The sequence below is a fragment of the Ips typographus genome, linkage group LG15 (genome assembly GCF_016097725.1).
Source record: "Ips typographus isolate SLU linkage group LG15, UJ_Ityp_2.0, whole genome shotgun sequence".
In the NCBI taxonomy this organism is placed as follows: domain Eukaryota; kingdom Metazoa; phylum Arthropoda; class Insecta; order Coleoptera; family Curculionidae; genus Ips; species Ips typographus.
The window spans coordinates 1081206-1153294 of record NC_138436.1 but is presented as its reverse complement, the minus strand read 5'-3'; the positions used below and the strand labels follow the sequence as shown (position 1 = coordinate 1153294).

The window sequence follows — 72089 nt, the reverse complement described above, 5'->3', positions numbered from 1 at the left end:
GGGACAGTCAGAAAAATCCGTTCAGGTGGTAAGTATTTAGGAATGCCATCTATAACGTCGTCAATACTAGTAATAAAGAATTGATTAAATTTTTGGGCCGCTATAAATCCATCAGTTATTGTTAGATTCTCAAATTTGATCTCATCAGGTGTTGTGAGCTGTTTACCGGGCAATAGCAATTTTAGTTTCTTCCACATTACAATAGAATTTTTGTTATTGTCATCAATCATTTCCTTAAAATATCGTTATTTTTCATGTTTTATTTGTGTCACTATATAATTTCTCATTCTTTTGTACTCCGCCCAAGTATCCTCACCTCCCTGTCCAACCGCTCTAATATACAAATTATCTCTAATTTGCATATTTTCTCTCACACTCTCTGTTATCCACTCTTTATTCAAATAATTTGGTTTAAAAACGTAATCTTTTTTAGGGCACATGCTATTTAATATCGATTCCATATCGTCAACAAACTTATTCACAATTACATTCACATCTCCACTTTCATTCATCCATGGCACACCAAAAAAGTACTCATGCAATACATTTATGTTATAATTCTTCATTGAACGATAACGCTTTATTATATTCGGAACCTTATTTAATTCTCGATCAAGACAAACGGACAATATAGAGTGGTCACTAATCTTTGGTGTTTGATGAACATTAAATGGAAGATTCTTGTCATTGGTAATTATATAATCAATCAATGTCTGGCTCCTATCAGTCACCCGCGTGGGAACGTCAACAATTTGGGAGAATCCATTCAAATACACATCCGATATTAACTTTTCACCATAAAAAGATGGTTTTGTCAAATCAAAGTTAAAGTCTCCCACAATTATATTGACTCCCCCAAACACACTCAAGTCCTCCAGATATTCTCTAAAGAACTGAACAAATCTAGCATTCTCGGTCTGTGGCGGATGATACAAAACTGTAAAAAGGTATCTTATCCTAAACATACAAATCTCGACAGACAACATCCACACAAAATTATCAACACACTGTACTGTTTTAACCTTATACGTAATATCACTCCTCACCAACATCAAGACTCCCCCAGTTCTCCTGTTAGTCGTCACACACTGTTCCATGCGATAACCGTCGATGTTCAATTCGACTTGCTCCACATCCGCACACACATGGGTTTCCGACAAACACAACAACATGGGCTTCCAATCATTCAACAGCATCATTATATTGTCTTTATTATTTAAGTAACCCTGACAATTAACATATAAAACACTGGAAGATTTTTTTGATAATTTGTTAAAAAAAGATAATTATAAAAAATATTATATTTTCTTGTCAGTTTGGTGGAGGAGCCATATTTTACTAAACTGTCAAGAAAAATCAAATTTTTTCCCGATTATTAAATTCAAAAGGACAATCTGGGACGCTATTTTGTTTGCCATTTCTTTAATCTTTCTTAAAAATACATTCTTTCAAATTTCTGTTTAAAAAATCGTTTTTTTGTCATAACTGTCAAACCGCTGGAACAATTTTGATTAAATTTGGAACAAGCACTTATGAAATTAGTACTCATTATGAGAATGACGTTTGCCAAAATTCTCCAGTACCGTAGATACAGGAAGATGGTTTTAATGTTTTTGCCTTATCTTCTACGTCTCTCATTTTTCAAAAATTACAGTTTTTTAAATTTCACTGTTCACGATGAAAAAGAAATTACCTCTTATAAAATTCTGATTTAAAACTTCGTTTACGAGATAATTCAGTTATTACGTTCAAAGACCGAAAACGGAAAATTCACTCAAGTAGCATAAACATTTTTTTTGTAGCCAGTTTTCCAGACAAACTGAAAGACATTAGTTTTGAAAATTGACTTGAAATAAAAACTGATTTCAGAAATCAGTTTTTATTTCTTCTTCTTCGATTCGATTTTCTAATTCTCTTGTTTTAAATTCGAAATTATTGAATTTAAAACAAGATTAGCAAAATTACATTTCAATTCACCCATTTTAGGTGAACATTTATAAACCGCAAACCTTTATAAACAGAGTGGGTTAAAAAATCATACAAAAGATAAATCAAATGTTTTACCATACAAATAAAACATGTATCTTTATTCGGTAAATTTAATCGAAAATAATGGTTTTTAATTTAAAAAAAACCAAGTCCACAGCATTCATATCCGATGACTTTGCGGGCTACAAACCCATTTGTTCTTAATACCTCGTCGGTCCCCCAGCAGTTTGTTGCAACTCCGCAACCCTTCTTGGCATGCTAACCACCAACTTTGCAATAACATTTTGAAATTCATGCTCTGAGCCATTTATTCTCAATTTCATTCTACTCCATACGTGCTCTATTACGTTCATATCCGGTGACCTTGCAGGCCACTCCATTCGTTCGATGTTGTTCTCTCTCAAAATTTCTTGTACGATTCTGGCTCGATGTGGACGAGCATTGTCGTCAATTAAGATAAAACCGTTCCCAAAGTTTCGAGAAAAGGGAACAACGATATCACGTATACACATTTCCCTGTACCTCTGCGCATTCATACTATCCTCAATCAAAATGACTAAATCTGTTCTTCCATTCCTCATAATCCCGCCCCAAACTGTAATTCCACCTCCCCCAAAAGCAACCCTAGCATCCATGCATTCTTCCATATATCGTTCATTTCTTTCTCTCCATACCAATAATCGCCCATCAGATTCATACAAATTGAACCGACATTCATCCATGAACATACACTTACTCCATTCATCAATTCCCCATCATGACATCAATGTGATGTGATGATCATTCGATGTCAAAAATTGGAAGCGTCGAAATAAATTGTCACTATTGACAATAGCGTGTTGCTATGGTACTCAACACACGTCTACAAATGCATGTACATAAGATTTTATTTTGAGTTTTTTTGGTTCACTATGTATAAATGCAGTTTACAAGTTTTTACTTAAATTGGGTAGTTTTAAGTGCAATTTTTCTAATCTCGTATTTCATCCGAAAAAGATCTAAAGAAATAAATTGTTAAATTTAAAACAAGGGAATTAAAAATAACCACATTTTAAAAAAAATTAATAAATATCGTAAACGCCCCTTAATCGCCAAACTGGCGAAAACGTTTAGAGATATTGACCACAAGACTCGATTAAGGCTATTGTAAAACGTAAAAAAAATTTTTGCGAGAAATGGCGTTAGACCGAATTTTTCATTTTTTGACTACACCTCAGTCACACCCTGTATACTCGAATTCGTGGCACCTTTCAAAAAGATCATTTAGGTCAAAAGAAAGAGGAAGAAAATACCTTTTAATCCTCGAAAAAATTATTAGAATCAAGTAAATCAATTTGAAGAAGCAGCCGCTCAAAAAAGAGCAAAAATTTTGCTGTCCCATTCTTTTTGACCAGCAGTTTAGAATCACTAATTAATCTTGATAATCTAATAGACGCACTTAATCATTACACAGCACAGCTCAAAAAATGTAGATCCCCTGACAAAAAGTTTTTGGCTTCGCAAAAATTCTTCACCTCCGAATTAATACAATTTAATATCTAAATTCATTAAATATCTTATTTTTCTTCATACTACCAATATCATGCAAAATTTATCACTGTTATTTACACACCTTTCTACATTTCAGCATTGTTTTCAAAATTCAACTTAATGTCGTGTAATGCAAATGGAATCAAAGGCCATAGTGCCAAATTAATTTATTACTTGAACCATAAAAAAGTTGATGTTGCTTGCATCTGTGAGACTCGACTAAATCAACAGGATAAAATAAAATTCAAAAATTTCTCTCTGGAAAGAATTGACAGAACTAATCGCCGTGGGGGATGCGTAGCAATATTGGTAAATAATAAGTTTTCGTACAAGCGAATAGCACAAAATTAGTCATCTCTGGAACATGTTTCAATTGAACTCCAAAGCGGTATTATTATTACCTGTATATATGCAACGCCAACGCGAAACTTTACTTTTGCCGACCTTGAAGCTCTTTTTCCTCCTTATCGCAAAACTATTGTGATAGGTGATTTTAATGCACGCAGCAGTTTTTGGAAAAATAATCGCGGTATTACCCTTGCAGATTTTCTGATATCTCGACATGACATTCAGTTGTTGCATACTGACTCTCCAACCCACTATCCTAGCAACCGAATGTCACCTTCTTACATTGACCTCGCCCTCAATTGTGGCTTGCGTAATTTGTCAAATATCACGGTTGACAACGCTTTAAGTTCTGACCATCTTCCAATTCACTTAAGCTGGACTGAAGGTCGGACTTCTCATGCAAATGGGTTTAGGACGATTCTTTCATACAAAAACTTTAACTGGGATCTATTTCGACTGCGAGTATCCCAGAATGTAAATATCTCTAAGGACATTGTAACGAACACACAGATTGAAAATGAAATCGACAAACTTACTAGTATAATTCAACATGAACGAGACCGTTTAGCTACTAAAATTAGTTGCAGACCTGATTCAGACAATCTCCCACCAGATATCATTAACCTTATTAAATTCAAAAATATAGTCCGAAAAAAATGGCAGCGGTTTAGACGTGAAGTGGATAGAGTGAGAATGAACACATTATCGGTAAGTATTCGGCAACGAATATCTGCATTTAAAAATGAAAAGTGGACAAACACTTTAAATCAGTTGTCGCCTTGTGATCAGTCCCTATGGAGACTGACAAGAAAAATTCGTTACAAGTACGAAAAACTTCCTACTATCTCTTTTAATGGGGTAGAAAATTTTACTGACGCTGAAAAGGCAGAAGCATTCTCAAATTATTTACAATCGGTATACACAGAAAAGCCAAACTCCATGCCAGAACATGTGAAAACAGCTGACACAGCCAAAAAATTTTCCGTCCACACCTATCCCATACCACCTCACATCATTGATAAAATACAAGTTAGCCCAAAAGAAATCCGTGACACACTTAAAACCTTCCCTAATAATAAAGCTCCAGGGCCTGACGGAATTCCTTACCGATTGTTGAAAAATTTGCCTCGGAAAGCAGTTGTTCAGTTAGTCAAAATAATTAATGCCATCTTCAGACTTCAACACTTTCCTTCTCAGTTTAAGCAGGCAATAATAATAATGATTATTAAACCAAATAAAAATCCCTCCTGTCCCTCGTCTTATCGACCAATTTCATTACTGAATACCCTTTCAAAATTAGTGGAAAAGCTTTTTTTGCGTCGGTTAAGAATTGTGACCGACGAATTAAACCTGATTCCTGACGAACAGTTTGGTTTCCGTCCACGACATAACACCAATCTATTAGCAGCGCGAATTGTCAATGATATTTTTGAAGGCTACAAAAAAAAAATGAACACCGCTTTGCCTTTATTAGATATGGAGAAAGCGTTTGATACTGTTTGGCATCTGGGCTTAATTTACAAAGTAGCTGTCTGAGTTCATATTTATCTGGAAGATGCTTTCAAGTGAGAATAGAAAATGCTTATTCACTCCCCGGAAATTTAAAGTCAGGTGTTCCACTAGGAACTGTTCTATCTCCACTCCTCTACACGCTCTATGTTGCTGACTTTCCAACATTTCCTCTAACTAACTTGGCTTTATACGCTGATGATACAGCAATATATAGTCAAAGCTTTTATGCACAAGCCGCTAAACAACGCCTGGCTCACCATCTCACTAAAATATTACCCTACTTTCAAGAATGGAAACTAACTTTGAATGCAACTAAAACAGAATTGGTTGTATTTACAAGAAAGTTTACAAACAATCGCATTATAAACCCGTTAATCGTTGACGGGGCTGAAATCAAACAAAAGAAAGTTGCAAAATACCTAGGTGTGAGGCTGGACGATCGACTTTCATTCCAGAACCACATCTCATACACTCTCGCACATTTTCCGCTCAACAAAAATTATACCCCTTAACCTGCCCAAAGTCTCATCTATCACCATTTAACAAACTGTTAATTTATAAAACTATAATTAGACCAGCTCTAACTTACGGAGTACCTATTTGGTGTTCAATATCTGACACTCAAAGAAAACGCTTGCAAGTTTTTCAAAATAGAATTCTTCGTGGCGTTTTGTCCGCCGGAAGATACACGCGAATACAAGACCTCCATGAGTTCACCGGAGTAGAATCCATTTCTCAATACATTGACAGTTTATCTGAAACATTTTATAGATATGGAATAACTGGCTCCCGTCAACGACAAATTTGACTGGAGTAAGATTCAAACCGCAAAAACCTATTACGCATGGTCCACCATATAAAGGACTTTCCTTATTCTACGAGCATTGGCATCCACCATAAGGATTGTTAACACACAAATGCCTAATAAAATTCCTAATAAAATTCCTCGCTACTACCTTAGCTAACCGACCTTCCTCATAATCAACTTTTCTTTAACCAATCGAATTTTATAAAACGCGTGCTGCTGTACCTGATAACTTTTTAGCTGGTTTTTTGTATTTAATTTTCCAGCAATGAATAAAATCAAGATTTATACTCAATTAACTCATGTCAATCAATACTCATAACGCATTAGTGATTCGAAATACCTCAAATGTCTGCATAAGGGTTAAGACCTCGGAGGCAGACCCGATTTTCCGCTCAGCGCTCCCTGAATGTATTGTATGCTTTTACTCTGATCCAAAACATCGACCAACATGACTTAGTCATGAAGGGTTAGTAACTATAGTGCGCTCGGCGTATCACGTTACTTTAATTACACTATTGTATAAATAGCATAGGTACATCTATAGTGCAATGTAACATCTGTAATTTGTAAATAAATATTTTTGAGTTGAGTTGAGTTGAGGTTCCCGTCCGATCACCGCAGTCAAGCAGCGTAGGGCGTGGTTAGTACTTGGATGGGTGACCGCCTGGGAACACCACGTGTAGTTGCCTTTTTTTACACTTGTGGACGAAAATGATATGAAATTTATGCTTTTTTTGAAAGTCGGTTATATCATCTTTTTAAAAACTAGCTACAGCTCTGAGATAATTAAGCCAATCATTTCAACCATGAAAATGACATTTGCATTTCTCCTACACTTTTGGTGGTTTTTATTACTCGGTTATTGATAATTTTATAGGCAACTGCCATACCACGCTGGATATACCGGTTCCCGTCCGATCACCGCAGTCAAGTAGCGTAGGGCGTGGTTAGTACTTGGATGGGTGACCGCCTGGGAACACCACGTGTAGTTGCCTTTTTTTTGCACTTGTGGACGTGTGGTGTTTAGCTTAGTAAAAAACTTTTTATCTCGCAACAATTCAATTTGGTCATCAATCAACGGGAGTGGAAAATTGTCTCGACGGTTAATCTTATTTAAATCTCTGAAATCAACACACATTCTAGTCTTTCCAGACTTATTCTTAACAAGAACTATAGGAGAACTGTACTGTTAATTGCTCTTTCGGATAATTTTCCTCTAACATAAATCTTGTATTATTTCACCTACCTCCGGTCTCTCTTTGTGTGGAAATGGATTGTGATTTGAAAATCTGATTCAAATTTAGTCCATTGGATTTAGCCCTTCGTAGACATTCAAATCTGGAAAATTATCATTAGTATCAATCACATCTATCATCATAATTTGTTTACCAAAATTGTCAATCTCTAAATCTAAATCACATTCTAAATTATTATCATTAACTTGCTGAATACAAACATTGCTTCCCTCAACAGTAAACTTGACATTGTCGTGACATAATACATCTCTGCCTATTAGACAAGAATGATTCATAGCATAATCATGAATTACATAAAGCTGTACACATAAATTCAAAGTTTGAATATGAACCTTACATTGAAATGAGCCTAAAAGTTCAATATTTGTCTGATTCGTGCAAACAAATCTTTCATTGTCACTTATTGGTTCCAAAATATTGTCACGAATGGAAAATCCATTTATTTAAAAGATGGACTTATTATTCAAAAAGTATAAATTCATTAAATTAAATCAGATATTCGGAGATGGCAAAATAATAAAATGCGTGAGGCAAAGTTACAGTCAGAATGCCCATAGTGCATCATCTCTATTTTTAGCGATGACAAATCCCCGCTACTGTTGCGATGCAGGCGACGAGGAATAACAAACTACGTCAGCCAGTCAATCGGGTATAAATTTAGCTCGACATGCGTTATGAACGAGAGACGATCAGAGACAGTCGAAGACTCTGCCTCAGACGGTAGAGCCCAGCCAGAAGACTCGGCTCGCACCACAAAATGTAGTCGTCCCGAATTCTGCAACCCGCACCGGGTTCGTAAATTAATTAAATAGTAAACCATTTTCTAAATTATAATAAATCGCGAGTGCCAAAGCCTCCAGAAAGCTGCCCTCATCATTGTTTAACAAATGTAAGTATGGATTTATTATTGTAATATTTTGTGCATGTAAAAGGTATTGTATAGAGTGTTTCCTTTCGGGAATTATGTTTGGAGGTTTTATTCCGATTCACTAAGTTCATAAAGCAACCATTTTGTCAATTAGTTTTAACTGTTATTTAGTTATTAAATTATATTTTTCTACCAAGTGGTTTGATTCTACCTCTGAAACAAAATCTCGGTAAAGGCGTTTATTAAAGTAATAAACGCATGTCTCGTTTAACTTGCTGGGTCAAAAGGGCAGCATCTCCTAACCTCACTGGATGACTGACTGATCTGGCCAATGGAGTACACACGATTCCTATCTTGGCTAGGTTGACCAACAGAAATCGGTCTAGGTTGACTTCTTGGTCCTAGTATTGGTAGTCCTGGTCTGACATTATCATTCCTATGCCTTTGACGAGTTACAAGAAAGATTACTGAACATCCATGATCTTGTCAGGGAAAGTTTGAATCTAGCTAGCGACAAGATGAAAGCTCGTTATGATCTTATGGCCAATTCGGGAGGGTTCCAGAAGGACGATAAAGTTTGGTTGTTTAACCCTCAGAGGAAGAAAGGCAAATCACCGAAATTAACACCGGTTTGGGAGGGACCTTACAATGTGGTAAAAAGGTTAAACGACATCGTGTACAGGGTGCTGCATTTTCGATGGTTTTACGGGGTACAGAGAAAACGGTAATAGATAGAAAAAAAGTAGCATACGTGTTCTGATCTATTTTTCTGAGCTGAGATGACTGGCGAAGAGTGGGCTGCGCAAACTTCTTTTGTTTCAAAGATACGGGGGGCTTTTGAAAATTGGTCATTTTGGAACCTCCTCTGTATTTCATTTGCTATTAAAGTTATCAAAAAAGGAGAAACGGTTTCCGGTAGAAGTTTTGACGTAGAATCCAATGGCGTAGTCAGTTTTTTTCTATTGCGTTTAGTTTCTGACATATGACAGTAAGTTATATTTTTTTAAATGGAACACCCTATATATTTTTACAAAATTTATAAAACCTTTATTTTGACATATATTTGACAGTTCAAGGTCACCTTGCAGATCAAATAGCGAAAAACAGACTTTGGTAAATTCAAGCCCTTTAATTACCCTGCCCATATACCAAATTTCAAAATTTTGTCTCAAAAAATGATGAAATTATCGCGTTTTCTACGTGAACTCTGTATATAGGAATTGCTAGATCTAACTTGACGTAGAGGGAAAACTATTGAAGTTAAAGTGCTCAAATTTGGTATAGGGGTTATTGATGATGCTCTTCACGATTCTGGGTAATAAAACGAAAAAAAAAATGAAATTTGTCCTGTTTGACAGCTCAAGGTCGCCCCCAAGGTGACAGAACCGGCATCTGATAACGTCAGATTCGAGCCAACACTACACACTGCACATACAGAAAGTTTCAGATCCATATCTTTAAAAATACGAAAAATATAGCGTTTTCCACGAGAGCCCTACCCTTACCAGTGTCGGCTATTCAGGAACTGCCGGCTCCAACCAACGTGAGAGGCGTTCGCCGTTTTCTCGGTGTTGCATCTTGGTACCGCCGTTTTGTCAAGGACTTTTCCAAAATTGCTTCTCCTCTAAACCGACTTTTAAAGAAGGGAGTGAAGCGGTCTTGGTCAGCGGACGAGCAGCATGCATTTGAGCAGCTGAAAAAGTGCTTAACCGAAGCCCCCATTTTGGCCTGTCCAGATTTTTCCCGGCCGTTTGTACTACAAACAGACGCGTCGGATCATGGTCTAGGGGCTGCATTAATACAGCATGATTCCAATGGCAATCACATTATCGCTTATGCTAGCAGAACGTTGACAGCTACTGAACGGAAGTTTTCGGTGACCGAGAAAGAATGCTTGGCAATAGTGTGGGGAGTCGAAAACATGAGACCGTACCTTGAAGGCTACCATTTTACCGTGGTGACGGATCACCAGTCCTTACGTTGGTTGCACTCTCTAAAAAGCCCATCTGGCCGATTAGCCCGTTGGAGTATCTATCTCCAAGAATTCGATTTCGAAATTAAGTACCGAAAGGGGGTACGGAATAAAGTAGCTGACGCTCTATCTCGGGACCCCGTGCCGTCCAACTCGGTTGGCGATCCGCCCGAATCCATAGCGCTGATCGAAAATTTTGAACCGTGCTCCTGGTATAGCGCTAAGATGGCGGCGGTCGAAGCGAATCCCAAAAATTTTCCTGACTACTGTGTTAAAGAAAATCGTCTCTACCGCCATTTTTGGGATTTAAACGAAGCCACGTCTGCAGAGTCTGCCAGTTCGTGGAAACTTTGCGTCCCTAAAACCGCTAGGGCGGCCATTCTTCGGCAAAACCATGATGAACCGGCCGCCGGGCATTTTTGTGATTGCAAAAACTACCGTGCGGATAGCCCAGCGGTATTATTGGCCGGGAATGATGCGTGATATTGCAAGTTACGTCCGAAAGTGTCCTTCTTGTCAGCGGTATAAAGTATCGCAACAAGCGCCTCCTGGGTACATGCAACCGTCACGAAATAACCGCCCCTGGGAAACCGTCTGTACCGATTTAGTTGGCCCGTTACCCCGTTCCGCAAAAGGAAAAAATTACTTGGTAGTGTTTCAAGACCGATTTACTAAGTGGGTGCAATGTCGAGCAATTAGAAAAGCAACAGCTCGAGCTGTAAGCCAAGCTTTGTACGACGAAATTATAACTAGATTTGGGTGCCTACGAACCGTTTTGTCCGATAATGGCACGCAGTTTACCGGACAACCGTTCAAGCAATTGCTTGCGGAGCTGGGCATTGCTCACCGGCTAACTCCACCGTATACGCCCCAAGCCAACCCCGTTGAGCGAGCTAATAAGACTCTCAAAACCATGATCGCCCAGTTTTGCGAAGGGGATCACCGTAAGTGGGGAGTGGGACGTGCTCCCCGATTTGCTGTTTGCCGTTAACACGTCACAACATGACTCTACCGGATACACGCCGGCTTATTTGAACTTTGGTCGGGAGTTAGAGCCACCAAAAGCTCTATACCGTTCTGTCGGACCGGAACCCGACGGCGCCGAGCCGTTAAGGGAACCCCAGCGCTCCGATATTGGGGAGCACAGCAACCGGCTCAAACAGCTCAATGATATTTATGAGCTGGTCCGTTTAAATCTGGGTCGGGCGTTCACCACTCAAAGCCGGCATTATAATTTGCGGAGAAGAGAGTGGCGGTGTCATGTGGGAGATCAGGTTTATCGGCGTGAAAACCCCTTGTCATCCGCGGTCCGAGGTTTTGCCTCAAAGCTAGCGCCTAAGTTTTCAGGGCCCTACACCGTGGTTAGGGTTCTTTCTCCGGTGGTGTATGACATTAAAAGCTGCACCGGTAAAATTCTGCGCCGTATTCATGTTAAAGACTTAAAAGCGGCGCATGACGGGGCCGAATTTAATGAAGCCCGCGTGTAAACCACGCTGTGAGTTGGGGCGGGTGACAACCGTTAGCAACCGTAACGCAAGCCGTATTTGTTACCGTACCGACCGTAGCCGTTATTCTAGATGACTGAAAGAAAGCGGATACCGAAGTCTCGGCAACGTTTGCCGGGAGAGCCTCCATTTGCGGCGCCTCCCGACTCGGCGGCAGTGTGCGTCAAGCGTCAGTCTATTTTGACTTTTGTGAAAGGTTAGAGTGAAGGCGGGAGTTAGCCGACAATGTGGCTTTTTTAATCCCAAATTAAATTAATAAATAACACAATAAATATAATATACAGTTCACCACAGTTTCGGTGTTTAAATAAATTCCCTCGGGCAGCAGTAAGCCCGACATTTTGGTCCTTCGAAGACGGATTAGGAAAACAAGTGTTTTTCTACCAGTTCATAACCTGAAAATAAAGGGTTATTTTTCAGATTTGTAGGGGATATTAGCCCTGAAAGCAAATAAGCGTCTGCTGTGGAGAAGCTATAACCCGCACCGAACTACGAGTTTACGGGTCCATCGGCAAAACACCTAAATTTATAATAAACCAGCTGCGGAAACGGAGCAGTATTTCGTCCCTGCAAAAGGAAACGAGGGTTTCAGAGGTTTGGACGTGGAGTTAACGGCTTCTAAGTGGTTTTGGGAGCTAAGCAACAAGGGTTTGTTGCACAAGTACTACAACATAGAATAAAGAGGCTTGTGTCGGGGGTAAGTTCTTCGATTTTGTATCTAACTTCAGTCCATACTTGGTAAATACAGTTGGCAATTTAATTTTATTTCCCTTAGTGTGTTTATGTCTAGAAGTTAAGTCATTAATGAGTAATAAGTAAGTAAAATTAGTAAAATGACCTCCAAAAAGGATATTATTAGGAGGCTAAAAAGTGACCGCACACAGTTGGTTGCACAATTGAATAGGTTTAATCAATTCATTACCAATTGTGATGATTCGGCTAATAAGATCACTGTAAATGAACGTTTTGTGCGTTGTGAATCATTGTGGGACAATTTTGATAAAATACAATTAGAGCTAGAATTTTTAGATGAAGCTCATGAAGCTGAAAATAGTGAACAGAGAAACAATTTTGAAGAAATGTATTTCGAAACAATATGTCTTTTTAAGGAAAAATTACAAAGCCGTAGTTTGTCTGATTCAAACATAGTTTCTAGTGAGTTAAGTCAGAGAAACGTCAATTCTAATGTAGTAAAATTACCACCATTGGATTTACCTTCTTTTGAAGGATGCTATGATCAGTGGACCAACTTTTTTGACAGCTTTATGGCTTTAATACACTCTAATACCAGTTTAACAAATGTGCAGAAATTTTACTATTTACAATCATGCCTTAAGGGTGAGGCAGCACATGCAATTTCATCTATACAAGTTACAGATTTAAATTATGAAAATGCTTTCAAATTATTACGAGAGCGTTATGAGAATAAGCGACTTATTATTCAAAGTCACCTGCGTCTCTTATTTGAATTAGCACAAATAAATAAAAGTAATCACATTGAGCTACGTTGTTTTTTAGATACCATACAAAAAAATGTTAGAGCTTTAAAAAGTTTAGGAGAACCAGTCGAACATTGGGATACATTACTAGTGTATATGTTTACTTTAAAATTAGATCTGAATACTAGAAAAGATTGGGAATCTTATAACATTAAAAATAACAGTCATAAGTACACAGATTTTATAGCTTTTTTAAATGAGAAGTGTCAAATTCTTGAAAGTGTTGAGAGTAATAGTAAAAACTTGAGTAACCTTCACTTGAATAAAGGCACCTCCAGTAATACACAACGTCCTGGACCACCTAATAAGAGGTTTTCATCTAATTCTTATTTTGGTAGGAATCAATGTTCATTTTGTCAAAATCATGGTCACTGGATTAGTGAATGTACCAAGTTTTTGCAGTTACCTGTTAAAGACAGAATTAATGAAATCAAAAGGCTACATCTTTGCTTGAATTGCTTTTTATCAAATCATTTAAGTATTAAGTGTACTAGTAAGCGTTGTTCTAAATGTGATAAGCCACATAATGTTTTACTTCATTTGAATTTTAAAAATACTGAAAACAATGTTTCAAATAATAGTTGTAAAGTAAATTTCTCAGAAAATTCTGATTCTCAAAATGAAGATACTGCAGTTGTTTCATCTGCAAACCAGTCAATTATAGCTCACAGTTTTGATCACCATAATAATGAAATTTTGTTATCTACAGCTAAGGTACTAGTTTTTGATAAGTATGGTAAGATGCATGAAGCACGGGCTTTACTAGACTGTGGTTCACAGTCAAATTTTGTTAGAAAAGAATTAGTACAAAGCTTAGGTTTAGGTTAATAAGCGGTTCAGTTTCAAATTCAACACTATCTGTGACAATTAAATTCAAATCAAAGCATAATGAAGTATCTGAAAAATTGAAATTTATAATTTTAGATCAAATTACTAACCACTTACCTACATTTCCAATTAATAAAAGTGAATTAAAATTACCATGTAATATACATATGGCTGATGACTCTTTTGACACTCCAGGGCCTATTGACTTGTTAATAGGAGCTGAAATATTCTATGACTTACTGTTAGCAGGTCAAATACGAATAGCTGAAGGAATGCCAATCCTTCAAAAAACTAAACTAGGTTGGATTGTTTCGGGCAGTATTCGTACAAATAATCATCCATCAACCTTAAATAACTCCTCAAATAATAATTTTAATCAAACAATTTGTAATCTTACCTCTAATAGCAATATTCAACGTCAGATTGAAAAATTTTGGATAATGGAAGAAGTACCTTCAATTAAAATATGGAAACGAGAGGAGATCGAATGTGAAGAATTTTTTAAAAGCTCATTACAAAAGGCAGAAAATGGTCAGTATATAGTTGCATTACCAGTTCGTGACGGAATCAAAGAGTTAGGAGATTCAAAACAAATTGCTCTAAAAAGATTTGGAAAGTTGGAGCGAAAATTATCAACTGATTCTAAATTGAGGACTGAATATATTAAGTTTATGACTGAGTATGAAGATTTAGGACATATGTCACCTATACCAGAGTGTGAAATAAAGAGTTCAAATCCACAGTTTTATTTACCACATCCAGTATTTAAAGAGTCGAGCAGTACAACTAAAGTAAGGGTAGTCTTTGATGCTAGCGCTAAAACTAATAATGGTATCAGTCTAAATGACAAGTTGAAATGTGGGCCAGTATTACAAGACGATTTGCTTTCTATTTTAATCAGGTTTCGACAACATTACTGTGTGATTGGAGCTGATGTAGAAAAAATGTATAGGAGAGTTTTAGTAAGTGAACAACAGAGGGATCTTCAGAGGATCATTTGGCGTAAATCTCCTGATGAAGAATTAACTCATTACAGATTAAATACAGTAACGTATGGCATGACGTCAGCATCGTACTTGGCTATACGCTGTTTAATATCGAAGCTGCCAATGAGGAATCTCAGACTTTTCCTGAAGCATGTCGTGTAATAAAAAGAGATTTTTACGTCGATGACTTATTGTCCGGCGCACCTTAGTGAAGTTATTAGTGAAGCTATACAACTAAAAAATGAAATCGCACATATATTGCAAAAAAGGGGTTTTCTTTTGAGACAATGGGTTTCAAATAAGGCTGAAGTTTTGAAAGACCAACCATATAGTGCTAAAATAAAGCATTATGTTGTTGAAGAGGCTGTCTCTAAGGCTTTAGGAGTAGTCTGGAATAGTAGGGAAGATAGTCTGGAGTATACTGTCAATTTGGAAAAACATCACAAGGTGACAAAAAGAATCATTTTGTCACTAACTTCTAAATTATTTGACCCGTTAGGATTGATTGGTCCTGTAATCATACATGCCAAAATAATACAACATAACATTTATCATGGGATGATCCTGTTTCTTCAGATTTAAATAAGTTGTGGTGCAATTTTTGTGAGAAGCTTCCTATTTTAAACCAATATAGCATTGTTAGACATGTATTTTGTGATAATCCAGTAGTGATAGAATTGCATGGTTTTTGTGACTCTTCTGAGTTAGCATATGGTGCTTGCATTTATGCTAGAACAATTGATACTGATGGCTCTATTGTCTCTAATTTAGTTTGTGCTAAGTCTCGGGTAGCACCAATAAAGTCTTTGACATTGCCCCGATTGGAATTATGCGGTGCTGTATTGTTAAGTAGGCTCATGAAGGAAACAATGGAGAGTTTAACTATGCCAATCAACAAATTCTACTATTGGACTGATTCTAAAATAGTTTTATCTTGGATAATAGAAGAACCTGCTACGTGGAATGTGTTCGTTTCTCACAGAGTTTCTGAAATTCAGCAATCAACAAATATTATAGAATGGCGACATGTGAGGAGTGAGGAAAATCCATCTGATTTGATATCCCGAGGATGCACTCCTGACAAATTAATTTGTTCAGACTTGTGGTGGCATGGACCTTCATGGTTAACAGTAAATTCTCATGATTGGTCACCCAATACTTTTACTGAAGCTGATTTTAACAATTTACCAGAAAAACGAGCAAATAGAAAAATATTCACGACTTTTACAAATAATAATATAGATATTTTTAACAAATTTTCTACATTTTCTAAATTGCAAAGGGTGATGTGTTATATTTTAAGATTTTTCAAAAATATCACCACAAATAAGAATAATAAGAGTTTAGAGTGTTTAACAGTGATTGAATTAAATGACGCTTTAATTTATTTAGTAAAACTAGCTCAAGGTTGTGTGTTTAATGAAGAAATACATGATTTAACTTTAAAGCGAAATATCTCCTCAAAAAGTAAATTATTACCTTTGAGTCCGTTTTTAGATTCCAATGGAGTTCTAAGGGTTGGGGGTCGCTTAAAGAAGTCTAATATTTCTTATGATCAAAAGCATCCTATAATTTTAGACAAGAACCACATTTTGAGTAAGTTACTGATTGTTCATTATCACAGACAGAATTTACATATGGGTCCTCAAGGATTATTGTGCTGTATACGTGACAAATTTTGGATATTGGGTGGAATTAATACTATTAAACGGGAACTTCGGTCTTGCATAATTTGTTTCAGAATGAAACCCAAACCTTTGGAAGTTTTAATGGGTGACTTGCCTGAGGCTCGTCTTACACCTAAAAGACCATTTTTCAACTGTGGCCTAGATTACGCTGGTCCTTTCAATATTAAATCATCTAAAATTCGGAACAGTAAGATTTTAAAATCGTATCTGTGCCTTTTTGTTTGCTTTGCAACAAAGGCAGTTCATTTAGAGATAGTTTCAGACTTGACCACAGAAGCTTTTTTAAATGCCTTAAAGAGATTTATTGCTCGTAGAGGCAAGTGTCAAAATATATTTTCGGATTGTGCTTCCAACTTTGTGGGTGCAAATCGGGAAATTAAGGATTTGTATAAGTTAATTAGTGATAAGGAAACTAATGTTAAACTTAAGGATTATTTGTGTCATGAAGGTATAAATTGGAATTTTATTCCTGCTCGGTCCCCTCATTTTGGTGGACTGTGGGAATCCCATATTAAAATAGCGAAAGAGTATATGAAAAAGGTGGTAGGGAATTCGTCACTCACGTTTGAGGAATTGTCAACTGTGTTTACCCAAATAGAAGCGTGCATGAATTCCCGACCCTTAAGCCCTCTTTCTAATGACCCTAAGGATCTAATGCCTTTGACTCCGGGTCATTTCCTAATTGGCGAACCATTACTGTCCTTGGTAGAACCAAACGTAAGGGACGTTAAGTGCTCTCACCTAAAGAGATATCAACATCTTTCTCAACTAGTGCAAACCTTTTGGAATAGATGGAGTCATGAGTATTTGAATACTTTAAATCGTCGATCTAAGTGGCAAGTAAACAATGATAATTTTGTCAAAATCGGTGATTTAGTGATTTTGCGAGAAGACCTCCATTAAAGTGGAACTTGGGGAGGGTAATAGAAGTGTTTCCTGGTTCTGATGGGCTAGTGAGAGTGGTGTCAGTACAAACTGCTAAGGGTATATTTAAGAGAACGGTTGCAAAGATTTCGGTCTTGCCAATAGAATGATGTTCATTCTATCATTTTAGCTTAAGTTTAGTTTTAAGTACCTTTGTTTATTTTTAGGTGTTGAAATATGTATATCTTTCAAGGGGGGCGGTATATGGTGTAACCTTATAATTGCGGTGGCAACATTGTAACGTCGCTTTAGACTGTCAAGCGTCAGTCTATTTTGACTTTTGTGAAAGGTTAGAGTGAAGGCGGGAGTTAGCCGACAATGTGGCTTTTTTAATCCCAAATTAAATTAATAAATAACACAATAAATATAATATACAGTTCACCACAGTTTCGGTGTTTAAATAAATTCCCTCGGGCAGCAGTAAGCCCGACAATTGCATTGAAACGATTAAAACAACATTAAGCTGTATTTAGGATAAGATCCATGTGAGCATCAAACTGCTGCGGTTATATTGTTACAGAATCAATTTGCCGTCACTACAGTCATCAGGCAAACGACACCCATGATTAACACTGCAGAGCTGACCTAAGGAAAACACCTCGATCACTCACCTCTCAACTTGAGAGTTGCCAGTATGTTTAATCTTCATTTAAACAATAGGTTATTGACATGACATGATTTAAGTGTTTAATTATTTTCAATATGGCTCAATCGAACTCATTAAGAAATAGTAAACATCCGCATAATGTGTTTGTATAAGCTATATTATGTAGGACGATCAGTAGGCAGCATTTGCAACATCAGGTTTACAGCGACCACCAAACTGTTTTGTTTGTGAAACCAGTAAATATATTGTAACTTATATTTGTACAACAGTTTGAACATCACTGGTAATACTGGTTAGTTTTAAGTGATTGTAGTAGTAGATAGAAAAATAAAGTTAGTATTTGGTTAAAGCACAGTCTTATCATTACTCAATTAAACACACACAGTTATTAAAGCATTTTTATTTAAAGTGCCTAGTTTTAATTAGAGTCAAATCGCAAAGAGAAAATACGCTACTAGCTAGCATCTTCATATATTATTTTAATTTTATCCAAAATGAGTAAATGTAATATTGACAAATTTGTATTTAGCGTAATGGCAATTTGCCCTAATATGTCAAGCACAGATTTGTTAAAATTAATAGAAAAAAAGTGCTATTTTGAAACAAATTGTAAAAGAAAATAAATATTTAAAATTTAAGTATCCAAGTGTGATCGTTCGATATCTGCAACAAAATAAGCAATATGTAATAGGAAATTTTGAGAAACCGAAAAAAAGCTTTTTGCTAGACAAAGTTTCCATTATGGGTGAAAAAAACCGTATTTCTAAAAGTGGTTTGATAATTAAAGAGGTACAGAGTAGAGGTATATCTAACGAAAATCTTTTAAAAAAGTTAAAATCTGATTCCTTTATTCAAATGTTATGTTCCAAATTAGGCTGGAAGTGTAACAAAAAAGAATAAAAAGCTTATTTTCTATGCCTGTTTCACTTATTTGCAAACACCAATAGCGCCACCAGAAAATAAAAATTGTCAATTATTGCATGCTGATAATGTAGACGTTGCTCTAGGAAACGATGCTGAAATGAATTTATCTTTATTGCCGTTAAATTATCATAAAGATGTTCAAAGTAAATTGGAATTGTCGCCGGCTGTCATTACTAGTGAACAATTTATTACAGTCGCCTAAAAGCTACAGCACTTCTAATTTTACTACAGCACTTATTAATCAAGGACCTAATGAATCGTTCCCAAGCAGACAGTGACATGACCTACCCGATTGTGTCGGCGTTCTTTCGAGGATGGATAAATAAATATACAGGCAATCCGGGCAAAACCAGGTGTCATCCTAAAATCCTCAAATGGGGCGCATATTTCTTAGATTTTCACATTGTCACTCTGTTTTTGAATGCAATTGATAGTATTGAAGTGACTGAACTCTTAAAAATTACCGGGACGAAAAGGGTATCCCCAGATCATCCGGATCAGATCATTTATCGGAGTAAGAATTTTGGGAGAATCTTGATCAATCACGGGTTTGTGTTCTTCTTAGATGAAAAGGTCATCATGGACCGAAATACTTTACCAATGTGCAAGGACACCTATGTAGCTCGATTCCAAACATTAATATCAATGATCAACAGGGTAGACACTATGTTTGAATCCTCAGAATGGGAAGTCTTGAATCAAATATACCTATTGGGTGATAAATGCTTGAGACTGGTGGGGAATCAGGCTTACGATGCCTTAAAACTAATGGAAATTAATAACAAACTTGATAAAAACTATGACTTATTGAAACAAATTTTCAATAAATTATCTGATGGTGCTGAAACAAACGAATCTTATCCATCAAATAATAATTTGGCACATTTGGAAGCATTGGAATTAAAATTGCCGATCAGTTCGAATGACATTTTGAATGAAGTAGAAGAGTTGCTTCAGGAGAAGGATGTTTTTAACTGTTTGGTAAAATGTAGTTTTATTATCAATTTGCTTTCTCTGTTTCTTCTTCTAACGCTGACCAAAATTGGAAAACAATACATGTGCAATGTTGTCTTTATATGTATTGTGTATGTGCATGGGAGTATTTTAAATGCATGCTTCTTATATGTATCTTTTGTATTTGAAGTGTATCAAAACACAGCTTTTTCGAAAATGTAGGTTACATGCATCTTAATAAAATATACGATTTTTATTACACATTTCAGAAACAGCGTCTAAAAATGTTGGGAGCGCGGAATTATAAGGAGCTAATTAAACGTGGAATGGAAAAATTATGTACGGATGAGTTTATGTCTATGTACAGTTACGTGGGCCACAAGAAGAAAAAACCTCTAAAGGGGTTAAAAATTGCTCAAGCATTAATTGGTAAGTTGTCAAAAGTTCATACATACTTCCAGCTTTTTTTAAAAGTACTCAATAGTACGTATCTAATGATCAATTAAAATTGAGGACTCTAATATATATCATATTTTTTTATATTTCAGAAGCAGTACAGCTGTATTCTGAGGGGGTCACCATAAAAGACATAGAAATTCAAATATCCATATTTCTGTCAAAGGCTCCTGAGGGATCAAAATTTATTTGATAAGCCTGGCCCTAATATGGTGTTACCTGATATGGTGTTTTAAAAATTTTGTCTGTTATTTAGTTGTCATCCCAAATTAGCATTATATACACTACAAATTTTTCTTACAAGAAGGGGAAAACCAATAGGAAAACACACATATCAGCCTTCTCCCCGCATATGTCAAATATCTTAAATATATAAAAATTAATTCTATATATGTCGAGAAGGCAGTGTTTTCCTCCTTCTTGTATTCATATATACACCTCCACTTTGCGAATATATGGACTTCTACTTCACTTTAAAATGTATTTCTTGGTTTGGGTAAAAAAAACTTAGGTACTGCTAAGTAATAAATTTCAGCAAAAGATTCGCCGTCCAAGAGCTTTTGAGTGGTTAAGACAAAATTAGTACCAATATTCAAAAATAATTATTCGTTGGGTACCCAAAATTGTATGTGAATAGAATATTTTTTGTATATTCTGAAAGATTACTATAATATTATAGGAAGATTCATAAATATTGTCACGAATGGAAAATCCGTTAGTTGGAAAGATGGACTGATTAACTTAAAAAACATAAAAGTATTCGAGGATTGCGAAATAATAAGCGCACGAGGCAAGGTCGCATCACGATGCACCGAATGTGTCATGCACCGAGTGCACCGTATCGGTGATGAGTCACCACCACCTGCTTTGCAGAAATGTGAAAAACAAGCGACAATAACAAACTGCGTCAGCCGATCAATCGGGTATAAAATACGCCGATTTTAGCAGTATAAAAAGTGTGAACCAATCGACGGTAGTGCGGCCAGCTGACCCAGGAAGTCGCGATGTCGACTCTCCTCGGTCAAGAAGATCAAGTTAAGTAGTCCGTTCTCCAAAGTAGTTCCAACGCGAAAGTGACCAAGCCAGCCGCCAGAAAATGCTAAGTCCTTAGCTTATGATATGTAAGTACAATTGTTAAATTATCAACTTTTAGTGTGTTCATGACTGTATTGTTTGGTTAATAGATTTAAGTGTTTAATAGAAAACTCAGTGTTTGATTCCATCCTTAAAACTGAGATCCCGGCACGACGTTTAACGTCGTGAGTCAGTTTAATTGGTGAACCCAGAAGGGTTCATAAATTAAACGTGACATTTGGTGGAGGCGCCGGTCTGTTTTGAGATGGATGAAAAACAATAGTTGAGTTTTTTATTTTTATTTTATCTTTTGGGGTATGATTCAGATTCAGGAAAATAATGTGTGTAAATGTGTGTATAACACTGTTAAAAAAATGTGAATTTTTAAACCAGAAAAAATATTTTTGATTTTTCTCATCGTAAGTGAAAATTACCTCTTTAAAGCAAAAATACAATTTTTCTTTTTGCATAATTAATTTTGTTCTACATTGTCATTTTGAACATTTGTTTTCTAAATTGTTAAAAGCATGTCAGTATTACTGAAACGATCGTGTCTTATGTTAAAAAAGTCAAGAAATTAATGGCTAATAGAACTTTACGTACAGCACTGGCCGAACCAAAAACCCCGGCCATCCCTAAATTTACGTGTCCACCTACGTTTAATCCATCAAGTGATTGCCCCATTACATTTTTAAATAAATATGAAAAGTCCGCAAGATTAAACAACTGGACTTATTCTTTAAAGATTTCATATTTTAATAATTATTTGGACGGACCAGCACAAGTTTGGTATCAAAAATATGTAAATGATCCAAAAAATGTTTTGAATACTTGGGCAATAATTCGAACAGACTTTCTAAAAGAATTCGCAGGTGACCAACCATTTCGTAAACTGAAATTTAGATTAAACACGCGTAAACATCGGGACAATGAAGACATTAAAACTTATTATTATGACTTACTTACCTTGGCAAATGAAATTAACCCAGACATGTCTTTTGAAACTTTTAGAGATTATTTTGAAAACGGTTTGAATCCGTCGTGTTTTGAAATGTATTATTTGCTAAGCTCTAATAATAAAAATTTGAGTGATTTGAACCAACTAGTCTTGAAAATAAGTGATATTAAAGAGCGTGTAATATTTAGTCAAATGAATCGGCAAAGTAAATTATACATTTCGGACGGAATGAATTTTCGGTCTCGTAATGATCGGTTGAAAAACGAATTTGACAAATACGGTACTAATCGTACTTGGCCAAATAAGTATTGTAAAAATTGTGAATTTCAGTCCAACAATTATTGTGGAAATAATAATTACAAAGGGACCAAGTTAAACAAAAATGATTTCTACTATCAAAATGTGTCACGAGAAAAGCAAAATTATTCGAGGTTTGATCAAAATCGAGGTATAAGAAATAGTAATACCAGAAATAATTATTCATTCAAATGTAAAAACTTTAATCGAGGTAGCAACAAGTTTTACAATTTTGGACAAAATAAGAATTTTTCTACACATCAGAATCCTAGTAAATGTGAAAACTCAATGTTAAGTGTCGATGAAGTTGCTCTAAACTCGACATACGCTAATATCGCTCTAAACAGCGATGAAGTAACAGTTAATCTCAATCGACCTGATTTAAATGTTACATCTAAAAACAAAGTTCAGAAAGAGTATCTAATGGGTGTAGAAATTTCTGACGTCGAAAAAACTGTAAAACCTGTAATAAAATTGAAAGTTGCTCGAAAGTATATTGTAAAACCAAATACGCAAATAACGTTAAGATTGAAAACCGCGAATAATGTGCCTGATTTAACGAAATGTAATTTTATTGAAAGAGACAGTTATTTATGTCCAAGAAATCTGTGTGTAGGCACACCATTTTTGCAAAATGGGCACAATTTATACATTAAAATTGTCAATAAGGGATTTAGAACAGTTCCTATTTTAAAGCATTCTGTTATAGGTAAATTCGACGTTAATGAATCAATCAATACAAATACAACAAAGGATTCAATGTTTTGCATTTCAGAAAAACGCAAATCAAAAACTGCTAATAAGTTTCAGTCCGATTTTCTTATTCAATCGAAAATGTTACATCCTAATTTACAGACAAGTAACATAAATGAAATCGATAATATTGGTTATCGAAGAAAAGTTGCGATGTTTAAATCAAGTCGTAAAACTTCACACCAAAATAGAGACACAGCTGACCAAGTCGAATTAAAAAATGTAACATTCCCAGTATACGAATTTTGTGGATTACAATATTCAAAGCAAAATGTGTGCTTTTAGCATTTCTATTTAGTAAAAGTTTGTATAAAATTTAAGCTAAAAAAAAAATCAAACAGTTTGGAGAAAAAATTGAATTTTACATACTGCACCATGCTACTAAATCGGAAGTTAAAAATAAAATCCACACTGTAAAACAGCGGATTGTGTTATTTCGATGTCGAGGTCAAGCATTCCCGATAACGACAAAAAGTGTGCCGGGTATGAACCAAAAAAAGTGCAGAGTTAAAACAGGATTTCGATATGTTTCCACCATTTGAAAACGAACAGTACATAAAAAATCGAAGGTTATTATTTGGTCGCTTGCAAAAATCGCGACATTAGTGGAAAATAAAGTGAAGCAGACTAATTAGTTCTATTTAACACCGCGTGCCGGTGTGACCGACTTGCTTTCTTGCACTCGTCTCGTCGCATCGCCGCGAAGGTGTCGATAAAGAAACTGCTGATTGATGAATTTTAATGTTTTTTTTTTTTTCTAAATGCACATGATGATTTACCTACATGGAATAACAAGTCGAAATATTGTATTGGCTAAGAATAATTAAATTTGATTTTACTATAGAAAAAATGACAACTGATTTAAAAAGTGACCCAAGTTATTTTTTTTGAATACGAATGGTAAATGATACATTTGTAATGAAGTATTTCTGAAGTGTTATTTAACACATTCAACACACATACTACTCGAATGAGACGATAAGACCCACAGATCATGGTAATGTGATTTTATTTTCAATTTATTTCAGCTGAATTTTATTATGTTAAATAATTAAGGTGAAAAATGCTAGCTGAGCGTAATACCTTATTATGTAAGTGGCACATAGAGTTTGTTTCTTTAACCGACCCATTGTAATGAGTTTTATGAGTAATAAAGTTTCAACTTACATGCAGTTGAACTATTTTTGGTGCATCTGTATGAAGATGTCCAGCTCAAGATTCATAATTAAATAAAATATTTATTGAATTGCCAATGAAAAAATATTGGTATGTTTTATAAAGGAGTAATTTAAATACTCAAGAATTCAACAGGAAAAACAGTATAATTCAATGTTGGTAGGAGTATTAGCTCTCGAAGTAGTTGTTTCTGATTTTTCCCTTCTCAGTTGAGAAGTTTCTGATACAGAAAGGTCTGTACTTGTTGAGAGATATTTGTTTTAGTGCCACACAGCAATACTATTTGCTGTTATCGATGTTAGGGCGGTGCATGAATTTTTCTTAAGGAACAAACCAAAAATACTCGTTGAATGCGAAATTAGTAGCAGGCTGAAATGATTGTGTGTATGCTAAACCTTATATATACGTTTATTAAGTTTTGAAAATTGGGTCTTTGAAGCAAATCGATACTAGACTTTTTTATACTCGGATATAAAAAGGTCCATATAAAGTAGCTAAATTTGTCAACATTTTCAGGCAACGGAGATTCCTATTCCTGACAGCAATCGGTTATACGTTATCCTGGAAATTTGCGTATTAGTTGCTTTAATCGTTTACCTTAATCGTCTCATTACGATGTACAATAAGTTGTACAAATGTCTAGCAGACTGACTACGACTACTTTTTTGAAACAAATATTGAACTGCTGAATAATTCAGAGTTACAAATTACAAGCCCGATAAAGTCAAAATGCTCATAATTAAGTAATAAAAATGATTTACTTTTATTTGCTTAAATGAATTATCCTACAATAGGATAAATTTTGTTTTTTGTGCACATGAAAAAATACGATATATAGGTACGTACCTAACCAATTGATTAGATAATTCTTTTCTTATGCCGCAGACAGATGGTAATCACTTTGTTATTTAAGTCATCGTGGTAACGACGCGTCTAAAAAACTGCGTATGGATAAATATCATTGTAATTTCATTTTGACATGCAAATTTTTAGCATATGAGAATAATTAAGAAAAATGGCCATTGTTATTATAAAAGTTAAAAAGTGTACACTTGAGTTTTGTATCGTGATTTTTCATTGTATGAGTAAATGGATTGATTGAAGACTTTACGAAATAAAACTGGGCTAAATACTTATTGAACATTGACAAGTAAAGACTGTATTGCACGGTCAAGATGTCAAGATACTAGTAGCAAATTTTGAAACTTGAACACTTGTCATATTAGGTTATCAGAGAAATTTTTTCCCAAAGGTTAATAAGTGCACCATGCTTAAACCCATGGGATTCGCTGATTTGGCCAGTTCGGAATAATATCTCAATGAGACCAGACATTGTTCAGTACAGACCGAGTAATGCATAAAATGCAAAATGCAATTAAAGTACAATAATGCGGTAATAGACGTATTACCTTAGGCATATAAGTTGTTTATGAATTGGACAAAGAATGTAATTCGCAAGCGATGAGAAATGAATGTGTCGCTGCGCGCATAAATAAATGACTAATTTAAATAGTCCGAGTTAGGAAGACGGTTTACATTATGTGCATATTGATTTTCAATACGTGATTTTTGAATCAACCGAATCACTCCCAATACACGCATACTTATATACCGAATGCTACGTTTCGCCAGTTTCGGGTACCAGTAGTACCCCAAACACAACAAAGGGTTGAAACATCAGAAGTGAATTCTGCTGGCGCATCTTCTGGAGGTGCGTTTGGACCACAAACTTATGGGACCACCTGAATCCCACGCAAGTCAGGTTGTCCGCAATCCGGCACTGTGCCCGAATCCGGATAACCAGGCGCAAGTGCGAGCAGGGGGGCCCATTAATCCTCAAACTAGAGATGATCTAGAGCAAGCGGTAGCACAGCCGTTTGTTGCTCAGTTAGAGCCTTTTGGAAATATAGGGAAGAATATTCCATATTCTGCTTATCAGCAGCAATAAGGTCTACTTGACATTTTGATTTGATTGATAAGGTCTACTTGACATCTGAGTTTTTAAACGTGACATTTTTAGTAAGACAAACTTTAGCCTTGATTCAGCTTTGTAAGGCAAAGTGAAACCAAGACAAACAATGCAAATTTGTGGTAATGCAATAATCAGAGTTTTTTTTTAATACGCCAGAAAGGATTTAAGTTAATCATTTAATACCTACTTGCATTTACATACTAATGGCATATTTTTATTTTTAAAGAAATCAATGAGGGAAAAGCATTTGATTGAGGACATTATATCCAATTTTTGATAAAACAAACTTCTCCAAAAGGATTTGAAGTTAATTAGAAACGGTTAATGTTTCTGTATTTTTTGAAACAGGCAAATACGTTCTACTTTCCATAACATGAAAACTAGAGCGTCTTATACTTACGGAGTTCAAACTTTTTAGTTTCAGGACCGGATTCCTGTTTATTTTAACATGTCAGTTAACTTAATAAAGTAATACGTAACACTGCATGCAGAGTATACTTTGAATATAAGTATATTAAGCCTTAATGAACACATATTAACCTTTGTTCCTATTTTTATTTCATGTAAACGCACACATGAGAGTCAACAAGCCAGATCGAAATAATACCACACGTTGATCCTGCTCTGCTGAAGACATTTAATTTCTTCCACGACTGTTGACGTTGGTATACAACATAGTCCACACGCAATACCAACACGTCATTGGACTTTTACCCACGTCACATCCATCAATTTGATGCAAGTAATAAGGAAATACGTAACATTATATTGGCATTTAGTTATGCGCAGTGAACATCTTCGTGGTAAGAGTGAACTATTCTCGGCTTAACAATTATGTTCTCTGTGTTGCGCTATTAAACTATGTTAGATTTAAGAAATTGTTTAGATGGAAGCGATGTAAGGCAAATGGAGTAAAGTATTTTACGCACAATCAATAATTGGTATTTTCGAAGCCTAGATACTTCTTTCTTTATAAATCTACTCCATTATCCTTTTCTGGGTTTATTAGTGTTAGTAAGTTATTTGTGTTCATCATAAGCAATACTATGCTTTAATCATAATGTACTTAGTAGTACCGTAGCTTATCGATTGTTCTAATGGTTTTTATGTACGTCAATCTGAAATTTTGGTTTAATTGTATAATACTGTTACAAGTTAGATATTTTTTCAAGATGGTTGTTTTTAAGGAGAGTATATAGTATCTTTTGTTTTAAAACTGGGGACCAGTTTTTCTGGGGCGGAGGCATATGTCACGAATGGAAAATCCGTTAGTTGGAAAGATGGACTGATTAACTTAAAAAACATAAAAGTATTCGAGGATTGCGAAATAATAAGCGCACGAGGCAAGGTCGCATCACGATGCACCGAATGTGTCATGCACCGAGTGCACCGTATCGGTGATGAGTCACCACCACCTGCTTTGCAGAAATGTGAAAAACAAGCGACAATAACAAACTGCGTCAGCCGATCAATCGGGTATAAAATACGCCGATTTTAGCAGTATAAAAAGTGTGAACCAATCGACGGTAGTGCGGCCAGCTGACCCAGGAAGTCGCGATGTCGACTCTCCTCGGTCAAGAAGATCAAGTTAAGTAGTCCGTTCTCCAAAGTAGTTCCAACGCGAAAGTGACCAAGCCAGCCGCCAGAAAATGCTAAGTCCTTAGCTTATGATATGTAAGTACAATTGTTAAATTATCAACTTTTAGTGTGTTCATGACTGTATTGTTTGGTTAATAGATTTAAGTGTTTAATAGAAAACTCAGTGTTTGATTCCATCCTTAAAACTGAGATCCCGGCACGACGTTTAACGTCGTGAGTCAGTTTAATTGGTGAACCCAGAAGGGCTCATAAATTAAACGTGACAATATATCTTATGAATATTTCAAAAATGTGTGATTTGGATATTACTGGAATATTCTAAGGTAATATTCTCTGTACATTAAATGTTCTATTTTGAATATTCTACTAATATATAAGGAATATCTGTTGTTACTAGGGTGCCCCCTCCTAGCTGAAATCCTGGGTACGCCCTTGCCTTTAGCTATGCGATTAATCGATTCAGATACTCACTTAGTAGGTACGGTACGGAAAAAACGATGTGGTTTGCCAAAAGCAGTTGTATTAAAGAAACTTCAAAAAGGTCAAATATTTGCGCAGCAGAGTAGGGAGGGTCTAATTTTTATAAATTGGAAAGACAACATAAATGTTTTTATGCTGTCAAGTAAACATACTGACAAAATGATCGAGGTGAGGGGCACAATAGGGGTAAAACTAAAACCTGAAGCTGTTTGGGATTATATCAGGGCTAACGAATCTGTCGATCTATCTGATAAGATAGTCGCCTTCGAGTTACTTTTGATCACATCTATGGCGAACACATACATATATGTTGTACAAACAAAATGAACAAGAAACCATCTCGATCACACATTTCAAAAAATCCGTCATACAATATTTGACATCTAATAAACTTCCAACTGAAATTTTATAAAATGGCGTAGTAGCAAAGAAAAGAAGTTTTACTCAAAGAGATTAATCGCAAGGAAGGTACAAAATAAAACAAGGTGTAAACTTTTGAGTGTATGAGTGTAAAAAAGTGTTTCAAGCGTGTTCTAAGGTTGTATACACATTAAAAGACGCGGTTTTTTTGAAGTTCTAATAATAAACATTCTGGCTCGTTCTTAGAAAACCCACCTGATAAAAGGTTGATTCTTCGATGTAAATCGAAGCTGAGCAGACACAAAAAGTTAATTTTGCTGTAGGATGTTGATCAGTCAGGAAAATAAATTGTACGTTTGATAGATATTAATGACTGATTGCTGGTGTGGTTCAATTCCAATGTCAACTTCTGCACAGTTACTCAGTTCGCCATGCGTAGATTGACATTTAAAGGAATGATAATTCTTGTAATACATCCCCATTTAGTCGGACATTAAATAAAAATTATGCGGCCAAATATTGTGGATAGGAAAATGTTGCATATGACATAACAGCAAATCGAAATAGCAAATAAAACTACACACAACCCGCGCCCCAATCTTTAGTATATTAGTAAAATAAATAAGAATTCCAGCGTTCCCCTGTACGACTTTTTATACATCTCGCTTCACCGGGAGAATATCTGAAACAAAGAAAATAATATTACAAGAACATAAAAAACGTCAACGTGTTTTAACCGATTTCAGCTGAATACCTAAAAAAAATTTTAAATGAACTTTTTATAACATCCGGAGATTTCCGACAAAAACCGAAAAAGTCAAATTTCTATTTGTTTTTTACCACTTTATTAATGATTATTTTCGAATTTACTCCGCATGTAATAAAATGTTTTGAATTTTTTTTACCAAATTATTTAGCAATAAAATGCGCAACTTCTCCATTGAACTAAAGCTCTTACCACAATAGTTTCTGAGATAGCAATGCTAATGCATCGAATTTGTAACACCCTGTATATAAAGTAAAAGTTTAAGAATTAAGTGTAGAATTTAAAATGTATTAAAAAATGTGGTTCTAAATATTTAAAAATACCCATATTTTATCTGCCACAAATTTATGCTCCACCCTGCATAGTCAAAACAAAAAGAAAACATTTCTAATTTTTGTTTTAAAAAAAATTGCCCAGCCTAAATTAAAACTGATATATATTATCACATAGCTTATAATAAACACAAATCACAAAACGGTGCACGCTAGATGTAACAAGTCTTCCTGATCAATCAATCAATAAATTCAAAAATTCAATAATATACAGGATGTTACATTATAAAACAGAAAATTTGGACTGTCACAGTTTTACAAGATACCTTTTGTAGCTTCCCAAATAGTTACTCTGATTAAAATAATCAAATCAACCTTAATGTTAATTCCTGTCTATCTGAGATATTATTTATAGAAAGGGAATAGCTTGAATAATCAAATTATCTAAAAATTCAGAAGAATTTACTTGGTTTTAAAAAGACTGCAACTGCACAAAGGTGTTAGCTTTATAATCATAGTACTCATAAGATAGAAGATATCTCATACAAGCGGTGTCTTGAGTTCATCATTTGTACTCACTGCAAACTACCTCATTATTACTATTACTTTAAACATGCTTTTAGATGACACTAAATATAATACATATTGCTTTGACGTTCAATAATGCAATTTAGCAAAGTAAATAATGATGATTATTGATAAGATGATTGTGTTAACGTAAAACTGCAATGCTTTTCATTTTAATGTCAATTTCAGTAAAAATAGTTAACTAACATTAAAACTTGCTCTTTTATGCACTGTTCTAATGTAGTACTTCTTGGTGGGTAATTTGAGCCTTGTTTAAGTCATTTTCTTTATAAAAGTTATGCTTTCTCACCCACATGAAAAAGTAGTGAAGTATTCAGCATATACCAGATACAGATCTGTAAGATACAGATCTGTAATTTGCTACTTGAACTATACTTATATTATGTTCATACGGAACGCACTTGTGTGGGAATTGATGGATGTCATCCGGGAAAAATAAAGATTTCAATTTCGGGCCAATGATTCCGAATTGGCACGTTTTTACAAGGACTGACTGAATACTTTGTTACAAATTCATTAGTTATTAAGTTGTGATTAAATGGAGTTATTAAGCAATTGAGGATATTCATATACACCCTACTCCGAGCACAACAACTTAAAAAATACCAGACGAGAAAAATGTGTAGTAATGATGCATCAGCAGGGTTAAATACCTAGGTTAAGTTTGAAATTGGTATTGTAATCTTACTTAGACCAGCAGGCTCTATGTCCTTCAAAAAATATACATTAACTTGATTTTATTGTCTAATTTTCAACTATTATTGAAATATTGTATTAAAATTACAAATATAACTATTTTAGCTGCATGGGAATCTATTTGACATAACATAAATAACAAAAACAAAGTGACAAATTCGAACTTTAGTTGACATAACAACAGATGGAAGATGGTGTAATCAGCAGAATTTGAACTGAAAAAAATTGAACTTAAGTATTGGATTGTTAAAAAAAAAACATTGCAGCTGCACAAATACAGGGTGTTACAAATTAGATGCATTAGCATTGCTATCTCAGAAAGTATAGTTGATAGAGCTTTAGTTAAATAGAGGCAAAGTTGCGCATTTTACTGCTAAATAATTCGGTAAAAATTCTTTTCTTTAAATTTTCATTACATCCGGAGATATCCAACAAAAACAACTAATCAAATTTCTATTTTATTTTTTTCCACTTTATTATTGATTATTTTGGAAAATCAATTGCACCTTCTGGAGGCATTAATTTATGCTATTTAAGAAAATAATGTTTGTATTTAGCTACAACGTTTCATTTTTTAGATACCATCATCCACTTAATATTTTAAAATACGGACCGGGACTTTCAATTTCGTTTTTTTAGTAGCTACCAACCTACCGAAAATAATGATGTGCCACACTTGTCAAAAAATGATACCTAGTGTACTTAGGTATTTGTTTTTTTCAAATATGCATTTGAAATTCATATGTTATCATAATGAGTAAATAATTTAGTTTGATTGATTAAGCTGATTCATCAAAACTCAACCGCGAATTCAAACATGTGAGTATCTGAAAAATAAATAACTAACAAAAAACATTTTTTTTTTAAAATAAATGAAAAGTACCATAAGAAACTCTCGCTCTTTTTCGAAGGAGCAATGAACCTATTTATTAAATTATATAAAACTAAATTATCTACTCATTATGACAACATATCAAATTCAATTGCTTATTTTTTAAAAAAAATCTTAAAATACCAAGTACATAATACAAGTACACTAGGTATATTTTTTGACAAGTGTGACACATCATTAGTTTCAGAAGGTCTGTGGCTACTAAAAAAATGAAATAAAAAGTTTAGGTCGCTATTTGAAAATTTGAAGTTGACGTTGGTACCTAAAAAAGTAATGTTTGAGCTGAAAACTAAAACTATTTTCTTGAAGAAAATGTGCCTCCAGAAGGTGCCATTGATTAAAGTGGTAAAAAAATAAAATAGAAATTTGGCTTTTCCGGTTTTTGTCGGATATCTCCGGATGTAATGAAACTTTTTTGAATTTTTTTTTTTACCAAATTATTTAGCAATAAAATGCGCAACTTTGCCTCCATTTAACTAAAGCTCTATCAACTATACTTTCTGAGATAGCAATGCTAATGCATCGAATTTGTGACACCCTGAGTGTTTGGTTTAAAATCATGGTACTAGATAAGCAAATGTTGTATCATCTAAGTAATTTCGTAGACATCATTTGATCTGAAGAATTGACACGTATAGATTACACACGTATTATAGATTATTACTGTTCCTTCAAACATGCATTTAGATAACACTACATACATGCTGCCTAAGTTCAATAAAAATAAAAAGACTAACTTTTCAAAAAAATTTTCGAACCCCTATGTTTTTAATTTTATTAACCTCTGCTTGTGTTATATGAAATGGAATTATACAGGGCCCAAAAACTGGGTAATTAAAATATTTTTGATCTTTTAAATGGCAACACTTCTTTATTATTGTATAATTTGGATTCTAGAAACAAACAATTCTAAATATGTTCCATGCAACTTGTACCACAATTGTCCTGTAAATATTGATAATTTGACACCAATAATTTTCCAATAAATCAGATTAACATCCCCAAAAATTATTGATGACATTTTTGAAAAAAATGTAAGAAGATAATAAACCGTCTTGGTTATTGTAACAGTACATAGAGTTCATTTTGAACAGCTGATTTTATTTTTTTTCAATTTTTTTAAGTAAAAGTTGTAGGACCTATAATTTTGAAATGTGTATTTGACATTTGTTTGAAAACAATTGAATATCAGTATGGAGTATGTTGCATGAAATATGTTAAGGATTGTTTGTAGAATCCAAAACCTCCTATAAAAATAAGGTTCCAAGTGTTTTTGCAAAAAGTAAAGCCCACTTTAAAATTTAGTTTAAGTATTAGTAGGTATTAGTACTCACTGTAAAAATTGAAGGTGATTATAAATGATAAGTTTATGGAGGTTATTACATGACATATAGACTGACAAGTGCCAGTACATAAATAGTAAATATTTCATAAAAAGTTGTGGCTTGTAGCTGCAATCCTTTTTCTTTAAGCCAGAACCCAAAACAAAAATGAAAAAGATAATAAAATCATGTACCTAAAAACTATAACTTTTGTGATAATATTCATGTCGATGCCAGGTTAACCATACTGCAGGTGCGAAAAAGGCAAAAAGATTTAATTTTAGTATTAGCCATAAAAAATTTTGGTTTTTAAGTGAATTCAGTTATAACTAATACTAAATTTAAATTATTTTTTTATAAACTACTTTGGTCATAAGCATTGATTCTATTCTTAGTCCTAATATTAATAATATAACTAAAATTAAATTTTGCTTTATAAACTAGGCTTAAGTCCCTTCCATTTCATCACATTCAATGCCGATTACTAAAGTGTACAATGATAATTATTAAACATAAAACAATAATGAAAAATGCATTAGTTTTCATATACAGGGTGTCCCACGACGAAAGACATCAATTGATATTGGAAAAAGTATAAATAGGAGAGTTTTGAAAATTTGGCAGGATACTGATGTGGACATGCCCAATCTAACTAAAATATTTTCAAGATGGTTGCACTTCCGTTTATACCGGAAGTCGATCACAACTTTCTTATTTTAAATAGAACACCCTATATATTATTACATATTTGGATTCCTCACAAAATTCTGACCAACTTTTGTATAGAATGCCCTATGCCTATCTCTAGCCGTTTTCGAAATATTTGATGTTTTTCCAAAACAGTGACAGTTGCAACACTGCACATATTTTTGTACTATGTTAAAACCGTATTTCATTTTGCAATGAAACTTTGGGTTATTGTAAATAAAGGATCGTTTTATTAAACTGAGGGTGCGTAATGACTCATTTGTATACAGGGTCGTCAAAAAAAAATCATAAACTTGCCACTAAAAAAAATGAAAAATCTCAAGTTTTTTAAATAGAAACCCACATTTTTTATGACGGAATCATTTTGAGCATTAAAAATTACTATAAGTTTCAATTTACTTGCCTATACCTAAATCCAACCCATTTCGTTTTATTTGAGAATAAATATTTTTTTATTATGCTGCACGGTTGGGATTATGTGGTGTTCTAGTTGGTAATGCTTTTGACACACGGTGATATTGGAGACCTGCAGGGCATGTTAATCGGGCATAAATAATCTTTATTTTCAATAGAAAAAAGGCTATTGACCACTTGGTCTTTCTGCCTATGTTTACAGTGGGATTTTTTTTATAGTTTTAGCATACATGTTAACTTATTCTAATTATTTACAATTACAATTTATTTACAAAAAAAAAAAAAGTAGTCAAAGTGCTCTAGTAGGGTGGCAGTGGGAAAGAAGTAACGGGATTGTCTGGTTTGTCTTGTTATGCACAGTGGGTTTATTATTGTCCAGTTGTTTGGATTATTTTTTCATTTGTTTTGTAGTTGTATAAGTCTGTCTGTATTTTGGTCAGGTTGGTACGTTCGTAGAGAAGTTGGTTGGATGGGTTGTGTAGTGGGTTTTCTGAGTGTCTTATTTTGGTTATTAGTCTTAGAGCAATCTGTTCTGTAGTCTGAGTGTATCTTTTAGTTTTGTCAGTAGCGTTTGCTCTAAGTAAGTGTCCGTAGTCTAGAACTGGTCTACAGATGGATTTGTATATTTGTGTGGATTAGTTTTCATTTTAATGTTAATTTAAGTAAAATCACTATACTGACCTTAAACCTTGCTTTTTTATTCACGGTTCTAATGTAAGTAGTTGATCCCATTGCACACCATTTCACTCTTCAACTTGATTGATATGTTGCAATCTTCTTAGTGGGTAATTTGTTCTTTGCTTAGGTCAATTTCTTCATAAAAGTTATATTTTCTCATCCACATGGAAAAGTAGTGAAGTATTCAGCATATACAGGATACAGATCTGTGAAATAGGCCCAATTTGTTAGTTGAACCACCCTTAAAAAATTGTCAGACTAGACAAATTTTTAGTCATTTATACAAGTGATGCATCAGCAAAGATTATATAAGTTAGGTATAAAATTGCCTAATTGTCTTTGTAATCTTACCTGGGCTAGCAGGCGTTGTGATCATTATGACCATTGAAAAATATACATTTACTTGAATTCAGTGTATAATCTTCACCAATTATTAGACTATTGTAATAAAAATACAATTATTTTAGCTGCATGTTAATTTTTTTGACACAACAAAACAAAAGCCAAGTGACAAGTTGGCATTTGACATCACAACAGATCCAAGTTGGCCTATCAGCAGAACTTGTTTTCTCAATGCGATACGCCGGGTGACGTCACAGTGGATGCTCGGGTGCACAATATGCACTTAATACCCAAGGGATTACAGGCGTTGTCCGTGGTTTGGTATTACTATTTGATAGTCCATCTTCAAAGAGTGGAGACATTACATTCTTCTGAGATGGTATTTATAGGAAGGGGTAAGTTCGACTAAACGAAATAGGTATCTAAAAAATGTATATTTATTAAGTATTGGATTTATTGTTTTAAAAGAACATTGCAGCAGCACAAAGATGTTTTCTTTACAATTATAGTACTTGATAGGCAGATGTTCAGCCTTATGCCGTAAATCCATTGACTTAATATCAATATTGAAATAATTTCAATGAAAATTGACCACTATTTACATTTTTGGTCACATAGATATGCACTAAGGACAATTGATTAAAAAAACTGTAGGTAACAATTGATTGATACAATTTCAAGCTTCACTATGGCAACATTGCATTTGTGTTATGGCCAGACCAAACCAGACGGAGAAGTCCCGACCTAACCTCACAAATTATGTAAGTTTTAAAGGGCGTTTGGTGGTTTTCAGTTTTTTTCCCGGCAACGGTAAGTACTTAATTCAAAATTAGAATAAAGTACCAAACTTAATTTTTAAATCAATTTTAGATATGTCTTAGAAAGCCTCAAGACAGCAATATATTCAATTTCTAACTGAGGTAGAAAGTTCTGAGGTTTTAAAGTGGGGAAAAGGTACCCCAGATTTAAAAAGACAATCTTGGGAACAAGCTGCAAAGGCTATAAATTCTATTCGAGGTACCCAAAAAACTGGTGAACAATGGAAAAATGTATATAATTTGTTAAAATACCAATCCCCATATTGCAGATTCCTTACACTTAATTGCCCTTGGTGTCATGAAAAGATGCGTCACTGGATGGAGAGATGGGCATTTTGGTACATATCTTACGAAATGGGCTGCCAGGGATACCACTTTAGTATCAAAATTTTTAGTATCTTGTAAAATGCCTTCAGAAATACATCGAACGGTTCGTGGGCTTGACGTTTTAGCTTATTGGAAGGCATCAGAATATCGCACATTTTTACATTACTTAAGTATTATCGTATTAAAAATAGTTTTACCTTCTGATGTTTATGAACATTTTGTACTATTCTTCTGTTCAATAACTATTTGTTCCTCTGAGTTTTACACTCATTTACTACCATTAAGTCAAACGTTACTGGAAAATTATGTAGAACTGTATAGAGACTTCTATGGTAAAGATTATATGACTAGCAATATACATAACCTTTCACATTTAGTAGATGAAGTTAAGAAATTTGGAATTCTATCAACTTTCAACGCATATCCTTTCGAAAATAGGCTCTATTGCATTAAAAATTTACTGCGAAGTGGAAATCTGCCTCTCTCACAAGTAGCTAAAAAGATTCAAGAGCGACTGAAAATGGAGAATTCCGAAACGTTATTAACACGTTAACCGCCACAATATAAGCAAAAAAATGGGTCTTCCGGGTCAATTTTTCATTTTTGTATTTTCTATCATTTACTGCTAAGTATAATCTAATTACAAATTGTCAATTTCAGAAATGTAATCTTACTGTCATTTTGACATGTTTTTAAATATGGCACCGCATTTGTGCCATGAGGCGTGAGACGTAGAATTATTCTTTAGGATATCATGGCACATATGTTGTGTCATTTGGATAAAACTGTTATTATGTAGTAAAAAAACGGCAACAATGCGTTGTTTGCTATGAAAAAACTGCAGCCGAATTTGGTCCTAAAAAAGCACAATCAAAAACTACAAGAACAAATTATCAGTGCGCTGCATGCAATAAAAGTTTTTGTATAGAGTGCTTTTTTGTACGACATGTATCGACTCCGGTTTGATGTGATTTATGTTCATATTTTACAATAAGAATGCATTAATTAATAATTTTAAGTTATTTTTAAAATTAAGTATAGTTTAGTTTTGATGCGAATATCAATGTTACAAATTTAAAGCCTTTTTGAAAAATTTGACAAAATAAAAATAAAATTACGTGGGTTTTTGTATATGTAGGTCCCCAGCGCCGTGTTGAAGCTAATCGCATTTAAATATACGTCTTTTATGGAACCACGGCCTCAAACATGGCACATATTTGAGCCATGAAACCTAAGCGTTAAAATTGTCATGGCAACAACATATGTGTCATGCGGCGGTTAACGTGTTAATTCAAGAACAGTTTCCATCGTTAAAGAACTTTGATCAAAATGAAAACGCCACATTTATACAATTTAAAAATTTCTGTTTAAACTCGAAGAAAAACCAAGACAAATGGTTCATCACTTTAAAAAATGAAATAGTATCTCTCAGTCATTACTAAGACAAACAATCAAGACATAAATATTTATGGTTATGCAGTTAAACAAATAAATGACTATTTTTATATACCTGTTAAGTCGTCATATCTTAATATATATTCATCAAATGGAGTTTTAAGAAGTACAGTCGATAAGTATTCAATTAAAGATATTAAATGTAAAATGGTCAGTGTTACAGATGGAAATAGCACGTAAGCAATTTTTATTAATATAAATTACCCATTTTTAAATCGTATATAGATTAAAAAATTCGAATACCGTTTTTTTTTTCCAATATGTATAGGTATATATGTCTATAAGCAACTATACATATGAATAAAACAGTTGAAGTAAATTTGCGTTTATTTTTTTGATATCTTAGCATAATATTTTGGTACAAACTAGAATATAGCTGAGTAAAAAAAAACAAAAATATATCTTATCTAAAGTAACACAAACAAAATCTTCATAAAATAAACAAAATACAATTTAGGTCGACAAGGTAACAAGCAAACAATTATTTATTTAATCATCTTCTTTGTAGGAAGTGTAATCTGTTTGATGCTCAACCGCTAGATCAACAGAATTACCTTCCAGCTCATCAGTTTCATTACTTTGAGTTTCTGATGATGTCATCACAGTATCAGGATCAGGAAACTTTTTAAAAACGGCTTGTTTCGGCCTATTTTTGGTTTTCGAGGTTCTGACATTTAGAGAATTACTCCTTCTTTGGCTGTTGCGAATCACATTTTTAAAAAAGTCTTGACATTCTTCAAAAGAAAATTTCGGATCTGCTAAATTAACAAGCTTAAAAAATAAACAAATTACATTTTCATAAATTTTAAATGGAAACTTTGCAATGTCTCCTTTAGATCCTCCTGCCCAAGAACATAATGTAAAAAACTTTCTTGTGAAAAACTTGTCTACTAAGACATAGCAGTGATTTATACCTTTGGTGGTAGTATTGCTTCCACATATAATTTTTAATTTATCAAAATATTCAATAAATTGCTGTTTGTTACTCAGCATAGATTCCAGATTTTTCAGCTGCTCTAGGTCCCCAATCTGAGAAAAGCCAACAATGCTTCTGTTGATTCTTTTTCTCTATGTGCACAGGTATCACAAGTAGTATTTGCCACTCTGACTTTCTTTAATGCAGTTTCAACAGTTACCTATAATAAAGCAGAACCTAAAACAATTAAATTAAAGGAAATAACAGTTATGCCTGCTTTATACCTCCCATTTAAGAATTAAATTAAATTTAAATTTCCACTAAAATTAATATTTAAACTAAGAAATCTTGTTTAGGTTTATACTACAAATTAATGTTGATGTATCAGTTCAATAAGTACAATTGTTCATTGTCTACTCTTAATAACTCTACTCTACTTGTCACACTAGTGTAAGTCGTATGTCAGAATAAATTGACTTCCGTCAATTATGTCAAGAACGTCAAGTGACAGAAGACAAGTTGTAGGAGTTGTCGTTCTAGATTTGTCTTGAAACTGTCTCAACACAGAAACAACATATTATTTTTAACATGCTTTATATTCTTTAAATAAAGACCTTAAAAGTAAAAAGGGCTATTCACGTGTTTTACTGTGCGGTACCTGCTTACAATTAATAATTAGAAAAATAAATGACGTTGATGTTTGACGTTGACGTTTCTATTGTCATCGTCATTACGCGTGTTTTGTTGATAAAGAAAATGTTTATTAAAATAATTTAAAAAATTTGTTCTTAAACCACTTTTTCGGTAAAAAATGGAAATAGACGATTCAAGTCTAATAGACTACGTATCGCAATAGAAGACAGCAATTTACATCATGAGTGATAACAAGTATGACAGTGATAGTTCCGAAAGTCAACGAATTTAAAGGAATTAAGCCGAACTTTAATAAAGTTGGTTTAACTTTAATTTAAAATTAATTTTAGTTTAGTGTAAATTGAAAGTATAAATGGGCTCGCTTGTAAGTTCACTTTCAGCTTTGATAAATTAATTTTAGTTTAAATGAAAGTTTAGTTTAATTGTTAATTGAGAGGTATAAAGCAGGCATTACTTACTGAAAGTGTAGCAAACTCCTTACAAAGCTTGTCTTGATTTTCAAGAACAGTACATAAAATGGTTTTAATTTCATCTAATGATGTCCCACCATCTGGTATAACATGGGGGCTATTGCCAATTATATCTTGAACTAAATCTGCATTAGATTGTTCAACCTGGGAATGAAGAACTTCATAGTTCTGATATACTTGTACTACTGGTAGCTGGGCCTCATCATCTGACAGTCCATTATAACAATTAGTCAGATCTTGACTGAAAGTATCACTTACAGTCTGAAGTAGAATTATTAAAATTATACAACTAGAATTAAAAAAAATATAAAGTCTAGTAAAACTTACAGGTGTACAAGACTTAATTGGACCAACATTGCCTTTTTCTGTAACACTATTTCTATAAGTGACTTTACCAAGACTTTTTTGTTGTACTGATGCCATTGCATCAACAGAACTTACGACACAAGACTTTGCTAAGTCATTGAAGTCCAAATTATTTGGTTTTCTTGGCAGCATAACTCTTGCTTTCTTTCCTTGTTGAGTAACAATAGTAGGCCTTACTGATATTTGATGGTCACCCTCTCTATCAGTGTCTGAATTTTCTAACATTTCATTTAATTCGAATTCAGCTTCTTCAAAACTTAGTAAGACTCTTTTCACCTCGCACGAATACTGAAACCAACTTGATTCTGGTCTTGATTCAGGGTTCCTCTGTAAGTTATACAGGTTTGTTTGTGGCCAATATAATAATCCATTTCGTTCCCAGTTGGCCGGCACTATTGAGAGACGTGGTTTTCCTCTTTCTCTCGTTTGAACTATTTTTGAACCGGCTTTTAACATTGAAGACAAGGTTCGGAAGGAGTTCGATTTTATGTATTATAAAATCAAAGCAGTTCATTTCGGGTTGCCTTCAATGGTATCTGCAGCTGCCTCTACATCTGGCGCTTCACCCAGTAATATTACCTCCAATAATTTACCCAAAATTGGTCTGCCCACTTTTTCGGGTGATATTACCGTTTTTCAATCTTACATTGATTTATATGACGCGCTAATTCATAACAATTCTAACTTATCCGATTGCGAAAAGTTTACATATTTGTTATCAACTTTGCGGGGAACCGCTCTCCAATTACACCATCGCTTATGAAACATTATGTAAGCGTTTTAAGAATGTTCGATTAATTGCAACAACTTTATGGAAGAGTCTCGAGAGTGCGCCACGGGTTAAGAGTGATAATCCTGCGGAATTACGAAGTTTACTCGACACTTTTGCTGAGAATCTTGCCGCATTAACCAATTTGGGCCTTCCAACTCAACATTGGGAATTTATTTTGGTTCAAATGATTCTTAGTCGCCTCGATATTTCTATTGTTACTCGTTTTGAACTTTCATATGACAATTCCACCACTCTGCCATCTTACAAAGTACTTTGCGAGTTTTTGGCAATCCTAATATTCGCAGTTGTTCTTTTTGTAAGAAACCAGATCATGCAATCTATAAGTGCAGGCAGTTTTTGACTTTATCACCTTATGACAGGTATCAGTCGGTTAAGACCTCGAAAATGTGCATCAACTGTTTGAGTCGTCAGCATATTCTTTCGTCTTGTCAGTCTTCCACGTCTTGTCACCGTTGCAATCAGCGCCATCACACACTTTTACATTTTCCGACATCATCTGTACTGGGCCGGGAATCCACTGCACTTGATTCGCCATCTTCTCAGCCCCCTAGTTTGCAGGCCGGTCTTACCTCTGCAAGCTTTAGCGTGCTTCTCTCAACTGCTCGCATTCAAATCCGTGATCGTCGTGGATCATTCCAACCAGTGCGGTGCCTTCTGGATTCTGGAAGCATGATTTCATTCATTACGTTAAAATGTGCTCGTCGTTTAGGTTTGAATGCTGAATCTTCTCCAGTTCAATTGTCTGGATTAGGCCCTATGACAGCCTCTTGTAATCAGGGAGTCACTTTTACTTTTAGACCATTTGCACAACCAGAGCCTCAACTCACCATTGATGCACTGGTGTTAGATACAATTTGTAACGATCAACCGACATCTGTTTTACAAAGATCGGACTGGCCGCATTTGAGTAATCTGCGACTTGCTGATGAGCAATTTGGAACTCCCGGTTCGATCGATGTCTTGTTAGGAGCAGATGTCTTTGGTCAACTGTTGTTGGATGGTCAGGTGAAAGGTCAGGCCGGTCATCCGGTTGCTATTAACACAGTGCTTGGCTACATTTTAATGGGTCGCATTAGTAATCAGGCACCGCATCAAATAACTTCGCTCCATTGTAATTTTGATTCCTCTGCAACACTTGATAACCAAATCAGCCGGTTTTGGGAGGTCGAAGAGGTTCCAAGCGTGTCACACCTCTCTCCTGATGACCTTGCATGTGAAAAACATTTTCTTGATACCTACAAGCGAGAGAAAACTGGCAGATTTGTAGTCGAACTTCCGTTCCTCGATGCGATGCCAACCTTTCCAGGAATTCGCAATCTTGCTCTACTCCGATTTTACAGTTTAGAACGCCGACTCAGTAAAAACCCGCCTATCTATCAACAATATCGTGACTTTATCAACGAATACCTGGATTTGGATCACATGGAGCTAGTTACCGAAGTTGGAACGAGTGATTGTTTTTATTTGCCACACCATTGTGTGATCAAGCCCGAGAGTTTAACTACTCAACTGCGTGTTGTTTTCAACGGAGCTGCACATGTACCCGGACAACCTTCTCTTAATGATTGTTTGCTTCGAGGACCAAAGCTGCAGCTTGACTTAATTTCGATTTTGCTTAACTTTCGCACTCATTTATTTGTTTTTTCCGCAGACATACAGAAAATGTATCGTCAAATTATTATCGCACCCAAGCATCAAGATTATCAACGCATCTTGTGGCGGTCTTCTCCACATGAACAAGTTCGTGAGTTTCGCATTAAACGTTTGGTTTACGGACTTAACTGTTCTCCGTTTTTAGCACTCCGCACCATTCTTCAATTAGCTCAAGAAGAGGAATCAAGCTTCCCTCTTGCTGCTGACACTTTACGCACGTCAACTTACGTTGACGACCTAGTCACAGGCTGTTCATCCTTGGAAGCCGCGTTGCAGCTCCAAAAGGATTTAATCAGCCTTCTTCAACGAGGTGGATTCGAACTTAGAAAGTGGGCAAGCAACAATCCAGCTCTCCTCAATCGCCTTCCTTCTTCACATACCGCACTTGACCCCGCCGTTTGCTTTGGCTCACAATCGGTTTCCGAATCGTCGTTAAAGATTCTTGGTCTTCGATGGAACGCATCTTCCGATATTTTTTTCTTTTCCACCAACATACCCGCACTCAATCTTTGCACCAAACGCACCTTGCTCTCTCACCTCGCTCAAATTTTCGATCCTCTTGGAATTTTGACACCAGTTACATTTCTTCTTAAGCATTTGATTCAGCGCATATGGTCTTTAAAACTTTCGTGGGATGACGCCGTCCCGAATGACATTCTTCGTCTCTGGACACGATTTGTCGACGAGGTACCCTTGTTGAATTCACTTAATCTACCCCGTTTACTCTGTCCTGCTGGCTCTATTCGGTTTGAGCTTCATGCATTTGGTGATGCAAGCGAAAAGGGTTATTGCAGTGTTCTATATTTACGCTGTTTTTCTGAAGTCTCAAAACCTACTGTCCATTTTGTCGCCCCATTAAAAACAATTTCACTGGCGCGTCTTGAATTATGCGCAGCAGCGTTAACAGCTAAACTTGTCTCCTTTGCATTTAGCGTCTTCAGCGCACAATCTCCATTTCTCAAGTTTTCTGTTATTCTGACTCTAAAGTCACTCTTCACTGGATTCATTCGTCCCCGCACCGGTGGCACACGTTTGTGGCCAACCGTGTGTCTTACATTCATGATAGATGTCCCGCTTCTTCTTGGTTTTATGTGCCTTCTGGTAATAATCCCGCTGATTTCGGGTCGCGAGGCCTGTTACCGGACGAATTGTTACAATGCAGAGCTTGGTGGTTCCCATCTGTACTTTTTCTGGATGACTTTCCCTCTCCATTTTCTCCACTTTCAGGTGAATGTTCGGAAACGCTCGATGAGCAAAAAAAAGTGACCCTACACAGCACTCTCTTTTCTAATTTTCTGGACTCGTTACTCGAAAGGAATTCTTCTTTATCCAGGTGTATACGCATCCTTGTTTATGTTAAACGGTTTGTTAATGCCGTTCGTAAGCTATCACCAGACAAGTCCAATGATTTTATCTCAACTCAAGAACACCATCATTGCATGCTCATTTTTGCCAAACGAGTTCAAGAAACCGCGTTTGTTTCCGAGATAGCCGCGGTTCGACGTTACCAGGTACCACCGCGTTTACGTAAATTGAACCCTTTTATTGACAAGTCCGGTTTGTTACGCGTTGGAGGTCGTTTACGGTACGCACCTATTTCTTATAATCGAAAATTTCCCATTTTGTTGCCGTCTCATCATCACTTTACGAGGTTGCTAATTAAGTCATTGCATCTACGCTATCTTCACGCAGGAATTCAAACTGTACATTTTTTAGTGCTGCAACAGTTTTGGATACTGTCGGCTAAACGAATCATTCGACGAGTTCTATCACAGTGCGTTCGTTGTTGGAAAACGCAACCCATTGCGACTTTACCCACTATGAGTCCTTTACCTTCGTCGCGAGTTTCCCAAGTGAAACCATTTCTTTATGTGGGAATCGATTTTGCCGATCCATTTCACATTACGATGTCCAAAGGTCGTGGTACTCGTACCACCAAAGCTTATCTCTGCCTCTTCGTGTGTTTGACAATTAAAGCCATTCACCTTGAACTGGTCTCAGATCTGTCAGCATCCGCGTTTATAGCCGCTTTCCAACGCTTTGTCAGTCGCCGTGGACGCTGTACCGATGTGTACAGCGATTGCGGGACTAATTTTGTCAAGGCGAACAAAATGCTCATGGACTTTGCCTCTTCTGCGGCCAAACGCGAGACTATTAATTGGCATTTTAATCCTCCTTCTTCACCTCACTTTGGAGGTTTGTGGGAGTCCAATATTAAATCTGTCAAAACTCACTTAATTCGCGTAGTAGGCAAATGCGTCCTTACATATGAAGAACTTTATACTTTATTGACCCGCACTGAAGCTATTGTCAATTCACGGCCACTGACGGCAATTAGTTCTGATCCTAATGATCTCGAAGCTTTAACTCCAGGTCATTTCTTGACTTTGGAATCGCTTAACGCACCGCCCGAACCCGATATTACGCTGGTTCCCTCCAATCGCCTGTCTCGTTGGCAGTTGCTCACCCAAATGCAACAGCATTTGTGGTCCCGTTGGTCTCGCGAATACTTGCACACGCTGCACCAACGTACTAAATGGCACTCCACGTCTCGTGCACTTGAACCTGGGAACTTAGTTGTCATCAAGCAGGACAACGTCCCTCCCTTAGAGTGGCGAGCTTCATACACGTACACCCGGGTAAGGATAGAGTTGTCCGTGTGGTAACGTTACGCACTGCTAATAGTGTTTTTAAACGACCGGCTGTTAAGGTCTGTCCGTTGCCGTTGGAGTCCTAGTTTCTCCACTTTGAGGGGGCGGAAATGGTCCGTCCACTTTGTGTGTTCGTCCAAGTTGTTGTTTTTAGCTGTATCATTCAATCCAATCATAGTTTCATAATGTGTCAGTGCTAATTAACAATCCTTTTTATCGCAATATTTATCAGTAATATTTTGTCAATTTACCGTTTTTCGAACGTCTCACTTTGTTTGCTCGATCGTGCCTCGGATCGACAATAAAAAATACCTTTAAGGAATGTCACCTTTCCGAAGGTTCTGACCGGATTTATCGTGGTCGGTTCGCGTCTTCGATCACACCATTATTCGCTTGGTCTACCGCATATTCGTTATAACGCACCATCGCCGTGAGTGACTGATATTAATCCACATCACCACGTAATCATCAGCATCAGGGAGGCCTCCACGAATTGGACCAGATTTAACCAAAGGTAAGAGTTTTCTTAAAGGTCGCGCGATACGATACGTCCACTAATCTCTCTCACGAGCCGAGAAAACAAAGTTGACTAACTAATAAGCCAAAGCACAACACGAACGTTAATTTACTCTTGTCAAAAAATATTTAAATACATGTTTGTTTTATTTTCTGAAATATAAGGTTTTGGTTCATTAAAAAAATAATAGAATATTATTAAAAAACTGAAAAGAAAAACTAACCAAATAAAAAACTACTTAAAAAACTACTACTACTTGCCGCCAAAGTCAAAGCCAACAAAAATAAACTATTTTCCAGCTTTTTCAACATACAAACGAACATTTTTTGTAACATGTAATATACCATTTTAAAACAAAAACGTGCTATTTTTAATAGATAAAAAACAAAATGGCGTCCGAATTGAAAACGGGGTACACAAAGTTCTTAAAAAGTTGCTTTAGTAATGTTCAAGCCAAATTGAAATATTTTTCAAGTTAGATATAAGACAGCACTTTTTTGAAAATTATCATTTTTGGTTTTTCGGAAATAACTCAAGAACGAAGCAAACTTTTAATGTGGTTAAAACGATGTTAGATTGCCCATTAAATTCTCTAAATCTAGCTCCTACGAACAACAATACAACATAAATTTATTTATTAAATTTCGTCCTGTTATTAGTCAATTATTCAACGCTTAGCAACGATTTAAAAAAAAAATTATTTACAAGATGTTTAAAAAAATTTTAAATCACTCTTAATGACATTCGCCTGTTTACAGATGTAAACAAACAAACATCACTGTTACATCTACGAGGCGCAGTGCAAGTTTAATAGAACTGTAATTTTACTTTTTTTTAACATAAGAAGTCGAAATTTAATAAAATATTGTATAAAAAACGTGACTTAAACCGGTTTAAGTGCCTTGCTGTATAAATAACTATTCAGTTTTGGTGGTGCAATAAATTTGTCGTTGTACATGTTAATTCTACATACCATGTAACTGGAGAAGCTCCTCCTCCTCGTCCTCCTCGGGGATGGATGCCAGAGTCTCTGGCATCTCAAGTTTATTATTGTTTTGACTCCTGAAATAATTTGGTAAAGTAATTGTAAAGCGAGTAATTTAAAAAAACAACAATGTAGTCTAGTCTAGTAATCGACCGATATGAAATTTCGGGCCGATACCGATTATAGCCTATATATCAGTATCGGTCGATCACTACTAGTCTAATTTTACTAAATTAAAAGCTGGACAGTTAAAACATATCACTTCAAAATAATTTAACTGAAATTTCTTCGAAAGAAATCGAGCGGTTTCTTTCAACCATATGCCAGCATTTTAGTTAATTAACACGAGATATTATTGGCGCTAGACGAGTACCTATTTAATTACTTACATTTTTTCAGAACACCACTACAAACTACCAACACTAAGATCAAAACAGAAATGAAGCCACCCAACACCCAACGAAACCGAGAAAGCCTTAAAAGCAACAAAGATAAGAGCCAAAACGAACAATTCTGACCAATTCCCATTGTATAACCATACCATTGTAAAAAAGTTGCCAGATTTTATTAGATTAAATTGCTTTCGCTAGAATAGATAATTCAAAATTGCCATCCTCTGTATCGGCACGTACAGGAAGACCTGCATTCTTGCCTTCATGGAATTACCCAAAACGCCACTAAAAAACTGTTTTGATATTGTCACACCCGTGTTAGTAGTTACGGTGCACACCCAGTAACCACCATAGTCAGCAAGGTTAACGTAATGAGGTTAGCTGACGAGTATAAAAGATGCACCGTAGCTCGGCTAAACCACCGAACTCTGGGGTCTTCCCCAGAGGGAGGTCACTGACTGGTCTCCGGGTTGGTCGGCGAGCAACATTCCCTAACTTGAAGTGGTGGGTCGGCTCGCTACCCTCTCAGGATCCCAGGCTGAAAAGAGAAGGGTTCTCTCGCAACTTGAAGTGACCGTTGGAACCCTTAACCCTGTCAGTTGTTCACTTGGTCCTTTGGTCACATCGTACAAGAACACCTTGCGTGCCCCTTTACGGTGTAGCTGAAGGGCTAAAACCAAACTCACCCTCCCCGAACTTCCATGCGCTCAACGACACGAAGAATAACCCCTCTTAAGTGTTTAGTTTACATTGTTTTATAATAAACGAGGCTTGCCTGTGACCTAGGTTGTTTCTCTACCATACCTCACTACGCACCCCTAAACGTGACAATATCTATCCCCCGATTTACCGCTCCCTGTTCTAGGCACGTACACGTCTGTTATATGGCGCCAGAGTGGAAATTTTCAGTTTGAACTTGTTAAACCACATACATTTGCAAAATACATTTTGCGATTAGACGCTATACTTGCAAAAAATCTAATTATGCTTAAACATGGCTCTACTATGGGTAATGTAACAATAACTGGAAGTTTCTATCCCAAAAACCAAAAACCAACAATATATGTTTAGTATTCGTATTCATTATGTACAATTTTCAAAGTCCCTACGGCATGCAAGGACAAGTGGTTGGTACCCAAATATACCTACTAATAGTCACTATTAAAGGCTAGAAAGACAATGTGGGAGGCGGGACAGTTTGTCCAGAAACCAAGAAAAACCAACAATATATGCTTAGTATTCGTATTCATTATATTCAATTTTCAAAGTCCCTACGGCATGCAAGGACAAGTGATTGGTACCAACATGTACCTACTAATAGTCACTATTAAAGGCCAGAAAGACAATGTGGGAGGCGGGACAGTTTGTCCAGAAACCAAGAAAAACCAACAATATATGTTTAGTATTCGTATTCATTATGTACAATTTTCAAAGTCCCTACGGCATGCAAGGACAAGTGATTGGTACCAAAATGTACCTACTAATAGTCACTATTAAAGGCCAGAAAGACAATGTGGGAGGCGGTACAGTTTGTCCAGAAACCAAGAAAAACCATTAAAATATACTCTGAGTATTCGTATTCATTATGTTCAATTTTCAAAGTCCCTACGGCATGCAAGGACAAGTGATTGGTACCAAAATGTACCTACTAATAGTCACTATTAAAGGCCAGAAAGACAATGTGGGAGGCGGGACAGTTTGTCCAGAAACCAAGAAAAACCATTAAAATATACTCTGAGTATTCGTATTCATTATGTTCAATTTTCAAAGTCCCTACGGCATGCAAGGACAAGTGATTGGTACCAAAATGTACCTACTAATAGTCACTATTAAAGGCCAGAAAGACAATGTGGGAGGCGGGACAGTTTGTCCAGAAACCAAGAAAAACCAACAATATATGCTTAGTATTCGTATTCATTATATTCAATTTTCAAAGTCCCTACGGCATGCAAGGACAAGTGATTGGTACCAAAATGTACCTACTAATAGTCACTATTAAAGGCCAGAAAGACAATGTGGGAGGCGGGACAGTTTGTCCAGAAACCAAGAAAAACCAACAATATATGCTTAGTATTCGTATTCATTATGTTCAATTTTCAAAGTCCCTACGGCATGCAAGGACAAGTGATTGGTACCAAAATGTACCTACTAATAGTCACTATTAAAGGCCAGAAAGACAATGTGGGAGGCGGGACAGTTTGTCCAGAAACCAAGAAAAACCAACAAAATATGTTTAGTATTCGTATTCATTATGTACAATTTTCAAAGTCCCTACGGCATGCAAGGACAAGTGATTGGTACCAAAATGTACCTACTAATAGTCACTATTAAAGGCCAGAAAGACAATGTGGGAGGCGGGACAGTTTGTCCAGAAACCAAGAAAAACCATTAAAATATACTCTGAGTATTCGTATTCATTAAGTTCAATTTTCAAAGTCCCTACGGCATGCAAGGACAAGTGATTGGTACCAAAATGTACCTACTAATAGTCACTATTAAAGGCCAGAAAGACAATGTGGGAGGCGGGACAGGTTGTCCAGAAACCAAGAAAAATCATTAAAATATACTCTGAGTATTCGTATTCATTATGTTCAATTTTCAAAGTCCCTACGGCATGCAAGGACAAGTGATTGGTACCAAAATGTACCTACTAATAGTCACTATTAAAGGCCAGAAAGACAATGTGGGAGGCGGGACAGTTTGTCCAGAAACCAAGAAAAACCAACAATATATGTTTAGTATTCGTATTCATTATGTACAATTTTCAAAGTCCCTACGGCATGCAAGGACAAGTGATTGGTACCAAAATGTACCTACTAATAGTCACTATTAAAGGCCAGAAAGACAATGTGGGAGGCGGGACAGGTTGTCCAGAAACCAAGAAAAATCATTAAAATATACTCTGAGTATTCGTATTCATTATGTTCAATTTTCAAAGTCCCTACGGCATGCAAGGACAAGTGATTGGTACCAAAATGTACCTACTAATAGTCGCTATTAAAGGCCAGAAAGACAATGTGGGAGGCGGGACAGTTTGTCCAGAAACCAAGAAAAACCATTAAAATATACTCTGAGTATTCGTATTCATTATGTTCAATTTTCAAAGTCCCTACGGCATGCAAGGACAAGTGATTGGTACCAAAATGTACCTACTAATAGTCACTATTAAAGGCCAGAAAGACAATGTGGGAGGCGGGACAGTTTGTCCAGAAACCAAGAAAAACCAACAATATATGCTTAGTATTCGTATTCATTATATTCAATTTTCAAAGTCCCTACGGCATGCAAGGACAAGTGATTGGTACCAAAATGTACCTACTAATAGTCACTATTAAAGGCCAGAAAGACAATGTGGGAGGCGGAACAGTTTGTCCAGAAACCAAGAAAAACCAACAATATATGCTTAGTATTCGTATTCATTATATTCAATTTTCAAAGTCCCTACGGCATGCAAGGACAAGTGATTGGTACCAAAATGTACCTACTAATAGTCACTATTAAAGGCCAGAAAGACAATGTGGGAGGCGGGACAGTTTGTCCAGAAACCAAGAAAAACCATTAAAATATACTCTGAGTATTCGTATTCATTATGTTCAATTTTCAAAGTCCCTACGGCATGCAAGGACAAGTGATTGGTACCAAAATGTACCTACTAATAGTCACTATTAAACGCCAGAAAGACAATGTGGGAGGCGGGACAGTTTGTCCAGAAACCAAGAAAAACCAACAATATATGCTTAGTATTCGTATTCATTATATTCAATTTTCAAAGTCCCTACGGCATGCAAGGACAAGTGATTGGTACCAAAATGTACCTACTAATAGTCACTATTAAAGGCCAGAAAGACAATGTGGGAGGCGGGACAGTTTGTCCAGAAACCAAGAAAAACCAACAATATATGCTTAGTATTCGTATTCATTATATTCAATTTTCAAAGTCCCTACGGCATGCAAGGACAAGTGATTGGTACCAAAATGTACCTACTAATAGTCACTATTAAAGGCCAGAAAGACAATGTGGGAGGCGGGACAGTTTGTCCAGAAACCAAGAAAAACCAACAATATATGCTTAGTATTCGTATTCATTATATTCAATTTTCAAAGTCCCTACGGCATGCAAGGACAAGTGATTGGTACCAACATGTACCTACTAATAGTCACTATTGAAGGCCAGAAAGACAATGTGGGAGGCGGGACAGTTTGTCCAGAAACCAAGAAAAACCAACAAAATATGTTTAGTATTCGTATTCATTATGTACAATTTTCAAAGTCCCTACGGCATGCAAGGACAAGTGATTGGTACCAAAATGTACCTACTAATAGTCACTATTAAAGGCCAGAAAGACAATGTGGGAGGCGGGACAGTTTGTCCAGAAACCAAGAAAAACCATTAAAATATACTCTGAGTATTCGTATTCATTATGTTCAATTTTCAAAGTCCCTACGGCATGCAAGGACAAGTGATTGGTACCAAAATGTACCTACTAATAGTCACTATTAAAGGCCAGAAAGACAATGTGGGAGGCGGGACAGTTTGTCCAGAAACCAAGAAAAACCAACTATATATGCTTAGTATTCGTATTCATTATATTCAATTTTCAAAGTCCCTACGGCATGCAAGGACAAGTGATTGGTACCAAAATGTACCTACTAATAGTCGCTATTAAAGGCCAGAAAGACAATGTGGGAGGCGGGACAGTTTGTCCAGAAACCAAGAAAAATCATTAAAATATACTCTGAGTATTCGTATTCATTATGTTCAATTTTCAAAGTCCCTACGGCATGCAAGGACAAGTGATTGGTACCAAAATGTACCTACTAATAGTTACTATTAAAGGCCAGAAAGACAATGTGGAAGGCGGGACAGTTTGTCCAGAAACCAAGAAAAACCAACAATATATGCTTAGTATTCGTATTCATTATATTCAATTTTCAAAGTCCCTACGGCATGCAAGGACAAGTGATTGGTACCAAAATGTACCTACTAATAGTTACTATTAAAGGCCAGAAAGACAATGTGGGAGGCGGGACAGTTTGTCCAGAAACCAAGAAAAACCAACAATATATGCTTAGTATTCGTATTCATTATATTCAATTTTCAAAGTCCCTACGGCATGCAAGGACAAGTGATTGGTACCAAAATGTACCTACTAATAGTCACTATTAAAGGCCAGAAAGACAATGTGGGAGGCGGGACAGTTTGTCCAGAAACCAAGAAAAACCATTAAAATATACTCTGAGTATTCGTATTCATTATGTTCAATTTTCAAAGTCCCTACGGCATGCAAGGACAAGTGATTGGTACCAAAATGTACCTACTAATAGTCACTATTAAAGGCCAGAAAGACAATGTGGGAGGCGGGACAGTTTGTCCAGAAACCAAGAAAAACCAACAATATATGCTTAGTATTCGTAATCATTATATTCAATTTTCAAAGTCCCTACGGCATGCAAGGACAAGTGATTGGTACCAAAATGTACCTACTAATAGTCACTATTAAAGGCCAGAAAGACAATGTGGGAGGCGGGACAGTTTGTCCAGAAACCAAGAAAAATCATTAAAATATACTCTGAGTATTCGTATTCATTATGTTCAATTTTCAAAGTCCCTACGGCATGCAAGGACAAGTGATTGGTACCAACATGTACCTACTAATAGTCACTATTGAAGGCCAGAAAGACAATGTGGGAGGCGGGACAGTTTGTCCAGAAACCAAGAAAAACCAACAAAATATGTTTAGTATTCGTATTCATTATGTACAATTTTCAAAGTCCCTACGGCATGCAAGGACAAGTGATTGGTACCAAAATGTACCTACTAATAGTCACTATTAAAGGCCAGAAAGACAATGTGGAAGGCGGGACAGTTTGTCCAGAAACCAAGAAAAACCAACAATATATGCTTAGTATTCGTATTCATTATATTCAATTTTCAAAGTCCCTACGGCCTGCAAGGACAAGTGATTGGTACCAAAATGTACCTACTAATATTCGCTATTAAAGGCCAGAAAGACAATATGGGAGGCGGGACAGTTTGTCCAGAAACCAAGAAAAACCAACAAAATATGTTTAGTATTCGTATTCATTATGTACAATTTTCAAAGTCCCTACGGCATGCAAGGACAAGTGATTGGTACCAAAATGTACCTACTAATAGTCACTATTAAAGGCCAGAAAGACAATGTGGAAGGCGGGACAGTTTGTCCAGAAACCAAGAAAAACCAACAATATATGCTTAGTATTCGTATTCATTATATTCAATTTTCAAAGTCCCTACGGCATGCAAGGACAAGTGATTGGTACCAAAATGTACCTACTAATATTCGCTATTAAAGGCCAGAAAGACAATGTGGAAGGCGGGACAGTTTGTCCAGAAACCAAGAAAAACCAACAATATATGCTTAGTATTCGTATTCATTATATTCAATTTTCAAAGTCCCTACGGCATGCAAGGACAAGTGATTGGTACCAAAATGTACCTACTAATAGTCACTATTAAAGGCCAGAAAGACAATGTGGGAGGCGGGACAGTTTGTCCAGAAACCAAGAAAAACCAACAATATATGCTTAGTATTCGTAATCATTATATTCAATTTTCAAAGTCCCTACGGCATGCAAGGACAAGTGATTGGTACCAAAATGTACCTACTAATAGTCACTATTAAAGGCCAGAAAGACAATGTGGGAGGCGGGACAGTTTGTCCAGAAACCAAGAAAAATCATTAAAATATACTCTGAGTATTCGTATTCATTATGTTCAATTTTCAAAGTCCCTACGGCATGCAAGGACAAGTGATTGGTACCAACATGTACCTACTAATAGTCACTATTGAAGGCCAGAAAGACAATGTGGGAGGCGGGACAGTTTGTCCAGAAACCAAGAAAAACCAACAATATATGCTTAGTATTCGTATTCATTATATTCAATTTTCAAAGTCCCTACGGCATGCAAGGACAAGTGATTGGTACCAAAATGTACCTACTAATAGTCACTATTAAAGGCCAGAAAGACAATGTGGGAGGCGGGACAGTTTGTCCAGAAACCAAGAAAAACCAACAATATATGCTTAGTATTCGTATTCATTATATTCAATTTTCAAAGTCCCTACGGCATGCAAGGACAAGTGATTGGTACCGAAATGTACCTACTAATAGTCACTATTAAAGGCCAGAAAGACAATGTGGGAGGCGGGACAGTTTGTCCAGAAACCAAGAAAAACCATTAAAATATACTCTGAGTATTCGTATTCATTATGTTCAATTTTCAAAGTCCCTCCGGCATGCAAGGACAAGTGATTGGTACCAAAATGTACCTACTAATAGTCACTATTAAAGGCCAGAAAGACAATGTGGGAGGCGGGACAGGTTGTCCAGAAACCAAGAAAAATCATTAAAATATACTCTGAGTATTCGTATTCATTATGTTCAATTTTCAAAGTCCCTACGGCATGCAAGGACAAGTGATTGGTACCAAAATGTACCTACTAATAGTCGCTATTAAAGGCCAGAAAGACAATGTGGGAGGCGGGACAGTTTGTCCAGAAACCAAGAAAAACCAACAATATATGTTAGTATTCGTATTCATTATGTACAATTTTCAAAGTCCCTACGGCATGCAAGGACAAGTGATTGGTACCAAAATGTACCTACTAATAGTCACTATTAAAGGCCAGAAAGACAATGTGGGAGGCGGGACAGGTTGTCCAGAAACCAAGAAAAACCAACAATATATGCTTAGTATTCGTATTCATTATATTCAATTTTCAAAGTCCCTACGGCATGCAAGGACAAGTGATTGGTACCAAAATGTACCTACTAATAGTCACTATTAAAGGCCAGAAAGACAATGTGGGAGGCGGGACAGTTTGTCCAGACACCAAGAAAAACCATTAAAATATACTCTGAGTATTCGTATTCATTATGTTCAATTTTCAAAGTCCCTACGGCATGCAAGGACAAGTGATTGGTACCAAAATGTACCTACTAATAGTCACTATTAAAGGCCAGAAAGACAATGTGGGAGGCGGGACAGTTTGTCCAGAAACCAAGAAAAACCAACAATATATGCTTAGTATTCGTATTCATTATATTCAATTTTCAAAGTCCCTACGGCATGCAAGGACAAGTGATTGGTACCAAAATGTACCTACTAATAGTCACTATTAAAGGCCAGAAAGACAATGTGGGAGGCGGGACAGTTTGTCCAGACACCAAGAAAAACCATTAAAATATACTCTGAGTATTCGTATTCATTATGTTCAATTTTCAAAGTCCCTACGGCATGCAAGGACAAGTGATTGGTACCAAAATGTACCTACTAATAGTCACTATTAAAGGCCAGAAAGACAATGTGGGAGGCGGGACAGTTTGTCCAGAAACCAAGAAAAACCAACAATATATGCTTAGTATTCGTATTCATTATATTCAATTTTCAAAGTCCCTACGGCATGCAAGGACAAGTGATTGGTACCAACATGTACCTACTAATAGTCACTATTGAAGGCCAGAAAGACAATGTGGGAGGCGGGACAGTTTGTCCAGAAACCAAGAAAAACCAACAAATATGTTTAGTATTCGTATTCATTATGTACAATTTTCAAAGTCCCTACGGCATGCAAGGACAAGTGATTGGTACCAAAATGTACCTACTAATAGTCACTATTAAAGGCCAGAAAGACAATGTGGGAGGCGGGACAGTTTGTCCAGAAACCAAGAAAAACCATTAAAATATACTCTGAGTATTCGTATTCATTATGTTCAATTTTCAAAGTCCCTACGGCATGCAAGGACAAGTGATTGGTACCAAAATGTACCTACTAATAGTCACTATTAAAGGCCAGAAAGACAATGTGGGAGGCGGGACAGTTTGTCCAGAAACCAAGAAAAACCATTAAAATATACTCTGAGTATTCGTATTCATTATGTTCAATTTTCAAAGTCCCTACGGCATGCAAGGACAAGTGATTGGTACCAAAATGTACCTACTAATAGTCACTATTAAAGGCCAGAAAGACAATGTGGGAGGCGGGACAGTTTGTCCAGAAACCAAGAAAAACCAACTATATATGCTTAGTATTCGTATTCATTATATTCAATTTTCAAAGTCCCTACGGCATGCAAGGACAAGTGATTGGTACCAAAATGTACCTACTAATAGTCGCTATTAAAGGCCAGAAAGACAATGTGGGAGGCGGGACAGTTTGTCCAGAAACCAAGAAAAACCATTAAAATATACTCTGAGTATTCGTATTCATTATGTTCAATTTTCAAAGTCCCTACGGCATGCAAGGACAAGTGATTGGTACCAAAATGTACCTACTAATAGTTACTATTAAAGGCCAGAAAGACAATGTGGAAGGCGGGACAGTTTGTCCAGAAACCAAGAAAAACCAACAATATATGCTTAGTATTCGTATTCATTATATTCAATTTTCAAAGTCCCTACGGCATGCAAGGACAAGTGATTGGTACCAAAATGTACCTACTAATAGTCACTATTAAAGGCCAGAAAGACAATGTGGGAGGCGGGACAGTTTGTCCAGAAACCAAGAAAAATCATTAAAATATACTCTGAGTATTCGTATTCATTATGTTCACTTTTCAAAGTCCCTACGGCATGCAAGGACAAGTGATTGGTACCAAAATGTACCTACTAATAGTCACTATTAAAGGCCAGAAAGACAATGTGGGAGGCGGGACAGTTTGTCCAGAAACCAAGAAAAATCATTAAAATATACTCTGAGTATTCGTATTCATTATGTTCAATTTTCAAAGTCCCTACGGCATGCAAGGACAAGTGATTGGTACCAAAATGTACCTACTAATAGTCACTATTAAAGGCCAGAAAGACAATGTCGGAGGCGGGACAGTTTGTCCAGAAACCAAGAAAAACCAACAATATATGCTTAGTATTCGTAATCATTATATTCAATTTTCAAAGTCCCTACGGCATGCAAGGACAAGTGATTGGTACCAAAATGTACCTACTAATAGTCACTATTAAAGGCCAGAAAGACAATGTGGGAGGCGGGACAGTTTGTCCAGAAACCAAGAAAAATCATTAAAATATACTCTGAGTATTCGTATTCATTATGTTCAATTTTCAAAGTCCCTACGGCATGCAAGGACAAGTGATTGGTACCAAAATGTACCTACTAATAGTTACTATTAAAGGCCAGAAAGACAATGTGGGAGGCGGGACAGTTTGTCCAGAAACCAAGAAAAACCAACAATATATGCTTAGTATTCGTATTCATTATATTCAATTTTCAAAGTCCCTACGGCATGCAAGGACAAGTGATTGGTACCAAAATGTACCTACTAATAGTCACTATTAAAGGCCAGAAAGACAATGTGGGAGGCGGGACAGTTTGTCCAGAAACCAAGAAAAATCATTAAAATATACTCTGAGTATTCGTATTCATTATGTTCAATTTTCAAAGTCCCTACGGCATGCAAGGACAAGTGATTGGTACCAAAATGTACCTACTAATAGTCGCTATTAAAGGCCAGAAAGACAATGTGGGAGGCGGGACAGTTTGTCCAGAAACCAAGAAAAATCATTAAAATATACTCTGAGTATTCGTATTCATTATGTTCAATTTTCAAAGTCCCTACGGCATGCAAGGACAAGTGATTGGTACCAAAATGTACCTACTAATAGTCGCTATTAAAGGCCAGAAAGACAATGTGGGAGGCGGGACAGTTTGTCCAGAAACCAAGAAAAACCAACAATATATGCTTAGTATTCGTATTCATTATATTCAATTTTCAAAGTCCCTACGGCATGCAAGGACAAGTGATTGGTACCAAAATGTACCTACTAATAGTCGCTATTAAAGGCCAGAAAGACAATGTGGGAGGCGGGACAGTTTGTCCAGAAACCAAGAAAAATCATTATAAAATATACTCTGAGTATTCGTATTCATTATGTTCAATTTTCAAAGTCCCTACGGCATGCAAGGACAAGTGATTGGTACCAAAATGTACCTACTAATAGTCGCTATTAAAGGCCAGAAAGACAATGTGGGAGGCGGGACAGTTTGTCCAGAAACCAAGAAAAATCATTAAAATATACTCTGAGTATTCGTATTCATTATGTTCAATTTTCAAAGTCCCTACGGCATGCAAGGACAAGTGATTGGTACCAAAATGTACCTACTAATAGTCGCTATTAAAGGCCAGAAAGACAATGTGGGAGGCGGGACAGTTTGTCCAGAAACCAAGAAAAATCATTAAAATATACTCTGAGTATTCGTATTCATTATGTTCAATTTTCAAAGTCCCTACGGCATGCAAGGACAAGTGATTGGTACCAAAATGTACCTACTAATAGTCGCTATTAAAGGCCAGAAAGACAATGTGGGAGGCGGGACAGTTTGTCCAGAAACCAAGAAAAACCATTAAAATATACTCTGAGTATTCGTATTCATTATGTTCAATTTTCAAAGTCCCTACGGCATGCAAGGACAAGTGATTGGTACCAAAATGTACCTACTAATAGTCACTATTAAAGGCCAGAAAGACAATGTGGGAGGCGGGACAGTTTGTCCAGAAACCAAGAAAAACCAACAATATATGCTTAGTATTCGTATTCATTATATTCAATTTTCAAAGTCCCTACGGCATGCAAGGACAAGTGATTGGTACCAAAATGTACCTACTAATAGTCACTATTAAAGGCCAGAAAGACAATGTGGGAGGCGGGACAGTTTGTCCAGAAACCAAGAAAAACCATTAAAATATACTCTGAGTATTCGTATTCATTATGTTCAATTTTCAAAGTCCCTACGGCATGCAAGGACAAGTGATTGGTACCAAATGTACCTACTAATAGTCACTATTAAAGGCCAGAAAGACAATGTGGGAGGCGGGACAGTTTGTCCAGAAACCAAGAAAAACCATACAATATATGCTTAGTATTCGTATTCATTATGATTCAATTTTCAAAGTCCCTACGGCATGCAAGGACAAGTGATTGGTACCAAAATGTACCTACTAATAGTCACTATTGAAGGCCAGAAAGACAATGTGGGAGGCGGGACAGTTTGTCCGAAACCAAGAAAACCAACATAAATATGCTTTAGTATTCGTATTCATTATGTTCAATTTTCAAAGTCCCTACGGCATGCAAGGACAAGTGATTGGTACCAAAATGTACCTACTAATAGTCACTATTAAAGGCCAGAAGACAATGTGGGAGGGCGGGACAGTTTGTCCAGAAACCAAGAAAAACCATTAAAATATAGCTCTAGTATTCGTATTCATTATGTTCAATTTTCAAAGTCCCTACGGCATGCAAGGACAAGTGATTGGTACCAAAATGTACCTACTAATAGTCACTATTAAAGGCCAGAAAGACAATGTGGGAGGCGGGACAGTTTGTCCAGAAACCAAGAAAAACCATAAAATATACTCTGAGTATTCGTATTCATTATGTTCAATTTTCAAAGTCCCTACGGCATGCAAGGACAAGTGATTGGTACCAAAATGTACCTACTAATAGTCACTATTAAAGGCCAGAAAGACAATGTGGGAGGCGGGACAGTTTGTCCAGAAACCAAGAAAAACCATACAATATATGCTTAGTATTCGTATCATTATGTTCAATTTTCAAAGTCCCTACGGCATGCAAGGACAAGTGATTGGTACCAAAATGTACCTACTAATAGTCACTATTAAAGGCCAGAAAGACAATGTGGGAGGCGGGACAGTTTGTCCAGAAACCAAGAAAAACCATTAAAATATACTCTGAGTATTCGTATTCATTATGTTCAATTTTCAAAGTCCCTACGGCCATGCAAGGACAAGTGATTGGTACCAAAATGTACCTACTAATAGTCACTATTAAAGGCCAGAAAGACAATGTGGGAGGCGGGACAGTTTGTCCAGAAACCAAGAAAACCATTAACAATATACTGCTTAGTATTCGTATTCATTATGATTCAATTTTCAAAGTCCCTACGGCATGCAAGGACAAGTGATTGGTACCAAAATGTACCTACTAATAGTCACTATTAAAGGCCAGAAAGACAATGTGGGAGCGGGACAGTTGTCCAGAAACCAAGAAAAACCAACAAATATGCTTAGTATTCGTATTCATTATATTCAATTTTCAAAGTCCCTACGGCATGCAAGGACAAGTGATTGGTACCAAAATGTACCTACTAATAGTCACTATTAAGGCCAGAAAGACAATGTGGGAGGCGGGACAGTTTGTCCAGAAACCAAGAAAAACCAACAATATATGCTTAGTATTCGTATTCATTATATTCAATTTTCAAAGTCCCTACGGCATGCAAGGACAAGTGATTGGTACCAAAATGTACCAACTAAAGTGACATGTGCGTAAAAATGGGTTTTTTATGGGTTAACTCGGAAATGGTACCACTTATTGTCAATCTGACGTCAGATTTGGATTCAACAGATTTGAATTAGTTTATGATCTGAATTTCATAGAGATAGTACCCATATTATGGTACTCTTATATGGTTGATACCCTATTGAATAAGAGACATTTTCGGACATTTTCTTAAATATCTCGGAAACAGTTTAATTTAAGAAACTGAAATTTTTATTGTACATGTATCTGAATATGGCGCAACTTTTTTTTATGTACACTTTTTCCGAAAAATGTACCGGTTTTTTTGTAAAAAATTATAAACTGAAAATTATAAAAAATTCAAATGCTATGCCATGTGTATGTGTTATTTTAGCCGATAATTGAAAATGTTTTGCTGTTGAAAGATATTAAAGTATACAAAAAATGTAAATTTACATTAATTTAAATTTTTAGCAAAAAAAATAAATAAAAAAGTTTTCACGTGGCGCCGGGATTGACCCCACTACCAAGAGCGTACGATTCCACAGCGGTGTCATTGCGCCACAAGCATTACATTTACTTACTTACTAAAACGTGGTTAAAACCGGCGTGCTGTGTAACACTGATTTTTTTTTTTTTTTTGGCCTGGAAAATATGTCTATCGTATGGAACACGTGAAAATAGAACGTTTTTCACTCTCGGTATTTTTTCGACAAGAGCACCGTTTTCGAGTAAATGAGTGGTTTGTGTGAAAAAAAGTGAAAAAATCGTAGTTTGATGGTAGTCTATCCGATTTTTACCGTATGTAGAAAGATTTTTGCGTATGAATGTGACACCTATTCAATGAAACAGATCGAGGTCAAGCTTTTTTCACTCGTGACATTTTGTCGAAAAATGCACCGTTTTCGAATAAATGACAAATTTATGTCGGACAGAAAGTCAAAATTGGGCGGTGCCGACGTGCATCGAGATGGTCCGAGCGACGTCACGGAAACAAAAGCCGTTAGCGAACTGTAACGGTTTTTTCAGTTTCGGCGCGGTTTACGTTGCGTTCACGCCGGTCCGTGAATTTCCGTTCGGTTTTTCCGGGATTTTTCCGCGAAAATTGCGCGTTTATTGTTTTAAAGTGCTGTGTTGGTGTAGGGCCTTTGTATTATCCACCTGGATTAGTTTTTTTTCTCAAAGGTTGGTGATTTTCGGTTATTTTTAGGTCGACTTTTTTATTTCAACTCCAATTGCATTTTTAACCCCAAAATCGGATTCAGCACGACGAAATACTCAATTAAATCTATTTTTTGTGCCAAAATTCCGATTTTTGATTTTGAATTTATGGCCATTTTTTCGATTTTTTGGGGGTGCACGAACCGTGCGCGTAGCGTCTCGGTTATTTCAACTCTAATTGCATTTTTGACTTAACAATTTCAAAATGTGTGTTTTTTTTGACAAAAAAATATACCATTAAAACTGTCATTTAACTGTTTTTAACTTTTTCAAAAATTTAAAAAAAGTGTTTTTTTGATTAAAATTAATTCTATTAAATTTTTAAAGTGTTCTGCAATTGAAATTTGCACCATTAAAATTGTCATTTTAACTGTTTTTAACTTTTTCAAAAATTTAAAAAAAGTGTTTTTTTGATTAAAATTAATTCTATTAAATTTTTAAAGTGTTCTGCAATTGTTTTGCACCATTAAAACTGTCATTTTAACTGTTTTTAACTTTTTTAAAAATGTTCAAAAACTTAAAAAGTGTGTTTTTTTGATAAAAATCGATTTAATTCAATTTTTATAGTGTTCTACAATCGATCTGCTTTATTAAAATTGTCATTTTGACTAATTTTTTTAATTTTTAAAACTTTAAAAAATTTCAAATAGGTGTTTTTTTGCTTAAAATTAATTCTATTAAATTTTTAAAGTGTTTTGCAATCGTTTTGCACCATTAAAACTGTCATTTTAACTGTTTTTAACTTTTGTTAAAAATGTTTAAAAACTTAAAAAGTGTGTTTTTTTGATAAAAATCTATTTAATTCAATTTTTATAGTGTTCTACAATCTATATCTGCTTTATTAAAATTGTCATTTTGACTAATTTTTTTAATTTTTAAAATTTTAAAAAATTTCAAAAAGGTGTTTTTTTGATTAAAATTAATTCTATTAAATTTTTAAAGTGTTTTGCAATCGTTTTGCACCATTAAAACTGTCATTTTAACTGTTTTTAACTTTTGTTAAAAATGTTCAAAAACTTAAAAAGTGTTTTTTTTTTGATAAAAATCGATTTAATTCAATTTTTATAGTGTTCTACAATCTATATCTGCTTTATTAAAATTGTCATTTTGACTAATTTTTTCAATTTTCAAAATTTTTCAAAAATTCAAAATGTTTTTTTGATTAAAATGAATTCTATTTAATTTTTAAAGTGTTCTGCAATCATTTGGCACCATTTAAACTGTCATTTTAACTGTTTTTAACTTTTTCAAAAAATTAAAAAGGGTGTTTTTTGATAAAAATCGATTTTATTCAATTTTTATAGTGTTCTATAATCTATCTGCTTTATTAAAATTGTTATTTTATTTTTTTTATAATTTTCAAAATTTTTCAAAAATTCAAAAAGTGTGATATATACAGGGTAATTCAAATTCGACCCTCACCATTGGGATCTCAGAAACCATAAGAGATACGAGAAAGTTTAAATTGGGGCAAAGTTGCGCAATATAAAGCTCAACCAAATGCTGTTTCAAAAATTTTGATTTTCCGAGTATTTCCGAAGATATCCGAAAAAAACTGAAAATTTGATTTTTTGTTTTTATTTATTTCTAACCTTATTTGAAGAGATATCCCAAAACTAAAAGCATCTTTTCATTGCCACTTTTTCCTAGCTATTCGATGATGGATTCAAATTTGCCACACGACGTTTCGTTTTCTGTCAGTCATCATCAACTTTCTTTTTTCTTATGGGCGCCATATGGAATTTTTAGCCCACCAAATAGTACGTTTTATTCTGATTTTAGTGATGTATAATAACTTATGATTTGCTTCATAAATAACCAAATAATTCAATAAAAACTATTTTTACTTTAGTTATTGGCTTTGAGTTAATGGGCCGTTTTAAAAAATGTCATTGTTTGACAGTAATTGTCAAACACGATAATTCGGACAAACATTAGAGCGTCAATCATAGTTAAAAATGTATCTAGAAAAGAAACCCCCGCAGAAAATGTTATTATTATACAAGCATTGCTGAACTATTTAGGTTAATCAGAAAAAGAGATTTGTTGGCATTATCTCTAACTTAAAAGGCTTATTTATGTTTCCAAGAGAAAGATCATCATTTTAGGAACTTCATTTTTTGCCAAATTTCAATTTTTTATAATGTTTTTTATTCACTCATATTTATTCGAGTGAATAAACCGGTTTAAGTCACGTGTCTTATACAGTATTTTATTAAATTTCGACTTCTTATATTAAAAAAAAAAAAACTAAAATTACAGTTCTATTAAATTTGCACCGCGCCCCGTAGATGTAACATTGATGTTTGTTTGTTTACATCTGTAAATAGGCGAATGTCATTCAGAGTGATTTAATAGTTACTTTGCAGCAAGTGACTTAAACCATTTTTTATTCACGAAAAGAACAACTAGGTCCACAAGCGTAGCGAGTGGCCTAAGCTCTTCGAGTGAATAAACCGGTTTAAGTCAAGTCACGTGTATACCTTTGTGACTAAGTATGTTGTAAATCATAAGTTATTATACATCACTAAAATCAGAATAAAACGTACTATTTGGTGGGCTAAAAATCCAATATGGCGCCCATAAGAAAAAATAAAGTTGATGATGGCTGCCAAAAAACGAAACGTCGTGTGGCAAATTTGAATCCATAATCGAATAGCTGAGAAAAAGTGGCAATGAAAAGGTGCTTTTAGTTTTGGAATATCTCTTCAAATAAGATTAGAAATAAATAAAAACAAAAAATCAAATTTTCAGTTTTTTTCGGATATCTTCGGAAGTACTCGGAAAATCGAAATTTTTAAAACTGCATTTGGTTGAGCTTTACATTGCGCAACTTTGCCCCAATTTAAACTTTCTCGTATCTCCTATAGTTTACGAGATCCCAATGGTGAGGGTCGAATTTGAATTACCCTGTATATATATATACAATCTTTGTTTCGTTTACAACGAAACAGGCTATCGACCAGTTTGGTCTTTCTGCCTATGTGATGAGAAATACATACTGTAATATGATTACAAAAAAAAAAGGCATAACTTAACTAGGTAAAGTATTTACAAAATAACATATTTAAAAAAAAAAAAAAAAAAAAAAAGTTAGTCTAAAGTAGTGTTGAGGATTATGTTATGTGTAAGTGTTCTAGTAGGGTAGTTGAAGAAAATAGGAAGCGAGATTGTCTTGTCTGTCTTGTGAGACACAGAGGATTTAGTATGGTCCAGTTATGTGGGTTGTTTTTCCATTTTGTTTGAATTTGTTGTAGTCTTTCTGTTATTCTTGGTAAGTTTGTGCGTTGGTATAGTAACTCATTTGAGGGGTTATGAAGTGGGTTTTGGGGATGTCTTATTCGTGTTATTATTCTTAGTGCGATTTGTTCTGTTGTTTGTAAGTGCCGTTTATTTCGTTCAGTTGTGTTTGTCATAGTTATATGTCCGTAGTCTAACAAAGGTCTGCAGATGGCTTGGTATATTTTTGTGGCGGTTCTTATGCTTATTCCTTTGTCTTTGTATGTTAGTGAGCGAAAATGTTTTGCTCTTTTAGTTATTTCTGTCCGGATGTTTTGTACGTGTTTTGTATATTTAAGTTTTTGGTCTATTGTGAGTCCTAGATATTTTACGTAGTTTTTTGGTTCAGTTATGTGACCGTCTGTTGTTATTGCAGGGGATTTTCTGTTAATTCTATGGTTGGAAAGCAGGAGTTGATTTTTCGTCGCGTTGGGTGTGAGTCTCCAAGTATAAAACCAAGTCATTGTCATGTCTGTTAGAGATTGAAGTTTGTTTACCGCTTTTTCAGTGGTTTTGTCATGGACGATAAGTGCGGTGTCGTCAGCGTATTGCAATATGTAGGCTGTTTTGTCTATTTGCATTTTGTCCTGTAGGTTGTGATTGTATATGTCGTGGCAGTATATATTATAGAGGAATGGGGAGAGTGGTGAACCTTGAGGTAGTCCTTGTTCTGGAGAGAAGGGAAAGGAGAGGGTGTTGTCAATTCGTACTTCTAATTGTCTGTTTTCTAACAAGTCTTTGATAGTGTAAAGTAAGTATTTAGGGGTTTGGAGTTTGTATAGTTTGTACAGTAAGCCTTTATGCCAGACACTATCAAACGCTTTGTTGATGTCCATAAATAAACATGCGGATTTTTCGTCATTAAGATGCGTTGTTTGAATGTTGTTCGTTAGGACAAAGAGAGGATGGACAGTCGAATGTTTGGGTTTAAAACCGAATTGGTATGCTGGGATATGTTGTCCGATTAGACCTTCCAGTCTGTTTTTTATTATGTGTTCATAAACCTTGCTCAGCACTGGGAGTAATGTTATTGGTCTGTAGTTTTGTGTTTTTGTGTTGTCCAGTCCGTTTTTTGGTATGGGAATTATGATGCCGTTTTTCCATGTCTTTGGTATTTTGTTTGTTGTGATGCAGTAATTAAGTTGGGTAAGGATGAGTTTGTGGGTTTCTTGGGATAGGTTTTTCAGTATTTTGGCTTTTATTTTGTCTTTTCCTGGTGCTGTGTTCTTAATGTGAGATATTGCCTCATCGTATTCTATGTCCGTAATTAGTTTGCAGTTGTGGTTTGATGAGGTATTGAAATAGTTAGTGTACCAATTGTCTACAAAGTTCCAGTTGTCATTGTCAAAGTTAGGGTTAGTTGATATGCTGAAGGCTTTCTGATAGTGTCTGGCAAACGCGTCGGCCCTGTCCTTGTCTGTGTGACGTTCTGTTCCGTTTTCGTCAATAGTACCCATGGTGTTAGTTCTTTTGTACTGTGCTAGTTTTTTTATTTTTTGCCAATATGACTTGCCTTTGTCTTTTTCTATTTCTTGGCACGCTTCAAGCCATTTGTCTTGTCGGTATTGTGCGATTAAAGTTTTAATGTTTCGGTTAAGATTGTTAAGTGTTCGTTTTAGTTCGTTGTTTTGCGTTTGTATGTATAGTCTGTACAGTTCTCTCTTATGTTTGATCAGTCTTAAAATAAATTTAGGTAAATTATGTTGATAGTATGAGTTTTTTATTTCCGGTGTAAACTTTTCAATTGCCAATGTTAGTTGTTGTTGTATGGTCTCTAAGGAAGTGAATTCTGAGTTTGATTGAATGTAATAAAAAGTGTGATTTTTTGATAAACATTGATTTAATTCAATTTTTATAGTGTTCTGCAATCATTTAGCATCATTAAAACTGTCATTTTAACTGTTTTTAATTTTTTCAAAAATTCAAAAAGTGTGATTTTTTGATAAAAATCGGTTTTATTCAATTTTTATACTGTTCTACAATCGATTTGCTTTATTAAAACTGTCATTTTGACTAATTTTTTCAAATTACAAAATTTTTCAAAAATTTAAATTACTTTTTCTATTTTAAAATTAATTGTAATTAATTTTTAAAGTGTTTTGCAATCATTTAGCGCCATTAAAACAGCCATTTTAATTGTTTTTAACAATTTGAAAAATTCAAAAAGTGTGTTTTTTTTTGATAAAAATTAATTCTATTTTTAAAGTCATCTACAATTGATTTGCACAATTAAAACTGTCATTCTGACTGTTTTTTTTTTTTTTATTTTGAAAAATTTTAAAATCATTTTTAAATTAATTTAAACATCTTCAGAACGGTTATTTTTTACGGAAACGAAACGTGTTTAGGCATTGTTTTGAGTGGAACGAGAAAACGTAATTTTTCAATTTTCCAGGAGGTGGTTTTTTTAGAAAAAAAGGAATTTTTGGGAAATTTTAAAATTTGAAATTAATAAATGTTTGATTTGTTTTTGTAGAAATAGACAAACAACCACCATGAAGAACGGTAACAACGACGACGAGCGCCAACAACAGTTCCTAAGGCAACTTAGGGTGATGCTCGAGCGGTTCGATTGGGAGCGCCGCATCCTGCGAGTGGCCTTGGAGCGATTTGATTGGGATCGTCGTCGAGAACTCCAGGTAGTATTACATCGGATGGAAGAGTTGCCGCGTGAGTTGCATGTTTTGCTTACGCCTCTCGATTATGTGGGATTGATGAGGGAATTGCGCGTGGTACTGGAACGTTGCGTCGAAAGACCGCGTCAACTACGCGTAATTCTAAATCGTGCGGATGTGTTGTCCAATTCATCGGTTCGACCGCTGTCTTTTCAAAATAATGATGACAATAATGTAATTTTGGTAATTGACGATGACGACGTCGTAACAGCAACGGAACCGATATTGGTTGACGCGTCCGTACCATCATCGCCACCACCACCACCACCATCTCCTGTCGAGTATATTGTTGTTACACCTGATTTACCAGTTTTGTCCCCAGTTTCGTCAGCAACGTCGTCGTCACAAGGTTCTTCTGCGTCTCCTGTTTTTGCAGCGGATTTTGATCTGCTTTCCCCCCTTTACCTCTGTCGCCACCTTTTTTACCGGCTTTGCACATACCAACACCGGCGGAACAACGACGGGAACGTGTTCACGCTCCGTGGCGATGTTGTGTTACCGCCGTTGGGTTCATGTCCCCGCGAGATGTTTGAATATCTCACGGACGATTCACCGATGGCCGTTCAATTTCGGAACAACGTCCGTACAATAAACAGTTTATTTGCTATGGCATCGTTCAAATCGACTGTTCCTACCGATGTTCATCCGGAAGGAGTGAGTGGTCATGGGTATTTTACGATTTGCGGACAGATTTACCACTATACTCACGCCATTCCGGTTCGTCTTTTTGCAGCAGACAATAGTAATGGTCAAGTAACGGTAAATAATAGCCAGCAGGTTAGGGACGACACCATTACTCTCAAACTTAATCAGTATTATTTCGTTGACTCGAATAATGCTGTCAATCGAAGGGTGGAATTTTTGGGTGACCGCATCGCACCCCTAACTATACGTAATATTGAAACGATGTTGCGTCGGGTCAATCCGATAATTCAAAGTTACCAAACCATCAGTGAGGTAATTCAACGTAAACAGGCGGCCGCGACCTCTCCCGAGGGAAGAAACGCCATTCTCGACAGTTTAGTGATCGGATTTAGGGACAATATTAATCGCGAAGTAAGAAATTACAGTTTGCCCGCGTGCGACTCTGAAATTGCGGCCGTTTTTGTCAACGAACCACCCTTCGAGGTTGATTTGTGCATCTACCCACGCGACGGCCGGGGTAGACACGAACTTAAAAACCTCAATAAATGGGCCGACACCATGGTGTACCCGATCCTGTTTCCGAATGGGGAATTTGGCTTTGATAAAGAGATCCATCACGTTCGGAACGTGACGAAGACAATCACTTTTCGCGAATTCTATCGCTATCGTCTACAGATACGCGATACGAATCGCTTACAAAGACCGCCTACCACCATCCAAAACCCAACTCAAAGTGAGTCTTCGAACCGTCACCGCTCGATCTCGCCTACCCGTGAATTAAACGAATTTTCAATTTTGCACAATGGCGGCAAATTGTTTCAAAAGTACGTAGTGGACGCTTATGTCAAAGTGGAGGCGAACGAGCTGTGGTGGCATAAAACACACCAGCTATTTAGACGGCGAGCCAGTTACGGTAGTTTGTTAAGGTACTTGGAGAGAAGGGCAAACGCAGCTGGTACGGATTATCGAGTTGGGTCAATTTTCATTTTGCCTGCGTCGTCGAGACGTGGAATGCGTTTCACGAATCGCCAGTACCTCGATGCGATTAATGTAATTGCAAGACATGGCAAGCCGGATCTCTTTATCACGTTTACGACGAACCCGAATTGGCCAGAGATCCAAAACAACCTCGCTTACAAACAGAAATGGCCAAACCATCCTGATTTGGTTTGTCGCGCATTCCACATTAGATTAACCGAGTTTATGGACGACATCGTCAAGAAACAATTGTACGGTACCGTCCATAACTATTTCTACACGACAGAATTTCAAAAACGAGGCTTGCCTCATGCTCACATTTTGGTGACGTTTTTACCGCGCGACAAACTAAACAGCCGTGAGCGCGTCGACGATGTCGTTTCAGCCGAGATACCGGACTATCAAGTCGAACCGATTTTGTATAGAACGGTAGCCGACTTTTATCTGCATACAAAGTGTAAAGGACCGACCTGCGACCCAAACGTTACCTGTTTGAGAGCGGACGGTACCTGCAAAAAGTATTTTCCAAAGGCCCTACGGGAGGTCACTAAACTATAACGCTTCAACGGTCAAAGATGGACGCCCTGAATATCGTCGACGTCGCAACAATCACCATGATCATTTCGAACAACATTACGTACACGAATGCCGATATCGTGCCTTACAATCGTTACGCTGCACTCAAATATAAGAGTCACATCAATTTTGAGTGCGTCGGATCCTTGGCATCCGTCAAGTATCTGTACAAATACGTGACGAAGGGTGAGAACATGTGTCGCATGGAAGCGAAAAATGAAGTCGATCGCACTATAAATTGGGACGAGATTAGTAATTACCTAGACTGTAGGTATGTCAGTTCAATGGAGGCGTGTTGGCGCCTGTTCCAATTTAAGATGAGCGATCGAAGTCATTCGGTTGTATGTCTGCCTGTTCACCTTGAGGACCAGCAGACCATCGAGTACGAGGAGGACGAGGACGCGGAGCAGATTTTGCTCCGTGCCACCATCGACACCAAACTCACGGCTTACTTTAAGCTAAACCAAATGGAGGGAGCGCCACGTGATTTATTTTATAGGAAAATCCCAGAAAATTACACGTGGAACGCAAGGCGCGGTCAATGGCAATCACGTGTTTATAATAGTAAGGTGGTTGGCGTTGTCGTGGACGTCAAATTAACGCACGACGATGAATTGTACTGTTTGCGTACACTGTTGCAACACGTGCGTGGCTGCCGATCATTTGTCGAACTGCGCACTGTCCGTGCATTTGATTCGGACAGTGGTCAGTTTGAAACGATCGTGTGCGACACGTATCGTGAAGCGTGTGTGCGTCGCGGTCTTTTCGCAAACACGGATATTTTTGAACGTGCGATGCAACAAGCTTCTACGCGTGCGGCACCATATCGTTTACGTAAATTTTATTCTCTCTTAGTGTTGATCAGTTTGGACGCGGGCCAATCCTATGTGGTCAATGTTTTAGCGCTTTGGTCCAAATTCAAGTTTCCGCACATGATTGCCGACTTGGTATTGGGTCCACGTCCCACCACCACTTCATACGGTCATGCCTATCATCTTGCCATTGCACAGATCGATTCGATATTCGAGCGAGAAATAGTAATGACGATAACTTGACCTTGGCCAGGTTGGGTTTGCACGATCCCGAAGCAATATCCTACGATGACGGACGTATTGACGCAGATACCGAGGTAGTTGCGTCGGGCGTCGTGCGGTGGAAGGGGTGGCGGGGCAGTTTCTCAATTGTCAACATCAGTGATGACGACGACAACAACACCAGTAGCAACAATAACAACAACAACAATTGCTGCTGCTGCTGCTGCCGCTGCAACAGGGACAACATCAACGGTACAAGTGATGGAGTCGTCTGTAGTAGCAGTGGTTCCGCAAGTAGAAGTAACGGAAGTGACGGAACCGCAAGTGGTGGAACACGTTGTGATGAAGGAGACGGAAGTGGC

General features: G+C 36.0%; 1 protein-coding gene, 1 long non-coding RNA gene and 1 other non-coding gene across 3 annotated transcripts; 2 read left to right on the top strand and 1 right to left on the bottom strand.

Moving 5' to 3' along the window:
• Positions 1 to 7063: 7063 nt before the first annotated feature.
• LOC145738555 (5S ribosomal RNA) lies at positions 7064 to 7182 on the top strand. The gene has a single exon (XR_014180806.1). It is a non-coding gene; the product is annotated as a 5S ribosomal RNA (ribosomal RNA).
• A 21673-nt stretch (positions 7183 to 28855) lies between these two features.
• LOC145738088 (uncharacterized) lies at positions 28856 to 36381 on the bottom strand. The gene is made up of 3 exons (XR_014180584.1): positions 36011 to 36381; positions 35663 to 35865; positions 28856 to 30005 (listed from the first exon to the last, which is right to left on the bottom strand). It is a non-coding gene; the product is annotated as an uncharacterized LOC145738088 (long non-coding RNA).
• A 5803-nt stretch (positions 36382 to 42184) lies between these two features.
• LOC145738401 (uncharacterized) lies at positions 42185 to 46119 on the top strand. The gene is made up of 3 exons (XM_081993218.1): positions 42185 to 43544; positions 43599 to 43786; positions 44386 to 46119. Exons 1-3 carry the CDS (start codon positions 42185 to 42187, stop codon positions 46117 to 46119), a joined length of 3282 nt encoding a protein of 1093 aa, XP_081849344.1.
• The last annotated feature ends 25970 nt before the right edge of the window (positions 46120 to 72089 follow it).

Excerpts from the sequence above, each read along its gene's own strand:
- LOC145738401 (XM_081993218.1), top strand. The coding sequence starts at position 42,185 with ATGTGCATCAACTGTTTGAGTCGTCAGCATATTCTTTCGTCTTGTCAG. Across the intron at positions 43,545-43,598 it reads TTCTCCACATGAACAAGTTC|CACTCCGCACCATTCTTCAA; the intron begins GTGAGTTTCGCA and ends CTCCGTTTTTAG. Across the intron at positions 43,787-44,385 it reads GATTCGAACTTAGAAAGTGG|CGTCTTCAGCGCACAATCTC; the intron begins GCAAGCAACAAT and ends CTTTGCATTTAG.